At 37.4% G+C, this 71068-nt stretch overlaps 7 protein-coding genes across 7 annotated transcripts; all 7 read right to left on the minus strand.

Moving 5' to 3' along the window:
* Positions 1 to 3577: 3577 nt before the first annotated feature.
* Positions 3578 to 7089, minus strand: LOC135642496 (inactive anthranilate O-methyltransferase 1-like). The gene is made up of 2 exons (XM_065158697.1): positions 5945 to 7089; positions 3578 to 4168 (listed from the first exon to the last, which is right to left on the minus strand). Exons 1-2 carry the CDS (start codon positions 6047 to 6049, stop codon positions 3758 to 3760), a joined length of 516 nt encoding a protein of 171 aa, XP_065014769.1. The 5' UTR covers positions 6050 to 7089; the 3' UTR covers positions 3578 to 3757.
* On the minus strand, positions 6436 to 7040 carry LOC135642939 (probable methyltransferase TCM_000168). Its single transcript, XM_065159420.1, has 2 exons — positions 6990 to 7040; positions 6436 to 6933 (listed from the first exon to the last, which is right to left on the minus strand). The coding sequence occupies exons 1-2, from the start codon at positions 7038 to 7040 to the stop codon at positions 6436 to 6438; spliced, it is 549 nt and encodes a 182-aa protein (XP_065015492.1).
* Positions 7090 to 15598: 8509 nt separating the features above from the next.
* On the minus strand, positions 15599 to 16806 carry LOC135642940 (anthranilate O-methyltransferase 3-like). Its single transcript, XM_065159421.1, has 3 exons — positions 16414 to 16806; positions 16053 to 16325; positions 15599 to 15946 (listed from the first exon to the last, which is right to left on the minus strand). The coding sequence occupies exons 1-3, from the start codon at positions 16804 to 16806 to the stop codon at positions 15599 to 15601; spliced, it is 1014 nt and encodes a 337-aa protein (XP_065015493.1).
* A 10833-nt stretch (positions 16807 to 27639) lies between these two features.
* On the minus strand, positions 27640 to 29193 carry LOC135642732 (anthranilate O-methyltransferase 3-like). The gene is made up of 4 exons (XM_065159123.1): positions 29038 to 29193; positions 28536 to 28945; positions 28181 to 28453; positions 27640 to 28111 (listed from the first exon to the last, which is right to left on the minus strand). The coding sequence occupies exons 2-4, from the start codon at positions 28929 to 28931 to the stop codon at positions 27725 to 27727; spliced, it is 1056 nt and encodes a 351-aa protein (XP_065015195.1). The 5' UTR covers positions 28932 to 28945; positions 29038 to 29193; the 3' UTR covers positions 27640 to 27724.
* Positions 29194 to 41518: 12325 nt separating this feature from the next.
* Positions 41519 to 45023, minus strand: LOC135642510 (anthranilate O-methyltransferase 2-like). Its single transcript, XM_065158719.1, has 4 exons — positions 44928 to 45023; positions 44422 to 44829; positions 43883 to 44146; positions 41519 to 42106 (listed from the first exon to the last, which is right to left on the minus strand). Exons 1-4 carry the CDS (start codon positions 45006 to 45008, stop codon positions 41699 to 41701), a joined length of 1161 nt encoding a protein of 386 aa, XP_065014791.1. The 5' UTR covers positions 45009 to 45023; the 3' UTR covers positions 41519 to 41698.
* Positions 45024 to 53534: 8511 nt separating this feature from the next.
* LOC135642941 (anthranilate O-methyltransferase 3-like) lies at positions 53535 to 54742 on the minus strand. The gene is made up of 3 exons (XM_065159422.1): positions 54350 to 54742; positions 53989 to 54261; positions 53535 to 53882 (listed from the first exon to the last, which is right to left on the minus strand). The coding sequence occupies exons 1-3, from the start codon at positions 54740 to 54742 to the stop codon at positions 53535 to 53537; spliced, it is 1014 nt and encodes a 337-aa protein (XP_065015494.1).
* Positions 54743 to 65313: 10571 nt separating this feature from the next.
* LOC103992962 (anthranilate O-methyltransferase 3-like) lies at positions 65314 to 66867 on the minus strand. The gene is made up of 4 exons (XM_065159127.1): positions 66712 to 66867; positions 66210 to 66619; positions 65855 to 66127; positions 65314 to 65785 (listed from the first exon to the last, which is right to left on the minus strand). Exons 2-4 carry the CDS (start codon positions 66603 to 66605, stop codon positions 65399 to 65401), a joined length of 1056 nt encoding a protein of 351 aa, XP_065015199.1. The 5' UTR covers positions 66606 to 66619; positions 66712 to 66867; the 3' UTR covers positions 65314 to 65398.
* Between the last annotated feature and the right edge of the window lie 4201 nt (positions 66868 to 71068).

Below are 71068 nucleotides of genomic sequence, written 5' to 3' on the forward strand. Positions count from 1 at the left end.
AATATGAGCAACCTAAGAAAAGAAAGAAAGAGAAAAAAGAAGTGGAGTCTATAGAGTCAAAAGATAATATTGCAACTATAGTGCAGGGTAGTGATTATTTGATTTTGTCTTCTTCTGATGATATTTTTTCTTATGTGTGTCAGGATCTTGAGGGAGTAATTAACACATGTGCTTCTTATCATACTACACCACGAATAAAGTTTTTTGCTACATACAGGTCTGGAAATTTTGGTGTTGTCAAGATGGGCAACTATAGCATGGCAAACATCATTGGCATGGGTGATATCTACATAAAGACCAACCTTGGCTACAAGTTGGTGCTTAAGGATATGAGACATATAGTTGATTTGAGGCTGAATTTAATTTCAGTTAGAAGATTAGATGAAGATTATGATAGCAGATTTCACAAAGGGTAATGGAAGCTCAATAAGAGTTCTCTTATTGTAGCTAATGGAAAGAAATGTCACACCTTATACAGTTTATAGGGCAAAGCTTATGATAAGCAACTGAATGTTATAGAGAAAGACTTCAGTATAGAGTTATGACATAGGTGACTGGGACACATGAGCGAGAAGGGGCTGCAAGCTCTTTCAAAGAGAGAGGTATTGTCAGACCTCAGAAATGCATATTTGAACCCTTGTATTAATTGTTTGGCTAGTAAACAACATAGAGTTTCATTTATTAGTCCTACTTTATCTAGAAAAATGTATGTCTTAGACCGTGTTTATACATATGGATGTGGTCATTTGAGAACAAAAACTCCTGGTGGATCTGTTAATGTTCCTAACATCAGTGATGCACTTTATTTTGTCACTTTATAAATAATTTTTCCAGGAAAGTTTGGGCCTATGCTATGAAGACCAAAGATCAAGTTATTAATGTCTTAAAAAAATTTCATACCAGAGTTGAAAGGGAGACAGAAAGGCAATTGAAATGAATAAGATCAGATAATGATGGTGAGTATACAGGATTATTTAATGATTATTGTATATCACATGAGATCCAACAAGAGATGACAGTTCTTGGTACACCTCAGTATAATGCAATTACAGAGAGGATGAACTGCATCATCATGGAAAAAATCAGATGTATGCTTTCATAGGCCAAGCTATTCAAAAAGTTTTAGGATGAGGCTTTGAGGACTGTAGTTGATGTGATCAACTTATCACCATGTACAACCCTAGATGGTGATGTTGTAGAGCATGTATGATCAGGGAAATATGTTTCCTATAGGTATTTGAGAGTGTTTGGTTGTTGTGTATTTGCACATGTTCTCAATAAGAGGTCCAAGTTAGATGGTAAGACTAAATAATGTATTTTTCTTGGCTACTCACATGATCAGTTTGGTTACAAGTTTTAAGATCCAGAAAAGCAAAAGGTATTTAGACGTAGAGATGTAGTCTTCTTAGAGAATCAAACCTTTGAGGATTTGAAGAAGAAGGCACCAACCAAGACTTCTGCAGAAGGATTAGCATATTGTGACCCAGTTACACCTCCAGTATATCAGGGTGATGGGGAGATGTGTAGAAAGATGGTATAGAGCCTGATGTTGATCTACCTATAGGATATGTTAAGCAAGAAGAAGTTAGAGAGGAACTTCCTACATAGCCTCAGTTGAGAAGATCCTCTAGACAACGTCAACCTTCAAGAAGATACTCTACAAAGGAGTATGTGATGCTTACTAATGCAGGTGAACCAGAGAGTTACTAAGAAATAGCTGAAAGTGAGCAGAAAAAGAAGTAGTTAGTTGTTATGCAGAAAGAGATGGATGCTCTTCAGAAGAACCATACATATGATTTGGTGCAACTACCAAATGGAGAAGGCCTTGAAGAACAAGTAGGTTTTTAGGTTAAAGACTTAAGAATATTATTCTCAACTAATGTACAAAGCTAGATTGGTTGTGAAAGGCCTTGGTCAAAAGAAAAGTATCGATTTTGAAGAGATTTTTTCTCCTGTTATTAAAATATCTTCTATTCGTGTTGCTCTTGGTATTGCTGCTAGCCAGGACTTGGAGGTTGAGTTGTTAGATGTGAAGATAGCTTTCTTTCATGGTGATTTGGAGGAGGAAATTTATATGAAGCAACCAGAAGGTTTCAAAGTCAAAGGTAAAGAGAACTTTGTCTGCAAGTTGAGGAAGAGCTTGTATGGGCTGAAGTAAGTTTCAAGACAATAGTATAGAAAGTTTGATTCATTTATGACAAAAAATAGATACAAAAGAATGACTTCATATCATTGTGTGTACATTTGGTGAGAATTTTATTATTTTCTTACTATATGTTGATGACATGCTTATTCTTAGGAAAGATATATTTACAATTGATAGGTTGAAGAAGAAACTGAGTGAGTCTTTTGCAATGAAGGACATGGGGCCAACAAAGCAAATACTAGGTATACAGACTTCTCGTGACAGTAAAAATAAGAAATTTTGGTTGTCACAAAAAAAATACATCGAGAAGATATTGGAGAGATACAAAATTAGTTGTTTCTCCTCTTGTAGGTCACTTCAAATTGTGTTCAGAACAGAGTCCGTCAAGTGATGAAGAGAAGGAGAAAATATAAAAAGTTCCTTATGCTTCAATAGTTAGAAGTTTAATGTATGTAATGGTATGTACGAGGTCGGACATCGCATATGCAGTGGGTGTTACTAGTAGATTTCTTGCAAATCCAAACAAAGAGCACTAGACAAGTAGATTTTTAGATACCTCGGAGGGAGCTCTAAGGTTTGTTTAAGCTTTGGAGGTGGATCACCTGTGTTGACAGGTTACACATATGCAAATATAATAAGAGATATTGATACGAGAAAGTCCACTTCATGTTATGTACTTACTTTTGCAGGGGGGCGGTGTCATGACAATCCAAGTTGCAAAGGTATATTGCTCTCTCTACCATAGAGACAGAATATATTGCTGCTATAGAGATATGCAAAGAAATGTTATGGATGAAAGAATTCTTATAAGAATTGGGGCTAAAACAAAAAAACTATGCGGTGCATTATGATAGCCAGAGTGTCATCCATTTGTGTAAGAACACAACTTTTCATTCTAAGTCGAAGTATATAGATGTTAGATCTACAATAGTGTTATCAATCATCTAGTAGTGTTATCATCTCATATTAGATCAGATCTACAGTATATTCTTGCTGTGATTACTTAGGGAGAATTTAGATATTGTGCACAGTGACGTGATCATTTATCCCAGTTATTCTCTTGTGATTGTTACTAGGATTTTGGACAAGAGATTGAGATTTGTATATTTATTATTCTTATAGTGGATATCTCTAGTTTGTCTCGTGGTTCTTACCCTTCACTTTGGAGGGGTTTTCCATGTAAATCTTGGTGTCATATTTGATTGTGATTTTCATTTAATTTTGTTGCGTGTTACGGCCTGTTAGTATTTATTCCTATATAAAGTTTATTTCTCCTTATATCCAATTAAAGTTTAGATCATATTTGTATATCATTTAATGTGATTATATACACACGAATATACATATGAGGATATAAGAAACTAATTTTTGTGATAGAAAAAGAAAGAAAAAAAATATGTGTTTCTTAATAACTGAAATATCAGTACCCAATGAACGTTTAAAGATAGTCACACGATTTTATTTTATTTTCAGATAATAATAATGCAGTCTATCTCACGAAGAATATTATGGATTTACATGAGTTCAATTATAACGTCTATTGGAAAGAGTTGAACACATGCTGATAAAGAGTAATTAAATGACAAATGTTGCTCCCATGGCATTGCAGGTTCACCAAGCCGCAGCACCATCGCCGTCAGCCTCCTCCTCCTCCTTCTTCTTCTTCTTCTTCAAGGAAATGACAAATAGGTAGTGCTTACTTTTCTGTTGAAGGAGATGCCTGGAGACATTGGCTGCATATATAGAGAATAACTCATCCAGTATGGCATCCCCGAAATGCTCTTCAATCAAGGGTTGAAACGCTGCTCTCACATATCCTGCGACGTTCTTTCCGCTTGCTATACTGTCGAATGCAGCGGAATCATCATCCGAGTCATCAAACGGGTCCCAATTAGCCTCAAAGATCTGTGCTTGTTCTAAATCAAACAGGTCTTCCCTATGGATCACTGCCTTTACTTCTTCCATGGAAGGTGCATAATACGGCAAATTGAAGGTCACCAGTTTGTCCTCCTCTATGATTCCCTGGACAATAATGTCGCCAAACCATCAAGAGGGTATGAAAGGTTAAAGTGCATTCCCTCCAATTTATTTCTTTGGGATTGTGTTTGCTCACTATTTATTTCTTTACACTTGAACTATGTTCTCTTTCTTGTTTCTGTTGGAGCATGACATGGCCATGCTTCTGACCAGATCGATCCAAGTCCACTAAATTTTTATGAGCAAGAAGGGTGCAATGCTGTTTATTTTCCTCTTTCTTCCCCGTTCTACTACTACTTGTGATGATGTAAATATTTGATTCTCCACCTCCCTCACATCCTATCATCTGTAATTAATTGGAGGATGATGGATTTAAACTGTTAAGATTAATTTAAATAGTTAGAATTAGATAAAATAAAAGAAAAAATTAGATTTAAATATATAGATTAGGATAAAAATATTTATTGAGGTATGATAGATTTTTTTATTATTTTAAAAAATTTATATTTTATCTTTTAGTCAATATAAATATGTGCTCTTGGATCAATCCAAAATATCGTAGATTGAAATTACTTATAGTTCCTTCTACTATTCTTTTTCTGAAGTTCTATAGGAAAGTCAACAATATGATATCATAGCCTGATTCAAAGAATATCAATAGAAATATATCGATTAAAAAAGAAGAGAAAGTTGGTATATCAAAAAAAAAAGATGACAGGAGTAGGTGCTCCTAATCAACTTCTCTCTATCTTCAAATATGATAATTATCAATTTTAGGTTGTTAAAATGAAAATTTTATTTATCTCATAAGGATTATGAAATTTGGTAGAATATGATTTTGTTAAGTATGATATATAAGATTCTAATATTATTAAAAATCAAAAATATCATATGAATGAGAATACATAGAAAGATGCAAAAGCCCTCTACATGCTATAATAAATAATAGATAATTCCTTATTTTCCTGAATTATGATGACATCAACATCATTAGAAGCCTGAAAAATATTAAAAAGTGTATTTGGAGGCACAAACAAGGTAAAAATTTTAAAGTTTCAAATTCTTTGACATAAATTCAAAACTCTTATGATGAAAGATTCTAAATCTATTGTTAATTTCTTCTAAAAAATATCTAAATCAAATGAGATATTATGGTGAAAATCTAAAAGATCAATATGTAGTAGAAAAGGTTATATGAAGTTTATCTCAAAATTTGATATGATTTCTACTGATATAGAAGAAGATAAGGATAAAAGTACATTATCTATTGATGAATTAGTGGGTTCTCTTTTAATTCATGAACAAAAAGTGAATAGATCTTCGGATGAAACTTTAGAACATGCTCTTGAAATGAAGATAGATTAGAAGAACGACAGAAAAAAAAAATTCATAAGTCATATCTCAAGGGAGAGATCAAAATAGCTGAGGTCATGATCAATTAAATGAGGGTCAAAGGAACTCAAACAATGGTAACAAAGAAACTCATTGATGTTTTTTATTATTATTTTAAAAAACTTATACTATATATTTTAATCAATATAATTAGGTACTTTATGATCAATCGAAAATACTACAGATTAAAAGTACTTCTAGCTTCTTGTACTATTTTCTTTTCTTTCTAATTTTTTTGTAAAAAGGCCAACATAAACAGCTCTCCTGAAATGAAACCATTTGGTTTGATCTTTTTAATTCTTTTATTTTCTTTTTTGTGTTTTACCATATTCAACTTTGCGGTAAGATAAAGGCCAACCATGCAATAAACATGAACTAGGAAGGATATGAACTGGTACGTGAAGAAGAAGACGAAGAAGAGAAAGGTACCTGTGATACCAAAGCACTCAGGGCTTCGGCTAACAGGCCGTAAAAGTATCCCACATCTCCCGAGGGTGGATAACTCCCTTTCCTTCCTAGAAATGACAATACCATTCTTGCTCCGTAGCTTAGTTCTGCATGACGGCACCTAAGGAACCCTGACAAGTCTCTTTGGTGTTGGTCTTGATATGCTTTAACAACTTCCAGTGGGCTTGTCTCTGCAACATAGATGTTCTTATTGTTGAGTGGAACTCCCTGTTCACCTTCAGGAACCTGATATTTTCAGAATTAAAAGTAAGTTTGCCTTAGCAAACAAAAGTAACATAGGTTTTGTGTGATGTTTCAAGCAGTCTTCCTTTTCTTTATGAGGTTAACCATGCTGATGAAGTGAGCGAGCATTTCAGAGAATTTGTTTAGTTATTGGTAGTTAATTAACCGTACCAATCATGGCCGCTTTAAGAAAGTAAATAATGAAAAAAAACAAAGAAAACAAGTAGAATTCAGATAATAATAGTGTAGCAATTGTCATTTATTAAGAGGAAGGCAACCTGAGAGAGCCAGTTGAGACAACAGGAAGCGTTGAAGAAGTGGACACTTTGACAAGGGAAAAGCCTGCCGTAGAAGGAACCTGGAACTCCCACGACGTAGTATGGCACCAGCAGCTTCCCCTTCTCCTCCTCGACCTTCCTCTTGTAATCTCCCAGAGACCGGAAGACGTGATTGAAGTCATTCCCCGGGAGGTCATTCAAGAAGAACAGGATCTCCGGCATCTCCTGGCGTCCCAGGCTCCGCCGTAGCTTGCCAATCACGTCGAGCACCTCGGAGACCACCTCCAAAGTGTTAGGGCCCGAGGAACAACCTAAGTCGACCACCGCCATCCTCTCGGGGAGCAGCGACATGTAAACCCCTCCTATTGCCTCCTCCAGTATTGGCTTCGCCATGTGAAGTACCTTCTCCTGGGACGCAGTTAGCAAACCAGTGAAAAGATATGCTGACGCCTACGCAAGTGTAAGTTGTTTAAGTTCATGCAAACAGTTGGGGTGTTCAACACTACCTGAAACTTAGAATTGGAGGCGTAGCTGGTTTCCCCAGCTCCTCCGACCATGTGAAGGATTCCTTCTATCCTCTTGCCAATCTCTCTCTCTCTCTCTCTCTCTCTCTCTCTCTCTCTCTTTTTGAAAACCAAGTTCCGAGCACCATGATTATAAATAGCCTATAAGGACCACTGTGGTTGTGCAGAAGCTGTAACATGCTTCGGAGAATACATAGAAAGCAATAACACCATTTTCTCTGACAACATTAACAAAGTCAAAGGAGATGGAAAATAGTAAATGAATGAACGAAGGTACCACCAAGATGGTTGTTTGTATGTCACTGTCCGTACTAGGTTAAAGGAGATGGTGGCATGGTTGGACGATAGTAAATGAATGCATGGAGGTACCACCAAGACAGCTTCAGAGAAACACATCATCTCCTCTTGTTTCAGCTGTGCTCCTGCTTCGTCGTTATCAGTCTTCGTTGTCATCTTAATAGCTAGGAAAGAAACAGGAACACGCTCTCATCACTCCTTCGATCCCCTTTAATTTGATCTGTGATGGAAGGGACAGATTGTCCTTCTGAAAGTGTCGCCGGGATGTAGAATAAACTTTAAGCAAAAAGAAAATGATAATTTTAATAATTAAAAAAAATATATAAAAAAATTAACGTAATATTATGGTTCGATAACTCTATTAATGCAAGAAATTATTTTCTCTTGATTTAACCCAAACTTAAGTCTAAAATCACTTAGCACACTCTCTCACCTAAATCCATTAAACATTTTTGTCAACCCTCTAGATTTATTAGTGAAAAACCCTTATAAGCATCGTCTCTCTTTCTTACATCAAAATCTTGAGATTAAATATGTATATATTTATAGGAATAAATTCTAATTCTCTAATGATTATTCATAGTCTCTAATTTAAATTATAATCCTCATCCATCAAAAAATTTAAATTTAATTAAAACTCATCTCAAGTAGTTAGAATTTAATTAAAACTCCTCCCAAGCAGTTAAAACCTAATTAGAACTCCTAAAATACTTTCAACCCTAATAATTCCTACCTTGGTGAGTATTTTTTCACTTTTTGCCTTATATACAAAACTAAACCATTGACTTAAAGAATTACTCACATCTATATGAATTGAATTGGTTCATGATCCAACACCAAATTCCAACAAACCTGCTAATGAATCTTATATAGCTGCATCAAGTCAATGATATTACTTGACTCTGAAAAGAGACATTCATCTGACTATTGGATTTTTTTTCCCTTATAATTATCTACATCCTAAAAGTCATAAATATGATCATTTATTTTTTGCATTGCAAATGAAACTTATATGTACTTATCATCCCCTATACATATAATTTATTTTCAGCACTTTGTTATCTTTACTTTTTATTTACATACGATACAACCCTTGATGCAATCTTTCATTTAGTAGGGGCATGAAACCCTTAGTACACCAGTCGCTACAACTCCATAACTACGATTAATAGTATTAATAATAAAAATATTATAAAAAAGAAAGCTCCTAAGATTAATAGTAAAAAAGAAATCGCCTAAGATTAATAATAAAAAATATACTTAGAAAGTCGACACAAGATTTAGCATTCTTTGACAACTCCCTACTTATTTCTATGGAAAAAAAATTAAAATTTTCACTATATGAGAAAAATTAGTGCAAGGGATCACTCTAGCTTGAGTTAACCCAAACCCAAGCCAAAAACCCTTAGTACACTCTCTCACATAAATAAGAAATTTTTTTTAATATTTTTAAGAATAAATACTCAAAGTATCTTACCTCTATCTTTCATAAAACACTTAATACTCAATATATATTTATAAGAATAAATCCTGATAACTATACTTCCAGAATCATTAATCCAAATTCTAATCATAATCTATCAAATATTTAAATTTAAGTAAGATAAATTTATTTGTATAGAGGGGTGGGCCAATATTAACACCAAATCATCAGTGATGGAATTGAAAATATTAAATCTTTATCATAATTGGGTCACTGTGTGCTGGAGATAGAACTAATAATGATTTAACATCTTATCTTATCCTAATAAGATTTATGTCTAACACATGGAATAACTTGAGGTTTCGAGAAACAGCTAATTATTTTTTTCCCGCTATCTCTTAAAACTCCACATCATAACACTAATCTTTAAGCTGTTGCAGAATGAAGCTTGCACAACCCCTTCATCTAATTCCCACAGATTGCCAATATTTCCGACCAATTTAGAATACCCGAATTGATCTCAACCAAACCAAAAAAAAATCATGATAGATTCATCCCAATCAATCCCTGACCATTCTGATCCACAGCAGTCTGACTGGGCAAATCCAACTCAGTCGCAAAGTTCATTGTCTTCAACATGCACATCACATCGGGAAAGGCGATCATGACTCTCATCGGTCAAATCTCTTCAGTGTAGGTCGCTCCTAGGTTTTTTAGAAAAATATTCACTTATTAGACATATGTATGGGTATTGATAAGGTCATTAATATTTTATTAGTAAAAAATTAACATATTAAATCCAAACACTTATTAGACATATGCATCTAATGGGTAATACTCTCATATTTATAAACTTTTGATAGTATCTTAACTTAGCCATCGAAAGTGTTTTATTGATTAGACCCTTAGTGAGATTCTTTTTATTAAAAGTAAGATACAGGATACAAGCATATTCTATCTATTGATGAACACTTACATCATGATCGAGATATCAGCACGGCTTGGTTCAGTCCTGAATGTGCAAGGTTGCCAATATGGATACTCGGGTAGCAGAAGCGAGCATTGGGTCGGTTTGACACCTGTCTCCCGAATGCGATCTTCTCTTGTGGTGAGTGGCTTGCTTCTTCATCGTTAGGCTCTTGTACACAGGCCAAAGTTGGGAGAGAGATTTCCTGACTCGACCCCTCTGAAACTTAAATTAGTATTATATGGATAAAGGGATCGAATGTCCGAAGTGCCTCCCCTGATACCGATTAAGGGGTTGACTTTTATACCTACGAATGAGAGTTGATTATACATGATCGATAAATGGCGGCTGACTCCTCGGGCGATGGCTTGTACCTACTGTGCAAGCATTAATCGACCTGCATAGGATCAGCACTGTGCGACGCCATTTCAAATTTTTTCGAAGCGGCTTTATGCTATGTGGTCCCACCTCGTACTATCACGGATAAAACTATAAACATGTTGTTAATGTAATGCTCATATATGTTAGGGACGGTCGAAGGTTTAATAGCTCCATTTTAGTTGGGTTTAGTGGTTGTTTTCGACTTATAAATAAAGATTGTGTCATGTGGACACTTGTAGGAGATTTTGGTTTGTGGACTATTTTGGATCCTTTGTTGTGCGACCATTCAGAGCTTGTAAAATCTGTTTGTAATTTGCATTGGTTATAAAGTGTTTTCTGAAATGATTGCTTGTGGATCCCGAGTGAGGCATTTTCTCTAATTCATTTTCTCTTTTGTAGATCCTAAGGAACCATAGGAGGCTTTGGGGAGATTGACCTTTGTGGACGGACACACAAGGGTGCTGCACGACTTAGGAAAAACCAGCTAAGTCCATGACAGATGATATCAGAGTGGGACAAGCACTAATAGAAACACTTGGTATCCAAATGTAGGGGACCTAACGGGGCTATGTTGAGGGTATCCAACGCGCATGATCGTTCGGGAGAAAATGAGCATGAAAATGTAGGGAATATGAGTCGCTCAAAGGAGCGGGCATCTGAGATTGACATTCAGAGGAATGACTAGCCCTTCATGCAAGAGGCACTACAAGGATAAGCAAGCTTAGAAGAATGCGTAGCGTACAAAAGTTGGAATGGATGAGTTTGAGCTATGGCTTGACGTTAACAACCATACTTGATGGTGCTCAAGGCAAGTGAGGCGCTTAGAAAAGGATGAGATCATGCAAGGTGGAATGGGTTGCTTAGCGACTGAAAGAGTTATGCAAATCTCATAGAGATGAGGAGAATTACTAACTCAAAGAATTCAGTACTAATGCAAGGGCTTGTATGCAGATAATGTAATGTTCGTGGCTATCCCAAGGCGACTGAAACTTGGTGCTATGGAGTATTGAAACTTTTTCTTCAGCATGAGAAGGATATGTGAATAGAAGGTTGAATTATGCAATAAGTTCAGCATGTTGCTAAGCCTTGAGGGGTGCAGTAGGAGTTGTATTAACGTAGAGTCACAATCTAGCAAATGCATTTATGGGAGACAAAATAATGCACAGTTTGTTCAGTAAGATGAAGTAGTCCGAGGGGATGGTGGTCTCCAAAACTTTCAAAAAGAAAACAGCGAAGAGAGAAGTTGCTCCAACGGGACAGATATCTAGGAGAGATAAGTCTTATATCTCCAAAAGGAAAATCATATGCAGCGGGTCATACATGTTAAGGATGAGTATCTCAAAATAATTTCTTAAAGCTCAGTGTATCGAGAGAGCTGTGTTGAGTTATCGCATAACCTCGATTGAGATAATGCACTGGGGGAATATATTGCGAGATTAAGTGAGAGAGCGATTCAAGACAACATAAATGAAGGCACACTTGGAGTCGATATAGAGATCGGACTCAATGGAGGGCTGACCCATGGAATGGTAGGCGTGAGGACCATCATCAACTCAATGCAAATCGAGGAGCAGAGCAACTTAAGTGTAACTTGGCAAAGTGCCCAAGCCACATAAAGGAGCCGACATAGAAAATGAAACATAAGAAGAAGTGTTGGGTTGATAGCCTATAGCCCATCTCCTCTTTAATCTAACCCTAGATCTAAGAAAGAGGGTGTGGTGGCTATGAAAATAGGGGAGAAAAAACCATCGCAATGAGGTAAAAATTTTTCGCAGCAACTTGATTCAAAAAAGAGGAGAAAATGACAAAAAAATAAGAGAAAGAAAGGGAAGAAGAAAAAGACAATGCAGAGAGATGATTCTCAATCATCCAAGTAGTGTTCTCATCTCAGGTTAGATTAGATCTATAGTAGATTCTTGCTGTAATTACTTAGAGAGAATTTGGATATTGTGCACAGTGACGGAATCCTTGTATCCTACTTATTCTTTTACGATTGTTGCTTGAGTTTTACGCAAAAAGATTTTGAGATTTATATATTCATTATTCTTATAATGGATTATCTCTGATTTATCCCGTGATTTTTTCCCTTCACATTGGAGGGATTTTCCATATAAATCTTGGTATTCTATTTGATTATAATTTCCATTTAATTCCGTAGTATGTTACGACCTACTAGTATTTGTTCGTATTCAAAAGTTTATTTCTTTTTTTATATCCTATCAAGTGGCACAAAGTTTTCCTTGGACAGAGGTCAAGGACATGAACTCTTGCAGAGGCAAGAGCATGATCATATCGTTCCATGGGTCATTTATTCTAATGGAGAAGATTCATCTAGCATGGTGCCAAAGATGAAAGGAGCTTCTGAGTACATGCACCTTATCTAGGAGAAATATTTGATAGAGGTACTATGACGACTCAACTTACGGAGTCAAAGTTTGGTTCAAAAGGCCTTGGCACGAGGCAAGAGGACGCAAAGACGGGTACTCTTAAAAAATATGCCATAGTGCTGCCATTTAAGTTGCCATGAAGGAAGAGGTGCATAGTGGAGATTGTATTGGTAGAGGTAGAGGCCCAGGATACAAACAATGGAGTAATAATTTCAACAAAGTCGGTGGACTTTGGGAGCTACTAAGCGACGGACTGTCCTAGAGCTGTGCTTCATCTGAGTGTGACCCGAGAGCGGGTGGACAAAGGTCGATTGCTAAAGGAGTGAACACAATCAAAGGTGGAAAAGGCCTTGCGATATGTTGGCAGAGGCCATAGGAAGGATCACAATTCAAGTTCATCCCATAAGTATCAGAATGATATGGAGATGTCACCAGGAGACAACATGGTTCAGTAGATCATGGTGGAATAGTTTGTGGCAATGCGATACATATAAATCTAGTCCCATGAGAGACTATATCATATAGAGGTATGATCGGGAGCTATTGAGAGCTCCACTTCAGTGAACAATATGATAATAAGAAGGGCTACAGATTTAAGGAGTGAAAGTCATTGTACTACAAAGGTGGGTCTTCCGTGCATGAATTAAATTTTGCATCGGATGAAAGCCTTCGTCATCAGTATATGGAGGCTATGTACCATCGATGGAAAAGTTCGAATGCAAGTACTAATGAGTCGCATGAAGGGACTTGATCATGCAGAGGTATGATCAGAGCGGTTGGAGAGTTAGATTTCTCCAGAGCCCATATTCGCATAAGAGATGCAGTTGTGAGGTGAATGATATTAGGGCCATGTGCATGGTAGTGTCACGATACCGCAGAGATGAGACTTCCATGAAGTCATGGATCCCTTGCTCTCATTAGAGGGAGAGCGCTTGGTCATGAAAGGGGCCGAGGAGGTGGAGGATGTAGAGGTAAAATCTAAGTACCAAGACAAGGCTGAAGGGCAAAGGCCAGAGAACTTTATAAGGCTGGTGTCAATGAGCTTCTCATCAAGATAACCAAAAGTAGAAGACTTCGGGTTAATGTAAGAGTGCACGACCAAGGACAAAGCAGGTAATATGCAATATTGTACATTTGCTACTCAATGGAGTTGATGGCTGGGTTGATAAAGAAGATGGTATAATCCCATAGGCTACCAAAACTATTAAAAACTTACTCAAGTTTGGGTGAAAACTTTCTGTATTCTAAAAATTCGATGGCATTAAAAAAGTGAATCACAGTAACTAACTCAACCCAAGGAGTGCAAACACTTCGAGTATTTCAAAAGTGTAAGCAAAGAGTAGGTGAAAGCTAGTAACTAACTCGATGCATGAAGTACAACCCTCGAGGAGGTAAGCGGAGTTAAGTAATCTTTGCCTTCTCAACTTTTAAGAGAATGTGTGAAACCAAGTATCTCAATTTTCTTATCTATCCAACAAAAGGGATTTGCACATATTCAAAGACTCTTCCAAGAAACCAAATGGAAAACAATAGTTGTTAAATCATCGCCAATAGTGATCAATGCTACTGAGAGTAGATTATCTGCTTTATTTTCCAATAGAATGTCAATCGAAAACAGAAGTGATATGAACCTACTTGGAAGTGACAACTAAATGAAAGAAGAGTTGATGAGCAAATTTTTTGGAGGAAGGACCCAAAAACTTTAAAAGTTTATAAGGTGTTGCTCGTTAAAGCTCCAACAAGCATCCACCTAGTTCAAACAACATGAGGCATTTGAGAGACTGAAGCATAGTTAAGATAATCTTTTCCTTCATATGAAGAATCTGCATGAACCAACAAGGATCAACACAACTCAACCAACCTCACACTAGAGTCAGAGTCATTAGCGAGTTGAAGCAGTATAGTAGATCAAAAGTTCAACTACTCAACAACAATGGTGGAGAGCAGTTGGGAGCCAGGAGGCACATTATAGTTGAAGCAGAAGATTAAAGATTCAGTAAAAGTGATGAGTTGCAATGTCGGCAAAGGCTTCGACGAGGATATCAAAGGAATAAGTGGGGGAGAATGTCACGGACAAAATTACAAATATAGTGTTTAATGTAATGCTCATATATGTCTATGTCTTTTAGTTTATTCATGCTTTGCACAGCATGTAGAGGGACGGTCGAGGCTTAACAGCCATATTTTAGTTAGGTTTGATGGTTATTTTTGATTTGTAAATAAAGGATGTATCATGTGGATACTTATGGGAGATTTTGGTATATAGTGGATCATTTTGGATCCTTTGTTGTGTGACCGTTCAGAGCTTATGACGTTTGTTTGTATTTGCATTGGTTATAAAGTGATTCCTAAAATAATTACTTATGGATCCCAAGTGAGGTAATTTCTCTAATATGTTTTCTCTTTTGTAGGTCCTAAGGGACCATGAGAGATTCGTGGAGGCTGATCTTTACGGACGGACACACAAGGGTGCTGCACGACTTAGGCAAAACCAGTTAAGTTCGTGATAGTACAACCTCGGACAGTGCGGGACAAACAGCCATCCCACTCGAGTTTGAAGTATCATGTTGATGCGATGCACCATATCAATGCTGAGACTTCATGTCGATGCTAACGTGACTGTTGATTGTTGCCATAGGGGTTAGCCCTAGAATTTATCTATCACTATCCTCGAACCAAAACTGAGAGAAGGTATGCAGAATGTATACATTTTTCACATTAAAAAAAAATTCTCCCACTTGGTTTGATGCCTTCAGGGTTTTTTCGGTTACTTTCTAAATAAATGTTTGAGGATGATACTCTCACCTTCCATCTCATGACTTGTAGTGGTTTCGATGAGTACAAGTCGATGGGCCAAGCCATCATGCCAACTGCGAGCCCCCAATCTCGAATGTCCGTGTCCGCGGTGACATGACGACAAGCTATTACTGTTCTTTATGCCAATTTGTTTTCATTCTGCAATCGTAGTAAGTAAAACTAATTCGAAGGCTCACTTCTGTTCGACCGATCTAAATCGAGTCAGATATCTTTTGATTGAGTAGGAGACATACAAATAAGTATCAACATCATGTTCTTATATCTAGAGAGCAACTACAACTTAGATCATATGAATTATCATTGTAATGCATGCAGGCCTTCAAGCTTTCCTCCTCAAGGCAAAGACTAACACGGTGTAGTAGCATTTGTCTTTTGGGAGATGCCTTGCAGTAATACTATCGGCGAGTAGTGAGAATAATGCATGGGGTATGGCATCCCCAAAATGATGTGAAATCAAGGGCTCCATCACTGCCTGTAAAGTGCTTGCCACATTCTTCCCATCGAGTACATTGTCGGAGTCGTCAAACGGATCCCAACTGGACTCGAAGCTCTCCGCTTTCTCTACATCAAAAGAACCTTCCTCCTCTATCACTGACTTCACTTCCTGCATCGAAGCTCCATAAATTGGCAAATTGAAGGTGTCCACTTTGTCTTCTGATATGATTCCCTGAACTCAATAAACAATAACTCGGGTCACTTCTCTTCTTTATCCTTCCTTACGACGCAAGTAATATAATATTCTCACTACTCCGTAAGGTGAAGATTTGACGTACCTGTGAGACCATTGTGTTAAGGGCCTCTGCTAGTAATCCATAAAGATAGCTTAGCTCGTCGTTGGCTGGGTGTTTGTTTCTTCTTCCTAGGAATGTTAATACCATTCCCCATCCGATGCTTAGTTCTACGTAACGAGATTTGAGGAACGTGGAGAAGTCTCTCCGGTGTTGTTCTTGGTATGCTTTCACGACTTGGGGTGGACTGTTCTCCGCAATATAGATGTTGCCCTTGTTCACCGGAACACCCTGCTCACTCTCGAGACCTTGTGGAACCTATGACACATAGTTCATGATCAGTAGTACAACATCAACTCAGTGCAACACCGCATGCATGACATGAGAAAGCACAGTAGTGATCGACCTGAGAGAGCCACATGAGAGAGAAGTTAGAGTGGAAGAAGTGCACAGTGTTACACGGGAAAAGCCTCCCGTTGAAGGAACCGGGAACGCCCACAACGTAATGAGGCACGAGCAGGTCCCCCTTCTCCTCCTCCATCTTCTTCTCATATCTTTCCAAAGACCGGAAGACATTATTGAAGTCATTTCCCGGGAGGTCGTTCAAGAAGAACTGGATCTCCGGTGGCTTCTGCTCCAGCCTTCGACATAGGTCACCGACGATGCCAAGCACCTCAGAGACCACAAGAAAGGTGTTCGGACCCGACGAACAACCGAGGTCGACGACGACCATCCTCTCGGGGAGCGGCGTCCTCCTGTACATCTCTGCTATGGCGGTCTCCAATATGGGCTTCGCCATGTGAAGTACCTTCTCCTGGGCCGCAGTTAGCAAACCAGTGATCAGATATGCTGACGCCTACGCAAGTGTAAGTTGTTCAAGTTCATGCAAACAGTTGGGGTGTTCAACACTACCTGAAACATAGAATTGGAGGCGTAGCTGGTTTCCCCAGCTCCTCCGACCTATGTGAAGGATTCCTTCTATCCTATTGCCCATCTCTCTCTCTCTCTCTCTCTCTCTCTCTCTCTCTCTCTCGCTCCCTTTGAAAACCAAGTTCCGAGCACCATGAGTATAAATTGTTGGGAAGAAACCTGTTAATGCGGAATAATTCTTGATATCAAAATGTTAATATCAATCAGCACAGCATAAACAATAGAGCAATAAATCAATCACACAGTGAGACCAAATTTTTTTAACGTGGAAAACCCAATGTGGGAAAAACCAGGACCGTAGTCCACCTCAAACTTCCACTATCAATAATAATGATAACAGGTTTACAGTAGGTCTTCTCTAGAATAACTAGAGGATCAGAATAACATCAAGATCATAGATCTTGGCTCAAGAATAGCATATCTTCATCACGTAGGATTGATCTCCTCAAAAGAGAATTCTAGGTCTCACAGAGTGGATATCATAGGAAAGTACCTTAGATAGGGTAAACTGTAGATCAACACAGTTAGGATTGTAGAGTTTGCTGCAAGGATTCTCCACATAAAATTTGGGCCGAAATTGACAACGTTTTGCCACCGATCGTCAAGCAGAAAAATTCAAAAACCTTACTTTCTCTCTCTACTTTTCTCTGCACGTCGCCGCACGCTGCACGCTCTTTCTCTGATCTCACCCTAATTTCATTCTCTCTAATCTCCAATTAGTTGATTTGGGCTTATGGCCCAAATTGTCCAAGCCCACATATGGACTGGACCCAACAATTCTCCCCCTCCAGCTCATATGATGGGCTATACCAAGCCCGCTCTTTGCCTATATGCTTCAAGCTTCTCCTTAGGCAAAGACTTTGTCAACATATCTGAACCATTATTATTGGTATGCACCTTTTTCAACTGTAATTCTTTCATCTCAAGCACATCACGAATCCAGTGATATCTCACATCAATATGCTTGGATCTAGAATGGTATGTTGAATTCTTGGAGAGGTGAATAGCGCTCTGACTGTCACAGTAAACAGTATATCCTTCCTGTTTCAAGCCCAATTCCTATAGAAACTTTTTCATCCATAAAGCTTCCTTGCAGGCTTCAGTAACTGCTATGTATTCTGCTTCTGTGGTTGATAGGGCAACACACTTTTGTAACTTAGACTGCCAAGAGACTACTCCTCCTGCAAATGTCATCAAGAATCCCGAAGTGGACTTCCTGGAATCAGTATCACCTGCCATGTTTGCATCTGTGTACCCTTCTAACACAGGTTCATCATCACCAAAACATAAACACAACCTGGAAGTACCTCTTAGATATCTTAATATTCATTTCACTGCTGCCCAATGTTCCTTTCCAGGATTTGAGAGAAATCGGCTAACAACTCCAACTGCATGAGCTATATCTGGCCTAGTACAAACCATAGCATACATCAAACTGCCTACTGCAGATGAGTAAGGCACTCTGGATATTTCTTCTTTTTCTTTCTCACTTGTAGGACATTGTTTCGAACTAAGCTTGAAATGACCTGCAAGTGGGGAACAAACTGTTTTGGCTTTACTCATGTTGAATCTTTCAAGAACCTTTTCAATGTAAGTCTCTTGAGATAGCCAAATCTTCCTTTTCTTCCTATCACGAAGAATCTTCATGCCAAGTATTTGTTTCACCGATCCCAAGTCTTTCATGGCAAAAGACTTACTTAGCTCTCTTTTAAACTTTCCAATTTTTCCAACATCATGGCCAATAATCAGCATATCATCAACATATAGCAGTAAAATAATAAAATCATCATCTGAAAATTTCTTCATAAACACACAATGATCAGATGTAGTTCTATCATACCCTTGGCTCATCATAAAGGAATCAAACTTCTTGTACCACTGTCTAGGTGCCTGTTTGAGTCCATATAAGCTTTTCCTAAGCTTACATACCAGATTTTCTTTTCCCTTGACTTTGAAACCTTTTGGTTGCTCCATGTAAATTTCTTCTTCTAAGTCACCATGAAGAAATGCTGTTTTTACATCAAGTTGCTCAACTTCTAAATTCAAGCGGGCAGCCAAACCAAGAACAACTCGGATAGAGGACATTTTCACAACTGGAGAAAATATTTCTTCAAAGTCAATACCTTTCTTCTGACTAAATCCTTTCACAACTAGTCGTGCCTTGTATCTTTGTTGTGAGCTATTATTTTCAGTCTTCAATTTATAAACCCACTTATTCTTGAGAGCTTTCTTCTCTTTCGGCAGCTTTACCAAGTCATAGGTGTGGTTCTTAAGCAAGGATCTCATCTCTTCTTGCATGGCTTTAACCCACTCACTCTTATTCTCATATAGAATAGCTTCTTGGTAAGTTTCTGGCTCTCCCCCGTCAGTAAGCATAACATACTCATGTGGAGGATATCTGGTAGAGGGTTGTCGCTCTCTAGTTGATCTTCTTAATGGAATCTCAACTGGTGGTGGAGGTGCCTGTTCAGTTGGTTCAGCATCATCAACTGTAGGTGTATCATCACTAGTATTCTCACCATAATCTTCTTGTTCATCTCCCTCATGATCATCATGAACTACAGGTGAAGGAACTGGACCCAAACTCCAAGGAATATAAACAGAGGTTTCTGGCTTCTCAACATTATCACCATCATCAAACAATTGGTCTTCAAGAAACACAACATCTCTGCTTCTAATAATCTTCTTGTTCACTGGATCCCATAATCTGTACTCAAACTCTTCATGACCATATCCCAAGAAGATACATGCTTTTGCCTTATTATCAAGCTTGGACCTCTTATCTTTGGGAATATGAACAAATGCTTTACACCCAAAGACTCTCAAATGATTATAAGATATATCTTTTCCTCTCCATACTCTCTCTGGAACATCACCTTGCAGAGGAACTGATGGAGAAAGATTTATCAGGTCAACTGTAGTTCTCATAGCCTCCCCCCAAAATGACTTTGGTAACTTGGCGTGGGAAAGCATACACCTAATCCTTTCTTCAATGGTTCTGTTCATCCTTTCTGCCACAGTTTTCTCAAGCCTGATACCATGGAACCTGCAATAATTCTCAAAAGGACTCCTGTACTCGCCACCATTATCTGATCGAACACTCTTTAGCTTTCTGCTAGTTTCTCTTTCAACATTAACATGAAACTCCTTGAAAACATCGAGTACCTGGTCTTTAGATTTCAAAGCAAAAACCCAAACTTTTCTAGAATGGTCATCAATAAAAGTAACAAAATAAAGAGCACCTCCAAGAGTTCTAGTTTGCATAGTACAAACATCAGTATGAACTAAATCAATAACATCAGATCTTCTAGATGATGGATATGTCTGAAATGCAACTCTATGTGTTTTTCCAGCTAAGCAATGATCACAAGATTTAAGAGATGTACCTTGCAACTCTGGTAAGAACTGCTTTCTAGCAAGAGTTTGAAGTCCCTTCTCGCTGATATGTCCAAGCCTCTTATGCCAAAGATCTATACTTTCACCTTTTCGAATTGCATTAATCTCTCCTTTGTGTAGCTTAGCTTCCATGATATAAAAAGAGTTAATCTTCTTTCCTTTTGCCACAATTAGAGAACCTTTAGTGAGTTTCCATTTACTTTCACCAAAATAATGTGCAAAACCCTCATCATCAAGTCTACCTGTAGATATCAAGTTAAGACGAATATTTGGAACATGCCTTACATCTTTGAGTATCAATTTGCTCCCAATACTGGTCTCTAAGCAAATATCTCCAATACTCACAATCTTAGATGTATCATTGTTTCCCATTCTGACATTACCAAAATCACCAGCACTGTAAGATCTAAAGAAATCACCATGAGAAGTAACATGAAATGAAGCACCAGAGTCAATTACCCAATTACTGTCCTGAGCTACAAGGCTTACACACCCATCATCACAGACAATAGTAATATTACCTTCAGCAGCAACTGTATTGATCTCTTTCTCATTTTTCTTCATTTCATTTTGTTCTCGCTTCAAAAACCTACACTCTTTCTTCATATGACCTGGCCTATTACAGTGAAAACATTTGATATCTCTTCTAGACTTGGATCTTCCTCTATAACCATATGGATTTCTGCTATGACTTCTTCCACGTCTTTCTTGTTTTTCAGTAACAAATGCACCAGAAGAAGATTCACCCTATTCTTTCCTTCTTGCATCTTCATTTAGCAAATTGTCTTTAACCATATCTATGGTTAGAGTCCCCTCTGACGTGGAGTTACAAATAGTCATCACATACGTTTCCCAACTTTCTGGTAAAGAGCTGAGAAGTAATAATCTTTGCATCTCATCATCTATATTCATTTTCATAGCAATCAACTTGTTTGCAAGACTCTGAAATAGGCTTATGTGCTCAACAATATTACCACCATCTTTATACTTCAAATTTACAAGCCTTCTGAGGAGAGAAATTCTATTTCCCACTGTCTTTTTCGCAAAGAGATTTTCTAACCTTTGCCAAACAATATCAGCTCTGATTTCATCTGAAATATGCTCATGCAAGTTTATATCCATCCATTTTCTAATATAGGCAATAGCTTTTCTATGTTGAACTTCCCATTCTTCATCATCCATAATAGAAGGTTTATCTTTAACCTTGATAGGCTTATACAAATCTTTGCAATAGAGCAAATCTTCCATCAGACGCTTCCAAGTGGAATAATTTGATGAGTTCAATTTAATCATACCATCTGACTGCTCCATTTCAATCACACAAGAAAACTAGCACCAAACAACCTGATGCTCTGATACCACTTGTTGGGAAGAAACTTGTTAATGCGGAATAATTCTTTTCCCTCTTTGTGTATCAAAATAGGTTCCTCATCAAAATACCAACTTGATATCAAAATGTTAATATCAATTAGCACTGCATAGATAATAGAGCAATAAATCAATCACACAGTGAGACCAAATCTTTTTAACGTGGAAAACCCAATGTGGGAAAAACCACGGGACCGTAGTCCACCTCAAACTTCCACTATCAATAATAATGATAACAGGTTTACAGTAGGTCTTCTCTAGAATAACTAGAGGATCAGAATAACATCAAGATCATAGATCTTGGCTCAAGAATAGCATATCTTCATCAGATCTCCTCAAAAGAGAATTCTAGATCTCACAGAATGGATATCGCAGTAAAGTACCTTAGAGAGGGTAAACTGTAGATCAACACCATTAGGATTGTAGAGTTTGCTGCAAGGATTCTCCACATAAAATTTGGGCCGAAACTGACAACGTTTTGCCACCGATCGTCAAACAGAAAAACTCAAAAACCTTACTTTTTCTTTCTATTTCTCTCTCCTCTTTTCTCTGTACGCCGCCGCGCTGCACGCTCTTTCTCTAATCTGACCCTAATTTCGTTCTCTCTAATCTCCAATTAGTTGATTTGGGCTTATGACCCAAATTATCCAAGCCCAGGGACCCAACATAAATAGCTTATAAGAAGGACCACCGTGGTTGTGCAGAAACTGTAACATGCTTCGGAGAATACATAGAAAGCAATAACACCATTTTCTGTGACTATTAACAAAGTCAAAGGAGATGGAAAATAGTAAATGAATGAACGAAGGTACCACCAAGATGGTTGTTTGTATGTCACTGTCCGCACTAAGTTAAAGGAGATGGTGGCATGGCTGGACGATAGTAAATGAATGCATGGAGGTGCCACCAAGACAGCTTCAGAGAAACACATCATCTCCTCGTGTTTCAGCGTGCTCTGCTTCGTCGTTATCAGTCTTCGTTGGCATCTTAATAGCTAGGAAAGAAACGGGAACACGCTCTCATCACTACTTCGCATCCCCTTTAATTTGACCTGTGATGGAAGGTACAGATTGCCCTTCTGTACAGTTTTCTCGAGGGAGGTCGAGAAAACTTTAGCCAAAAAGAAAAATGATAAGATTAATAATAAAAAAATAAATAAAAAATTAACGTAATACTATGGTTCGATAACTCTATTAATGCAAAAAATTATTTTTTCTTCGATTAACCCAAACTCAAGCCTAAAATCACTTGCACACCCTCTCACTTGTTTTTTCAACCCTTTATAGATTTATTAGAGAAAAACCCCTATAAGCATCGAGTATCTTATTTCTCTTTCTCTCATCAAAATCTTGAGACTAAATATATATTTATAAGAATAAATTTTAATTCTTTAACAATTATTCCTAGTCTCTAATCTAAATTATAATCCTAATCCATCAAGAAATTTAAATTTAATTAAAACTCCTCCCAAGCAGTTAACTTTGTCGACAACACCTAACTTTGTCGACAACAATATTATTATGGGAAATGACCTTTAGTGGTCATCATTTCACTTGCGGGCAGCAGCTACGTTCCTAATGCAAATACTATGGAGTGTCATAGCAAACGACAAGATACATTTGATCTAGATGTTATACTATGGAGTGTCAATGCAAATACTACGTTCCAAATGCAAATACATTTGATCTAGATGTTATATTAGCATTTCAGCCCTTGTAGGATGCTAACATAGTTTTTTTAATTTTAAAGTATCTAATAACTTTATCTAAAATTATAAAATTATCAAATGATTTAATGAGAAACCAATACGATTTATTATTTATATAAAGGTATAATTTTATTTACTTATTTTTAAAGATTATTTTTATATGATTATATTTTTTTATTGTTATCATGATTTAGTGGTTACAGGATAATTTAAATAACCACCTCAATCATGATCTAGTAGTTATAGGGTGATTTCAATAACTACCTTGATCTAGTAGTTATAGGGTGGTTGTCATTAGGTCCTATAAATAGGACCGTAGTTCATGTAGCAAGATATAGAGAAAGAGACAAATAGATAGAGAGTCTGTGTGCACTTGGTATCTTGTAAGTGTACTTGGTATCTTGTAAGTGTTCCTCCTGCTTTTAATACTACAACAGTTTTCTTGAGTCGAAAGGATTCTCTTTACTCGTATCGTAGTATTCTGGTTTTCCTTGCTCCTCCATCCCCAACATTTGTGATATCAGAGCCTAGTTTCAATCTGAACTGGGCATTATGGCTTTCAATGGCAATTCCATGTCTCAACCCCTTATCCCCATCTTCTCGGGCAAAAGTTATGAATTTTGGAGTATCAAGATGAAGACTCTATTCAAGTCTCAAGATCTTTGGGACTTAATAGAGAATGGATATGCAGATCCAGATGACGAAATCAGGCTGACGGAGAATAGAAAGAATGACTCAAAGGCATTGTTCTTCATTCAATAAGCTGTACATGAGACGATCTTCTCAAGAATTGCAGCAGCGACAACCTCAAAGCAAGCTTGGTTGATACTTCAAAATGAATTTCAAGGCTCATCAAGGGTGATTACGGTAAAACTTCAAACCCTCCGTCGTGAGTCTGAAATTTTGTTCATGAAAAGCAATGAATCGGTGCAAGATTTTCTTTCTCGAGTGACTGAAATTGTTAGTCAAATGAAATCTTATGTGAATATCTTCCTGATCATATAATTGTTGCAAAAGTTTTGAGAAGTTTAACTCCGAAATTTGATCATATTGTTGCCGTAATTGAGGAATCAAAAGATTTATCTACTTATTCATTTGATGAACTAATGGGTTCCTTGCAAGCACATGAAGTAAGGTTGAACAGATCACTTGAAAAAAGTGAAGAAAAAGCATTTCAGGTTAAGGAGGAGTCTTCTACTTCAAAAGAAGACAAAAAATCAATAGGAAGAGGACGTGGCAAAGGAGGATTTCGTGGTAGAGGAAATGGAAGAGGAAGAGGACACTTTGATGAACAAGGGCAATCAAATGATGATAAAAAAAATTACAAAAGTGGAATTCGATATCACTATTGTAAAAAGTTTGGTCACATGAAGGCAGATTGCCGGAAAAGAGAAAAGCAAGCAAGCTATGTGGAGAAAAATGAGGAAAATAGTAAGTTGTTTATGACTCATTCACATGTTCATAATATCTCAAATGATATTTGGTTTCTGGATAGTGGATGTTCTAATCATATGTCAGGCATAAAATCAATATTTAGAGATATTGATGAAACTCACAAGTTGAAAGTTAGATTTGGAGATAGCAAGCAAATCTAAGTGGAAGGGAAAGGAACAATTGAGGTGAAGACAAATCAAGGAAAGGTAAAATACCTTGATAATGTTTTCTTTGTTCCTACTTTATCACATAACTTGTTGAGTGTTGGACAATTAGTAAATGATAGATATTCAGTAATATTTGATGATGGTTCATGCACTATTAGAGATAAGAAATCTGGTTTGATTATAGTAAATGTTTGCATGACACAAAACAAGATGTTTCCACTTGATGTGTCAAATATTGAAAGGCATGCGCCTATCACAACTCAAAAGAATGAGTCTAGTTTATGGCATTTAAGATATGGATACCTTAACATTAAAGGTTTAAGGTTGTTAAGTCAAAAAGGAATGATTTTTGGATTGCCTAAGATTAATACACTTGATGTATGTGAAGGATGTATTTATGGCAAACAAAGTAGAAAATCATTTCCTATTGGAAAAGCATGGAGAGCATCTAATTGTCTTGAATTAATTCATGCTGACTTATGTGGACCTATGAATACAAAATCATTTGGTGGAAGTCAATATTTTTTATTGTTTACGGATGATTATAGTCGCATGAGTTGGGTATATTTTTTGAAATTGAAATCTGAAACATTTGATAATTTTCGAAAGTTTAAGGTACTTGTAGAAAGACAAAGTGGTAGATATATAAAGACACTTCGGACAGATAGAGGTGGTGAATTTTTATCTAATGAGTTTAGTTCTTTTTGTGAAGAAAATAGTATTCACAGAGAATTGACAGCACCATATACACCGGAGCAAAATGGTGTAGCTGAGCGTAAGAATCGGACTGTCATTGAAATGGCAAAAAGTTTGCTTAAAGGAAAACATCTTCCAAATCAGTTTTGGGTAGAAGCAATTGCAACAGCAGTTTATTTGTTGAATATTTCACCAATAAAAGCTGTTATGAATCAAACTCCTTTTGAGGCTTGGTATGGTATGAAACCAAGTGTTAGACATCTAAGAATTTTTGGTTGTATTGCTTATGCTTTGGTGAATTCACAAAATCATCACAAGCTTGATGAAAAATCAGAGAAATGCATTTTAATTGGTTATTCTTTACAATCGAAAGCATATCGATTATATAACCCTGTTAGTGGCAAAGTTATTATTAACAGAAATGTTATGTTTGATGAAAGGGCAAGTTGGAATTGGGAGACCAATAAAGGTGAAACACAAATGCAGATTCCAACAGAACTAGACACTCCGCAGAATCAAGTGACAGATCCTGCTCCAACAAATTCATCGTCAACCTCACCCAATAGCAGTTCAAATTCGGATTCCTCAGATGAAACCCCTCCAAGAAATTTCAGATCACTGACAGAAATTTATAACTCAACATTTGCTTTGTTTATTTCAGATCCGACAACTTTTGAGGAAGCAGTTAAAAAAGAGGAATGGAGAAAAGCAATGAAGGAGGAAATCAAGTCAATTGAGAAGAATAAAACTTGGGAGCTAATGGATCTACCGAAAGAAAAGAAAGCGATTGGGTTAAAATGGATGTTCAAAACAAAATTTAAATGCAAATTATTTGGTTTTACTGATACTAATTGTGCAGGGGCTTTAGATGATCAAAAGAGTACTTCAGGCAAGTGGAGCCATAACAATGAAGTATTATGGAACGGATGAACAAGTTGCGGATATCCTCACCAAATCACTTCCAGTCCGAAAGGAAAGCATGTTTATCTTATGTTGCAAATTGGTGTATGTAACTATGAATCAAGGGGGAGTGTTGAGATTTGATTCATAGTTATCTATCTAGATTGTTATCATGATTTAGTGGTTATAGGATAATTTAAATAACCACCTCAATCATGATCTAGTAGTTATAGGGTGATTTCAATAATTACCTTGATCTAGTAGTTATAGGGTGGTTGTCATTAGGTCCTATAAATAGGACCGTAGTTCATGTAGCAAGATATAGAGAAAGAGACAGATAGATAGAGAGTCTGTGTGCACTTGGTATCTTGTAAGTGTTCCTCCTGCTTTTAATACTACAACAGTTTTCTTGAATCGAAAGGATTCTTTTTACTCGTATTGTAGTATTCTGTTTTTCCTTGCTCCTCCATCCCCAACATGGAATGCTAAGTTTTAAGCCCCCGGACTCTGTATATAGTCTACAAGATGGTGGTTTACTGCCCAAGGACAGTGCTCTTTGGTGCAACTCGCAACGACACTCAAAAGGGTGTTCGACGAAATGTCTAGTGTTCCTATTGCGACGCAAAGGACGGAGTCGAACATCAGGCAGCAGCAAAATGGCTGTCATCCTTTTTCTTCAAGAATTGGCAAATACGTTCTGCTTAGTTTTCTCTTTGAGGAGATGCCTCGAAACATTAGCTGCAAATCTCGAGTTGATCTCTTTGGAATTGATCTTGATATATGCTTTTATGACACTCCGGTGGGCTTGTTTCTGCAATGTAGACCTTCTTTTTGTTGAGTGAGACTCCCTGTTCAGTGTCAAGTCCTTGAGGAACCTGACACTTTGGGATCACTAGAGCGAGAATGGATCGATGGATAGATACAATGTGATATCAGATATTAAACAAAATTTTCAATATAATATCCATCCCGAACCATAATTGATTACTCCCTCATTTTTCACTTTCCTAGTTGTGTAATAGAAGTATAAGGGTTGATGGCTTAATAACCTTGTTAAAAAAGAAGTATAAAGTGCAACATAATAGTATGGAGTCGAATGCACATTGCAAGTCCGTCCATCAACCAGCAGCGAGATGGCTTTCATTCTTTTTCTTCAAGGAAATGACAAACACGCTATGCTTAGTTTTCTGCTGAAGGAGGTGCCTCGAAACATTTGCTGCATATCTAGCGAACAGCTCATCGAGAATGGCGTCGCCGAATTGCTCCGAAATCAATGGTTGCACCGCTGCTCTTACGTATTTTGCCACGTTTTTGCCGCTTAGATCACTGTCGAATGCAGCAGAATCATCGTCTGAGTCGTCGAACGCGTCCCAATTAGCCTCGAAAACTTGTGCTTCTTCTACATCGAACAGACCATCACCATGGATGACTGCCTTCACTTCTTCCATGGAAGGCGCATAACGTGGCAGATTGAAGGTTACCAGTTTGTCCTCCTCTATCATTCCCTGGATTTGATACGTAAATAACTCGATGAATCAGTTGTCACGATGTCATCAATCGATGTTACTTCTTACCTCTAACACCAAAGCGTTCAGGGCCTCAGCTAAGAGTCCCCAGAGGTGTCTCATCTGTCCGTAGGTCGGGCAATTACTTTTCCTGCCTCCAAATGAAATCACCAGTCTGCCTTCGTAGCAGAGTTCTGCATGCCGACACCTGAGAAATTCTGAAAGGTCTCTTCGGAATTGCTGTTGATATGCTTTCACAACCTCCGGTGGGCTTGTCTCTGTAATGTAGATGTTCTTGTTGTTGAGTGAGGCACCCCGTTCGGTGTCGAGTCCTTGAGGAACCTGACGTTTCAGGATAGCTAGAATGAGCTATCAGACAGCAGTATCGACTGCTTCGTATACTACCGTTTAAGAGGAGGTCAACCTGAGAGAGCCAGTTGAGAGATCCAGAACAATGGACGAAGTGGACGCTCCGACGTGGGAAAAGCCTGCCGTAGAAGGAGCCCGGCACTCCCACCACGTAGTAGGGCACCAGCAGATTCCCCTTCTCTTGCTCGACCTTCCTCTTGTACTCGCCCAGACACCGGAAAACGTGATTGAAGTCGTTCCCCGGAAGGTCATTTAAGAAGAACTGGATCTCCGGTGGCTCCTGACGTTCCTGCAGACTTCGTCGTAGGTCGCTGACGACGTCGAGCACTTCGGACATCACCACGAAAGTGTTGGGGCCCGAGGAGCAACCTAAGTCGGCGACCACCATCTTCACAGGGTGTAGCGACTTGTAAACCCCTCCTATTGCATCGTCCAGTACTGGCTTCGTCATGAGAAGTGCTTCTCCTGTGACGCAGTCAGCAAACCATGATCGGATGTGGTGAATGCTAGGTATGTATAAGCTTTTAAGTTCATACAAACAGTTCAAGAGGAACCACCTGAAACTTAGAATTGGAGGCATAGCTGGTTTCCCCTGCCCCTCCAACCATGTGAAGGACTTCTTCCACCCTCATGCTCATGCCTTTCCTAAGAACACGATGGTGCATGGAACGCAGAGCTTTTTGCACGCCAGGACGACTATATATGGTCTACAAGAAGGCATTTAACTGACTCATTATCCCATAATCAGAACCACAATTAGTTCTTATTACTTGTAATTTGATTATTCCTGATTCTTTTATAGGACTTTTTGTTAGAGTTAGCTCCAGAAAATTTACCAAAGGCTAATTTTAGTAATCTAACAAAAACAATAAAGTGAAAAGATAAAACGACAAGAACATCAAGAACACCTGATTTATGTGGTTCGGTCAATTGACCTTGACCTACATTCACGATCGAAAGAGGAGCAAATCATTACTATAAAAGAGAGACTATTACAAATGCCTTACGAAGATGTTCTTAGGCCATAAAACACTTGAAAATACAAAACAAGAAAAACCCAAACTATAAGTCCAAACTATTTAACTGAGTGTGGATTTAAACCCAAAGTAAACACTTAGGTTTTTCTTGTAGTGCATCTGACTTCAAAGCCTAGACCCTTATTTATAGTTCCAATAAGAGATAACAAGCATGATTTTCCCGATGTAGGACTATGGGACTTGCCAAACTAATAAATCTCCACCTTGGCATGTCCCAACAAATTTGCTCCACCTTCATCATAAAAGCCCCAACGGACAATCACCAACAATGAACACCAACAAAGTCCAAGCACTGCTTGAACTTGTAAACTGGAAGAGGCTTCGTAAGTATATCAGCTGGATTGTCTTTCGTATAAATTTTCTGAACAAGGACTTTTCCCTCAGTAATAGTATCTCATTTTCATCCAACAATTTTCTTACCGGAAGGCGGCTTCTCAAGATCCCAAGTTCTATTCTGATGGAGAGATTCAATTTCTTCATTCATCGTGATCAACCACTTTGAGGAATTATCATAAGAAACTGCATCTAAGTAGGAAGTAGGCTCACCAACTTCACTTGTTTCTTTTATAACAGACAAAGTATATGCAACCAAATTTACATATCTTTGTGGTGGTCGAATATTTCTCAGTGGTCTATCCTTGGCTATGGAATATTGCTCTTCCTCTAGATCATCTTTATCAGTAGATTCGGGACCATCTATTAGCATTTTTTGAGTAGAAGAGTTCAACTTAAAAGAATCTGAATTACCAATCTCAAGCTCCATCTGCTTCTGCGCACTATCATTTGTACAACTAGTAGATTCCTCTTTGAAAGATAATATAAACAATTCATCAAAAGTAACATATCAAATGATTATAAATTTTAGTGATTTGGGATCAGAACACAATAATTTGTATCCTTTCACCCCAGAAGCATACCCAAGAAGAATACACTTTTTAGCTCGAGGCTCTAATTTTCCTTCATTTACATGCATGTATGTTGGACACCCAAAAAATTTTAAATCAGAGTAATCAGAAGGAGTACCTAACCAAACTTTCTCCAGAGTTTTAAAGTTAAGTACTGCAGAAGGAGCGCGGTTGACAACGTAACAATCTATATTAATCGCTTCTGCCCAAAAGTCATTTGTCAGCCTTGCATTTGAGATCATACACGTTGCTCTCTCCAAGAGTGTTCTGTTCATACGTTCGGCCACACCATTTTGTTGAGGCGTCATCCTAACAGAGCGATGCCGAACGAATCCTTCATTTTTGCAGAATTCATCAAAGTCACCTTCACAAAATTCTATGCCATTATCTATTCGAAGCTGCTTAATATGTTTACCTGTTTGCTTCTCAATCAAAGCATTCCATTGTTTAAAGGTTAGAAAAATATCATTTTTATGCTTTACAAAATAAACCCAAACTTTTCTGGAATAATCGTCAATGAAAGTCAACATATACCTGGCACCACCCTTAGACTGAACATGAGCTGGACCCCAAAGGTCTGAATGAATATAGTCAAGAGTACCTTTTGTTTTGTGAACTATCGGAGAATTGAAGCTGACTATTTTCTGCTTTCCAAAAATACAGTGTTCATAAAAATCTAGTGGCCTAGTACTCTGTCCACTGTGGTTGTGCAGAAACTGTAACTTACTTCGGAGAATACATAGACAGCAAAAACACCATTTTCTGTGACAGTATTAACAAAGTCAAAGGAGATGGAAAATAGTAAATGAATGAACGAAGGTACCACCAAGAAGGTTGTTTGTATGTCACTGTCCGCACTAAGTTAAAGGAGACGGTGGCATGGCTGGACGATAGTAAATGAATGCATGGAGGTACCACCAAGACAGCTTCAGAGAAACACATCATCTCCTCGTGTTTCAGCGTGCTCTGCTTCGTCGTTATCAGTCTTCGTTGGCATCTTAATAGCTAGGAAAGAAACGGGAACACGCTCTCATCACTACTTCGCATCCCCTTTAATTTGACCTGTGATGGAAGGTACAGATTGCCCTTCTGTACAGTTTTCTCGAGGGAGGTCGAGAAAACTTTAGCCAAAAAGAAAAATGATAAGATTAATAATAAAAAAATATATCAAAAATTAACGTAATACTATGGTTCGATAACTCTATTAATGCAAGAAATTATTTTTTCTTCAGCTAACCCAAACTCAAAGTCTAAAATCACTTAGCACACTCTCTCACCTAAATCCATTAAACCTTTTTTTCAATCCTCTAGATTTATTAGAGAAAAACCCTTATAAGCATCGTCTCTCTTTCTTACATCAAAATCTTGAGATTAAATATATATTTATAGGAATAAATTTTAATTCTTTAATGATTATTCCTAGTCTCTAATCTAAATTATAATCCTCATCCATCAAAAAATTCAAATTTAATTAAAACTCATCTCAAGTAGCTAGAATTTAATTAAAACTCCTCCCAAGCAGTTAAAACCTAATTACAACTCCTAAAATATTTTCGACTCTAATAATTCCTACCTTGGTGAGTATTTTTTCACTTTTTGCCTTATATACAAAACTAAACCATTGACTTAAAGAATTACTCACATCTATATTGTTAGTCTGGCAAGTTTCATAGTCCTACATCGAAAAAATCAGACTTGTTATTTCCTATTAAAACTATAAATAATGGTTTGAGATTTGAAGTCAGATGCACCACAAGTGTTTATTTTGGGTTTAAGTCCATACTCAGTTAAATAGTTTGGGTTTATAGTTGAGGTTTTTCTTGTTTAATATTTTCGAGTGTTTTATGGCCTAGGAACATCTTCCTAAGGCATTTGTAATAGTCTCTTTTATTGTAGTGATTTGCTCCTCTTTTGTTCGTGTAGGTGAAGGTTAATTGACCGAACCATGTAAATCTAGTGTTATTATCATTTCTTTTATTCTTCCGCTTTATTGTCTTTATTGGATTACCAAAAGTACCCTTTGGTAAATATCCTGAGGCTAGCTCTAACATATATGAATTGAATTGGTTCATGATCCAACACCAAATTCCAACAAACCTACTAATGAATCGTATATAGCTGCATTAAGTCAATGATACTACTTGATTCAAAAAAGAGACATTCATCTCACTTATCTTACTATTACTGGATTTTTTCCCGAATAATTATCTACATCCTAAAAATCATAATTATGATCATTTATTTATTGCAAATAAAACTTATTGTTATATGTATTTATCATCCCCTAACTTATTTTCAGCACTTTGATGTCTTTACTATTTATTTCCATATGATACAACCCTTGATGCAATCTTTCATTCAACAGGACCATGAAACCCTTAGTACACCAGTAGCTACAACTCCCTACCTACTATTAATAGTAATAATAATAATAATAATATGTAATAAAAAAGAAAACTCTTAAGATTAATAATAAATAAAAATAAAAAAACCCTAAGATTAATATTAAAAAATATATTTAAAAAGTCGACACAAGATTTAGCATTCTTCCACAACCCCCTACCTATGTTCATGGAAAAAAAATAAATAAATTCTTAACTATATGAGAAAAATTAGTACAAGGGATTACTCTCACTTGAGTTAACCCAAACCGAAGCCAAAAACACTTAGTACACTCCCTCACATAAATAAGAAAAATAAATTTCTTAATATTTTCTAGATCCTCTAGAGAGATACACTCTAAAGTACCTTACCTCTACCTCTCAAATCTTAGGACTCAGTATATATTTATAAGAATAAATCCTGATAACTATACTTCTAGAATCATTAATCCAAATTCTAATCATAATCTATCAAAATATTTAAATTTAAGTAAGATAAATTTATTTGTATAGACTGGTGGGTCAATATTAACACCAAATCATCAGTGATGGAATTGAAATTATTAAATCTTTATCATAATTGGGTCACTATGTGGTGGAGATAGAACTAACAATGATTTAACATCTTATCCTAATAGGATTTATGTCTAACACGTGGATTAACTTGAGGTTTAGAGAAGCAGTTAATCAATTTTGCCCTCTATGTCTGGATTTAGATTCTTAGTTCTCCACATCATGACATTAATCCTTTAAGCTTTTGTGCAATAGTTAAATTGCTCTTCAATTATTGGCTTTCATATTCGGACATGTCTGCACCACAAACAACCGACGCCCACAAAGCTAAGTTCCTTTTTCGAGGAATCACTTTGCATTATTGTGAATGCGTGAATCGTATGTCAAATACTAAATAGTTGCACACCTCATCTCTCACTTTCTAATCCGCCGTTATAGTACAGACCTGATTATCCACTTACCTAAGTCTCTCACTTTCATATCCTTATCTAATAAATACAGACTATTAGATTATATTATTATATTTTAATTAAATAAAATATATTTTAAACATGATTAGATTCTAATTATGGTTATTAATCAATAAAAAAACTTAATTATAATAGTATTTCTTAGGAGATAGATCTTGATCGAAAAAACTCTCCTAATTATTTATCCTACCCTCTTTCTACTCTTATTTATAAATAGACGTAACCTTATAAGGACTAAACACATGATGTGTGGATATATGGATAAGTGAATACATGATATCTTCTCTCATCACCTTTTAATCATGTGAACTAGTCATTGAGATGTTATAGATTTTCTCTCATCTCTTCTAAGTTATGTGAACTAATCATTGAAAGATTATATATCTTTTCTCATCATTCTTTTGTCCTTAATCGATTACTCATAGCGGTCCTGTGAAGTTAGGAAGAGAGGAGAAGGCGAGTCTAGTTCTACTTATAGATCGACATTGCTATACCTTTCGGATCCGATAATGGTATACTTGTAGATCAGATAAAAGCTTTTTGAATGACTTTGAAAGGTATATATCATAAATTTGATCTATTGTTATTTGATTTTATATTTTAATATTAATTTTTTTTCTCATAACATAAGGATATATTTTTTTTGCTCACAATCGGTATCAGAGTTATGTTTGTAAAATCAAATATTTTATATCTATTTGTTAGCACCTTTCGATCACGAAAAAGTATTATTTGGTTTTTATTTATGATGCATGAACAATTTATCTATATTGTCAATCTGCTTTTCTATCCCGTTTGTTTTATCACCTGCTTGCAAGTGATGTGAGATACCTCATGCTTGATCGATGGACCATCGTCGACAACCTTCCTGTTGAATCTCGTATTTTGATGATGAAACCACTTGATATGTGTTTACGTTTTAATCTGCGTTTTGAGTGATGCAAGATACTTCGATCAGGATGAGACAATTAAAGCAGGAAAAATCATGTTGTGCTGGAGGAACATGTTAGAAGATTGGACGTCGGGCCGGTGGATCGGTCGATGTATCGACAGAAGGCTTCGGGCCATAGACTCGAGCATTGGGCCAAGAAGAGCGGGTATTGTGCTAAGGATATCGGAGTTGCGGAGTCAACTGACCGATTGGGCAATAGGCCGTAGGAGAGGACGATGCGCCGAAGAATCAGACAAAGCGTCGAGGGACCAATGACATGCCGGACAACTTGGTTAATTGCTTAGGATTAATTGTCTCGATCGAAGTTTTGTTTTACATGTGCAGGATTAACTAAGACATGCAGTAGGAGTTGCGCCGGAGTCAAGACTATGATCACGTTAGGAGTTCGAGAGTTCGATGGAAGTCCGGATGGTCATCAGAGGTTCTACGAGAACAAATCCGAGAAGTCCAGGATCTTGCTAAAAGAAGCTCATCGAAACTCGCCAAGTGGATCGTCGCAAGTCCAGGAGTTTACCGGAAGTCCGCAGGAGCATCACCGAGGGTTCATCGAATGATCGATGGAAGCTCGCCGGAAGAAGCGATTGACGCACCGGAGCAAGTTGCAGTAAATGTCTATCAAATTTCTCGACAACAATCTTTGTTATTGTCACCGTTGCCAAAAGATCCTGAAGCCAAGCTCTGATACTAGTTTGTTAGAGCTAGCCCTAGGAAATTTACTAAAGGGTAATTTTGGTAACCCAACAAAGATATTAAAACGAAAAGATAAAAGCGACAAGAACACCAAATTTACGTGGTTCGGTCAATTGACCTTGACCTATATCCACGGACGAAAGAGGAGCAAATCACTACTATAAAAGAGAGACTATTACAAATGCCTTAGAAAGATATTCATAGGCCATAAAACACCCGAAAATACTAAACAAGAAAAAACCCAAACTATAAGCCCAAACTATTTAATTGAGTGTGGACTTAAACCCAAATCAAACACTTAGGTTTTTCTTGTGGTGCATCTGATTTCAAAGTCCAGACCCTTATTTATAGTTCCAATAAGAGATAACAAGCCTTATTTTCCCGATGTTGGACTATGGGACTTGCCAAACTAACACTTTTCTGTTCATCATCTCAAAGACATATGTCACTGATGATGTGGTTGTGCATTCTTCGAGGGAAATATAACCACAACAGTATCACCAATGTAGATAAAGAATAAAAGGACATTAGAGAGGAGGAGTATCATGGTTAGCCCGTCTCTGAAGAGCTTGCTTGCTAGGTCAGAGGTCAGAAACTTTCAACCCTAGACTTTTAGAATGCTGTAGTGGAGCAACATCCTCCACCGACCGGTAGCATTATTGCACGAAGACCATGGTTAACCTGTCTCTGAAGACCTTGCTTAATAGGTCAGAAACACACCGATTCCAACCCTAGACTTTTAAGAATGCTACGGTGGAGCAACATCCTCCACTGATCGGTAGCATTGTTGCAACAGAGCCTATGACCAACAAAACAAGACGTTTATGATCATATTATGGTGATCAACCACCTCTTTAAGTTTGCTTTCGAGAAGCTTTCAGGTTACTTAGCTCTCAGACTCCATAGCCAGCCATCCTTGTAAGTGACTCGCTAAAATTCAATCGAGGCTCCGCTGTCATGTCGTCAGCACAAGTTACAGGAAACCCTAATGGGATGCCAAGTCGAAGATGAGCGGACCCTTTTTTGTGCACCTTTTGGTGTTCATCGTGTACTATATAGCTAGCAACAAGACAGTAGACGTACATTTCAATGATCCCGGTACTTCCATGAAGGTTGCACCTCCCAACTTAAATCTCGTTGGGCTAAAAGCCCATGAATTCAGTCCATGATGAGCTTTAACAGCCCATAATCCATCCCCTTTAATCTAATCCTAGATCAAATTAGAGGGATGTGGGTGGCTGCGAAAAGAGTAAGAAAAATTATAGCAGCACGATGAGAAAAACTGCAACGAAGATCAAATTGCAGCAACAACTTGGTTCAAAAAAAGGTAGAAAAATAAGAGAAAGAAATGGAGGAAAACAAGGACAACGTAGAGAGACTGTTCTTAATCATATAGTAGTGTTATCATCTTATGTTAGATCAGATCTACAGTAAATTCTTGTTGTGATTACTTGGGGAGAATTTAAATATTATGCATAGTGACGTGATCATTGTATCCCAATTATTCTCTTATGATTGTTGCTAAGACTTTGGGCAAGAGATTGAGAATTGTATATTTATTATTCTTATAGTAGATTATCTCTAGTTTGCCCCGTGGCTTTTACCCTTCACTTTGGAGGGGTTTTCTATGTAAATCTTGGTGTCATATTTGATTGTGATTTTCATTTAATTCTGATGCGTGTTACGGCCTGCAAGTATTTATTTCTATACAAAGTTTATTTCTCTTTATATCCCATCAATTGGTATTAGAGTAGAGTTGTGGTGATTTATTTTTTGTATTCAGAAATGGAGGCCAGTAGTGTTTCTCATATGATTAGCTTGAATGGAAACAATAGGATGATATGGAAACCAAGAATTGAAGATCTCTTGTATTGTAAAGATTTATATGGACCTTTGCAGGGGGATAGTGCAAAACCCACAACTATGACAGATGATGAGTGGAAGAGATTAGATTAAAAAATAATTGGGTTTATTCGATAGTGGCTCTATGATAGTGTCTTTCACCATGTTTCTACTGAAAGTTCTACATATTCTCTTTGGAAAAAGTTGGAAGGTCTCTATGAAAGAAAAACAGTTGGCAACAAAGCTTTCTTGATCAGAAAACTTGTAACCCTAAAATATAAAGAGGGTGCTTCTATTGCTGAGCATTTGAATGAAATGTAGAGTATCACTAACTAGTTATTCTCTATGAAAATATCTCTTGATGATGAGTTGCAAGTAATGTTACTTCTCAATTCATTACTAGAAAGTTGGGAGACACTAGTGGTTTCCCTCAGTAATTTTGCACAATATGGTGTTATCACTATGAGTCAAGTAACAAGTTGTTTATTGAATGAGGAGTTGAGATGAAAGAATTCAACAACATCTTAGAATGATTCACATATACTTATCTCAAAGAACAAAGGAAGGTCAAAGTCTAAGAATAGAAGCAATTCACGTATTGGTAGAAGCAAGTCAATATTAAGAAAAGATATTGTTTACAATAACTATGGTGAGAAAGGATATTACAAGAATCAATATGAGCAACCTAAGAAAAGAAAGAAAGAGAAAAAAGAAGTGGAGTCTATAGAGTCAAAAGATAATATTGCAACTATAGTGCAGGGTAGTGATTATTTGATTTTGTCTTCTTCTGATGATATTTTTTCTTATGTGTGTCAGGATCTTGAGGGAGTAATTAACACATGTGCTTCTTATCATACTACACCACGAATAAAGTTTTTTGCTACATACAGGTCTGGAAATTTTGGTGTTGTCAAGATGGGCAACTATAGCATGGCAAACATCATTGGCATGGGTGATATCTACATAAAGACCAACCTTGGCTACAAGTTGGTGCTTAAGGATATGAGACATATAGTTGATTTGAGGCTGAATTTAATTTCAGTTAGAAGATTAGATGAAGATTATGATAGCAGATTTCACAAAGGGTAATGGAAGCTCAATAAGAGTTCTCTTATTGTAGCTAATGGAAAGAAATGTCACACCTTATACAGTTTATAGGGCAAAGCTTATGATAAGCAACTGAATGTTATAGAAAAAGACTTCAATATAGAGTTATGACATAGGTGACTGGGACACATGAGCGAGAAGGGGCTGCAAGCTCTTTCAAAGAGAGAGGTATTGTCAGACCTCAGAAATGCATATTTGAACCCTTGTATTAATTGTTTGGCTAGTAAACAACATAGAGTTTCATTTATTAGTCCTACTTTATCTAGAAAAATGTATGTCTTAGACCGTGTTTATACATATGGATGTGGTCATTTGAGAACAAAAACTCCTGGTGGATCTGTTAATGTTCCTAACATCAGTGATGCACTTTATTTTGTCACTTTATAAATAATTTTTCCAGGAAAGTTTGGGCCTATGCTATGAAGACCAAAGATCAAGTTATTAATGTCTTAAAAAAATTTCATACCAGAGTTGAAAGGGAGACAGAAAGGCAATTGAAATGAATAAGATCAGATAATGATGGTGAGTATACAGGATTATTTAATGATTATTGTATATCACATGAGATCCAACAAGAGATGACAGTTCTTGGTACACCTCAGTATAATGCAATTACAGAGAGGATGAACTGCATCATCATGGAAAAAATCAGATGTATGCTTTCATAGGCCAAGCTATTCAAAAAGTTTTAGGATGAGGCTTTGAGGACTGTAGTTGATGTGATCAACTTATCACCATGTACAACCCTAGATGGTGATGTTGTAGAGCATGTATGATCAGGGAAATATGTTTCCTATAGGTATTTGAGAGTGTTTGGTTGTTGTGTATTTGCACATGTTCTCAATAAGAGGTCCAAGTTAGATGGTAAGACTAAATAATGTATTTTTCTTGGCTACTCACATGATCAGTTTGGTTACAAGTTTTAAGATCCAGAAAAGCAAAAGGTATTTAGACGTAGAGATGTAGTCTTCTTAGAGAATCAAACCTTTGAGGATTTGAAGAAGAAGGCACCAACCAAGACTTCTGCAGAAGGATTAGCATATTGTGACCCAGTTACACCTCCAGTATATCAGGGTGATGGGGAGATGTGTAGAAAGATGGTATAGAGCCTGATGTTGATCTACCTATAGGATATGTTAAGCAAGAAGAAGTTAGAGAGGAACTTCCTACATAGCCTCAGTTGAGAAGATCCTCTAGACAACGTCAACCTTCAAGAAGATACTCTACAAAGGAGTATGTGATGCTTACTAATGCAGGTGAACCAGAGAGTTACTAAGAAATAGCTGAAAGTGAGCAGAAAAAGAAGTAGTTAGTTGTTATGCAGAAAGAGATGGATGCTCTTCAGAAGAACCATACATATGATTTGGTGCAACTACCAAATGGAGAAGGCCTTGAAGAACAAGTAGGTTTTTAGGTTAAAGACTTAAGAATATTATTCTCAACTAATGTACAAAGCTAGATTGGTTGTGAAAGGCCTTGGTCAAAAGAAAAGTATCGATTTTGAAGAGATTTTTTCTCCTGTTATTAAAATATCTTCTATTCGTGTTGCTCTTGGTATTGCTGCTAGCCAGGACTTGGAGGTTGAGTTGTTAGATGTGAAGATAGCTTTCTTTCATGGTGATTTGGAGGAGGAAATTTATATGAAGCAACCAGAAGGTTTCAAAGTCAAAGGTAAAGAGAACTTTGTCTGCAAGTTGAGGAAGAGCTTGTATGGGCTGAAGTAAGTTTCAAGACAATAGTATAGAAAGTTTGATTCATTTATGACAAAAAATAGATACAAAAGAATGACTTCATATCATTGTGTGTACATTTGGTGAGAATTTTATTATTTTCTTACTATATGTTGATGACATGCTTATTCTTAGGAAAGATATATTTACAATTGATAGGTTGAAGAAGAAACTGAGTGAGTCTTTTGCAATGAAGGACATGGGGCCAACAAAGCAAATACTAGGTATACAGACTTCTCGTGACAGTAAAAATAAGAAATTTTGGTTGTCACAAAAAAAATACATCGAGAAGATATTGGAGAGATACAAAATTAGTTGTTTCTCCTCTTGTAGGTCACTTCAAATTGTGTTCAGAACAGAGTCCGTCAAGTGATGAAGAGAAGGAGAAAATATAAAAAGTTCCTTATGCTTCAATAGTTAGAAGTTTAATGTATGTAATGGTATGTACGAGGTCGGACATCGCATATGCAGTGGGTGTTACTAGTAGATTTCTTGCAAATCCAAACAAAGAGCACTAGACAAGTAGATTTTTAGATACCTCGGAGGGAGCTCTAAGGTTTGTTTAAGCTTTGGAGGTGGATCACCTGTGTTGACAGGTTACACATATGCAAATATAATAAGAGATATTGATACGAGAAAGTCCACTTCATGTTATGTACTTACTTTTGCAGGGGGGCGGTGTCATGACAATCCAAGTTGCAAAGGTATATTGCTCTCTCTACCATAGAGACAGAATATATTGCTGCTATAGAGATATGCAAAGAAATGTTATGGATGAAAGAATTCTTATAAGAATTGGGGCTAAAACAAAAAAACTATGCGGTGCATTATGATAGCCAGAGTGTCATCCATTTGTGTAAGAACACAACTTTTCATTCTAAGTCGAAGTATATAGATGTTAGATCTACAATAGTGTTATCAATCATCTAGTAGTGTTATCATCTCATATTAGATCAGATCTACAGTATATTCTTGCTGTGATTACTTAGGGAGAATTTAGATATTGTGCACAGTGACGTGATCATTTATCCCAGTTATTCTCTTGTGATTGTTACTAGGGTTTTGGGCAAAAGATTGAGATTTGTATATTTATTATTCTTATAGTGGATATTTGTAGTTTGTCCCGTGGTTCTTACCCTTCACTTTGGAGGGGTTTTCCATGTAAATCTTGATGTCATATTTGATTGTGATTTTTATTTAATTCTGTTGCGTGTTACGACCTACTAGTATTTGTTCCTATATAAAGTTTATTTCTCTTTATATCCAAGTAAAGCTTAGATCATATTTGTGTATCATTTAATGTGATCATATACACACGAATATACACATGAGGATATAAGAAACTAATTTTTGTGATAGAAAAGAAAGAGAAAAATATGTGTTTCTTAATAACTGAAATATGAGTACCCAATGAACTGTTAAAGATAGTCACACGATTTTATTTTATTTTCAGATAATAATAATGCAGTCTATCTCACGAAGAATATTATGGATTTACATGAGCTCAATTATAACGTCTATTGGAAAGAGTTGAACACATGCTGATAAAGAGTAATTAAATGACAAATGTTGCTCCCATGGCATTGCAGGTTCACCAAGCCGCAGCACCATCGCCGTCAGCCTCCTCCTCCTCCTTCTTCTTCTTCTTCAAGGAAATGACAAATAGGTAGTGCTTACTTTTCTGTTGAAGGAGATGCCTGGAGACATTGGCTGCATATATAGAGAATAACTCATCCAGTATGGCATCCCCGAAATGCTCTTCAATCAAGGGTTGAAACGCTGCTCTCACATATCCTGCGACGTTCTTTCCGCTTGCTATACTGTCGAATGCAGCGGAATCATCATCCGAGTCATCAAACGGGTCCCAATTAGCCTCAAAGATCTGTGCTTGTTCTAAATCAAACAGGTCTTCCCTATGGATCACTGCCTTTACTTCTTCCATGGAAGGTGCATAATACGGCAAATTGAAGGTCACCAGTTTGTCCTCCTCTATGATTCCCTGGACAATAATGTCGCCAAACCATCAAGAGGGTATGAAAGGTTAAAGTGCATTCCCTCCAATTTATTTCTTTGGGATTGTGTTTGCTCACTATTTATTTCTTTACACTTGAACTATGTTCTCTTTCTTGTTTCTGTTGGAGCATGACATGGCCATGCTTCTGACCAGATCGATCCAAGTCCACTAAATTTTTATGAGCAAGAAGGGTGCAATGCTGTTTATTTTCCTCTTTCTTCCCCGTTCTACTACTACTTGTGATGATGTAAATATTTGATTCTCCACCTCCCTCACATCCTATCATCTGTAATTAATTGGAGGATGATGGATTTAAACTGTTAAGATTAATTTAAATAGTTAGAATTAGATAAAATAAAAGAAAAAATTAGATTTAAATATATAGATTAGGATAAAAATATTTATTGAGGTATGATAGATTTTTTTATTATTTTAAAAAATTTATATTTTATCTTTTAGTCAATATAAATATGTGCTCTTGGATCAATCCAAAATATCGTAGATTGAAATTACTTATAGTTCCTTCTACTATTCTTTTTCTGAAGTTCTATAGGAAAGTCAACAATATGATATCATAGCCTGATTCAAAGAATATCAATAGAAATATATCGATTAAAAAAGAAGAGAAAGTTGGTATATAAAAAAAAAAAGATGACAGGAGTAGGTGCTCCTAATCAACTTCTCTCTATCTTCAAATATGATAATTATCAATTTTAGGTTGTTAAAATGAAAATTTTATTTATCTCATAAGGATTATGAAATTTGGTAGAATATGATTTTGTTAAGTATGATATATAAGATTCTAATATTATTAAAAATCAAAAATATCATATGAATGAGAATACATAGAAAGATGCAAAAGCCCTCTACATGCTATAATAAATAATAGATAATTCCTTATTTTCCTGAATTATGATGACATCAACATCATTAGAAGCCTGAAAAATATTAAAAAGTGTATTTGGAGGCACAAACAAGGTAAAAATTTTAAAGTTTCAAATTCTTTGACATAAATTCAAAACTCTTATGATGAAAGATTCTAAATCTATTGTTAATTTCTTCTAAAAAATATCTAAATCAAATGAGATATTATGGTGAAAATCTAAAAGATCAATATGTAGTAGAAAAGGTTATATGAAGTTTATCTCAAAATTTGATATGATTTCTACTGATATAGAAGAAGATAAGGATAAAAGTACATTATCTATTGATGAATTAGTGGGTTCTCTTTTAATTCATGAACAAAAAGTGAATAGATCTTCAGATGAAACTTTAGAACATGCTCTTGAAATGAAGATAGATTAGAAGAACGACAGAAAAAAAAAATTCATAAGTCATATCTCAAGGGAGAGATCAAAATAGCTGAGGTCATGATCAATTAAATGAGGGTCAAAGGAACTCAAACAATGGTAACAAAGAAACTCATTGATGTTTTTTATTATTATTTTAAAAAACTTATACTATATATTTTAATCAATATAATTAGGTACTTTATGATCAATCGAAAATACTACAGATTAAAAGTACTTCTAGCTTCTTGTACTATTTTCTTTTCTTTCTAATTTTTTTGTAAAAAGGCCAACATAAACAGCTCTCCTGAAATGAAACCATTTGGTTTGATCTTTTTAATTCTTTTATTTTCTTTTTTGTGTTTTACCATATTCAACTTTGCGGTAAGATAAAGGCCAACCATGCAATAAACATGAACTAGGAAGGATATGAACTGGTACGTGAAGAAGAAGACGAAGAAGAGAAAGGTACCTGTGATACCAAAGCACTCAGGGCTTCGGCTAACAGGCCGTAAAAGTATCCCACATCTCCCGAGGGTGGATAACTCCCTTTCCTTCCTAGAAATGACAATACCATTCTTGCTCCGTAGCTTAGTTCTGCATGACGGCACCTAAGGAACCCTGACAAGTCTCTTTGGTGTTGGTCTTGATATGCTTTAACAACTTCCAGTGGGCTTGTCTCTGCAACATAGATGTTCTTATTGTTGAGTGGAACTCCCTGTTCACCTTCAGGAACCTGATATTTTCAGAATTAAAAGTAAGTTTGCCTTAGCAAACAAAAGTAACATAGGTTTTGTGTGATGTTTCAAGCAGTCTTCCTTTTCTTTATGAGGTTAACCATGCTGATGAAGTGAGCGAGCATTTCAGAGAATTTGTTTAGTTATTGGTAGTTAATTAACCGTACCAATCATGGCCGCTTTAAGAAAGTAAATAATGAAAAAAAACAAAGAAAACAAGTAGAATTCAGATAATAATAGTGTAGCAATTGTCATTTATTAAGAGGAAGGCAACCTGAGAGAGCCAGTTGAGACAACAGGAAGCGTTGAAGAAGTGGACACTTTGACAAGGGAAAAGCCTGCCGTAGAAGGAACCTGGAACTCCCACGACGTAGTATGGCACCAGCAGCTTCCCCTTCTCCTCCTCGACCTTCCTCTTGTAATCTCCCAGAGACCGGAAGACGTGATTGAAGTCATTCCCCGGGAGGTCATTCAAGAAGAACAGGATCTCCGGCATCTCCTGGCGTCCCAGGCTCCGCCGTAGCTTGCCAATCACGTCGAGCACCTCGGAGACCACCTCCAAAGTGTTAGGGCCCGAGGAACAACCTAAGTCGACCACCGCCATCCTCTCGGGGAGCAGCGACATGTAAACCCCTCCTATTGCCTCCTCCAGTATTGGCTTCGCCATGTGAAGTACCTTCTCCTGGGACGCAGTTAGCAAACCAGTGAAAAGATATGCTGACGCCTACGCAAGTGTAAGTTGTTTAAGTTCATGCAAACAGTTGGGGTGTTCAACACTACCTGAAACTTAGAATTGGAGGCGTAGCTGGTTTCCCCAGCTCCTCCGACCATGTGAAGGATTCCTTCTATCCTCTTGCCCATCTCTCTCTCTCTCTCTCTCTCTCTCTCTCTCTCTCTTTTTGAAAACCAAGTTCCGAGCACCATGATTATAAATAGCCTATAAGGACCACTGTGGTTGTGCAGAAGCTGTAACATGCTTCGGAGAATACATAGAAAGCAATAACACCATTTTCTCTGACAACATTAACAAAGTCAAAGGAGATGGAAAATAGTAAATGAATGAACGAAGGTACCACCAAGATGGTTGTTTGTATGTCACTGTCCGTACTAGGTTAAAGGAGATGGTGGCATGGTTGGACGATAGTAAATGAATGCATGGAGGTACCACCAAGACAGCTTCAGAGAAACACATCATCTCCTCTTGTTTCAGCTGTGCTCCTGCTTCGTCGTTATCAGTCTTCGTTGTCATCTTAATAGCTAGGAAAGAAACAGGAACACGCTCTCATCACTCCTTCGATCCCCTTTAATTTGATCTGTGATGGAAGGGACAGATTGTCCTTCTGAAAGTGTCGCCGGGATGTAGAATAAACTTTAAGCAAAAAGAAAATGATAATTTTAATAATTAAAAAAAATATATAAAAAAATTAACGTAATATTATGGTTCGATAACTCTATTAATGCAAGAAATTATTTTCTCTTGATTTAACCCAAACTTAAGTCTAAAATCACTTAGCACACTCTCTCACCTAAATCCATTAAACATTTTTGTCAACCCTCTAGATTTATTAGTGAAAAACCCTTATAAGCATCGTCTCTCTTTCTTACATCAAAATCTTGAGATTAAATATGTATATATTTATAGGAATAAATTCTAATTCTCTAATGATTATTCATAGTCTCTAATTTAAATTATAATCCTCATCCATCAAAAAATTTAAATTTAATTAAAACTCATCTCAAGTAGTTAGAATTTAATTAAAACTCCTCCCAAGCAGTTAAAACCTAATTAGAACTCCTAAAATACTTTCAACCCTAATAATTCCTACCTTGGTGAGTATTTTTTCACTTTTTGCCTTATATACAAAACTAAACCATTGACTTAAAGAATTACTCACATCTATATGAATTGAATTGGTTCATGATCCAACACCAAATTCCAACAAACCTGCTAATGAATCTTATATAGCTGCATCAAGTCAATGATATTACTTGACTCTGAAAAGAGACATTCATCTGACTATTGGATTTTTTTTCCCTTATAATTATCTACATCCTAAAAGTCATAAATATGATCATTTATTTTTTGCATTGCAAATGAAACTTATATGTACTTATCATCCCCTATACATATAATTTATTTTCAGCACTTTGTTATCTTTACTTTTTATTTACATACGATACAACCCTTGATGCAATCTTTCATTTAGTAGGGGCATGAAACCCTTAGTACACCAGTCGCTACAACTCCATAACTACGATTAATAGTATTAATAATAAAAATATTATAAAAAAGAAAGCTCCTAAGATTAATAGTAAAAAAGAAATCGCCTAAGATTAATAATAAAAAATATACTTAGAAAGTCGACACAAGATTTAGCATTCTTTGACAACTCCCTACTTATTTCTATGGAAAAAAAATTAAAATTTTCACTATATGAGAAAAATTAGTGCAAGGGATCACTCTAGCTTGAGTTAACCCAAACCCAAGCCAAAAACCCTTAGTACACTCTCTCACATAAATAAGAAATTTTTTTTAATATTTTTAAGAATAAATACTCAAAGTATCTTACCTCTATCTTTCATAAAACACTTAATACTCAATATATATTTATAAGAATAAATCCTGATAACTATACTTCCAGAATCATTAATCCAAATTCTAATCATAATCTATCAAATATTTAAATTTAAGTAAGATAAATTTATTTGTATAGAGGGGTGGGCCAATATTAACACCAAATCATCAGTGATGGAATTGAAAATATTAAATCTTTATCATAATTGGGTCACTGTGTGCTGGAGATAGAACTAATAATGATTTAACATCTTATCTTATCCTAATAAGATTTATGTCTAACACATGGAATAACTTGAGGTTTCGAGAAACAGCTAATTATTTTTTTCCCGCTATCTCTTAAAACTCCACATCATAACACTAATCTTTAAGCTGTTGCAGAATGAAGCTTGCACAACCCCTTCATCTAATTCCCACAGATTGCCAATATTTCCGACCAATTTAGAATACCCGAATTGATCTCAACCAAACCAAAAAAAAATCATGATAGATTCATCCCAATCAATCCCTGACCATTCTGATCCACAGCAGTCTGACTGGGCAAATCCAACTCAGTCGCAAAGTTCATTGTCTTCAACATGCACATCACATCGGGAAAGGCGATCATGACTCTCATCGGTCAAATCTCTTCAGTGTAGGTCGCTCCTAGGTTTTTTAGAAAAATATTCACTTATTAGACATATGTATGGGTATTGATAAGGTCATTAATATTTTATTAGTAAAAAATTAACATATTAAATCCAAACACTTATTAGACATATGCATCTAATGGGTAATACTCTCATATTTATAAACTTTTGATAGTATCTTAACTTAGCCATCGAAAGTGTTTTATTGATTAGACCCTTAGTGAGATTCTTTTTATTAAAAGTAAGATACAGGATACAAGCATATTCTATCTATTGATGAACACTTACATCATGATCGAGATATCAGCACGGCTTGGTTCAGTCCTGAATGTGCAAGGTTGCCAATATGGATACTCGGGTAGCAGAAGCGAGCATTGGGTCGGTTTGACACCTGTCTCCCAAATGCGATCTTCTCTTGTGGTGAGTGGCTTGCTTCTTCATCGTTAGGCTCTTGTACACAGGCCAAAGTTGGGAGAGAGATTTCCTGACTCGACCCCTCTGAAACTTAAATTAGTATTATATGGATAAAGGGATCGAATGTCCGAAGTGCCTCCCCTGATACCGATTAAGGGGTTGACTTTTATACCTACGAATGAGAGTTGATTATACATGATCGATAAATGGCGGCTGACTCCTCGGGCGATGGCTTGTACCTACTGTGCAAGCATTAATCGACCTGCATAGGATCAGCACTGTGCGACGCCATTTCAAATTTTTTCGAAGCGGCTTTATGCTATGTGGTCCCACCTCGTACTATCACGGATAAAACTATAAACATGTTGTTAATGTAATGCTCATATATGTTAGGGACGGTCGAAGGTTTAATAGCTCCATTTTAGTTGGGTTTAGTGGTTGTTTTCGACTTATAAATAAAGATTGTGTCATGTGGACACTTGTAGGAGATTTTGGTTTGTGGACTATTTTGGATCCTTTGTTGTGCGACCATTCAGAGCTTGTAAAATCTGTTTGTAATTTGCATTGGTTATAAAGTGTTTTCTGAAATGATTGCTTGTGGATCCCGAGTGAGGCATTTTCTCTAATTCATTTTCTCTTTTGTAGATCCTAAGGAACCATAGGAGGCTTTGGGGAGATTGACCTTTGTGGACGGACACACAAGGGTGCTGCACGACTTAGGAAAAACCAGCTAAGTCCATGACAGATGATATCAGAGTGGGACAAGCACTAATAGAAACACTTGGTATCCAAATGTAGGGGACCTAACGGGGCTATGTTGAGGGTATCCAACGCGCATGATCGTTCGGGAGAAAATGAGCATGAAAATGTAGGGAATATGAGTCGCTCAAAGGAGCGGGCATCTGAGATTGACATTCAGAGGAATGACTAGCCCTTCATGCAAGAGGCACTACAAGGATAAGCAAGCTTAGAAGAATGCGTAGCGTACAAAAGTTGGAATGGATGAGTTTGAGCTATGGCTTGACGTTAACAACCATACTTGATGGTGCTCAAGGCAAGTGAGGCGCTTAGAAAAGGATGAGATCATGCAAGGTGGAATGGGTTGCTTAGCGACTGAAAGAGTTATGCAAATCTCATAGAGATGAGGAGAATTACTAACTCAAAGAATTCAGTACTAATGCAAGGGCTTGTATGCAGATAATGTAATGTTCGTGGCTATCCCAAGGCGACTGAAACTTGGTGCTATGGAGTATTGAAACTTTTTCTTCAGCATGAGAAGGATATGTGAATAGAAGGTTGAATTATGCAATAAGTTCAGCATGTTGCTAAGCCTTGAGGGGTGCAGTAGGAGTTGTATTAACGTAGAGTCACAATCTAGCAAATGCATTTATGGGAGACAAAATAATGCACAGTTTGTTCAGTAAGATGAAGTAGTCCGAGGGGATGGTGGTCTCCAAAACTTTCAAAAAGAAAACAGCGAAGAGAGAAGTTGCTCCAACGGGACAGATATCTAGGAGAGATAAGTCTTATATCTCCAAAAGGAAAATCATATGCAGCGGGTCATACATGTTAAGGATGAGTATCTCAAAATAATTTCTTAAAGCTCAGTGTATCGAGAGAGCTGTGTTGAGTTATCGCATAACCTCGATTGAGATAATGCACTGGGGGAATATATTGCGAGATTAAGTGAGAGAGCGATTCAAGACAACATAAATGAAGGCACACTTGGAGTCGATATAGAGATCGGACTCAATGGAGGGCTGACCCATGGAATGGTAGGCGTGAGGACCATCATCAACTCAATGCAAATCGAGGAGCAGAGCAACTTAAGTGTAACTTGGCAAAGTGCCCAAGCCACATAAAGGAGCCGACATAGAAAATGAAACATAAGAAGAAGTGTTGGGTTGATAGCCTATAGCCCATCTCCTCTTTAATCTAACCCTAGATCTAAGAAAGAGGGTGTGGTGGCTATGAAAATAGGGGAGAAAAAACCATCGCAATGAGGTAAAAATTTTTCGCAGCAACTTGATTCAAAAAAGAGGAGAAAATGACAAAAAAATAAGAGAAAGAAAGGGAAGAAGAAAAAGACAATGCAGAGAGATGATTCTCAATCATCCAAGTAGTGTTCTCATCTCAGGTTAGATTAGATCTATAGTAGATTCTTGCTGTAATTACTTACAGAGAATTTGGATATTGTGCACAGTGACGGAATCCTTGTATCCTACTTATTCTTTTACGATTGTTGCTTGAGTTTTACGCAAAAAGATTTTGAGATTTATATATTCATTATTCTTATAATGGATTATCTCTGATTTATCCCGTGATTTTTTCCCTTCACATTGGAGGGATTTTCCATATAAATCTTGGTATTCTATTTGATTATAATTTCCATTTAATTCCGTAGTATGTTACGACCTACTAGTATTTGTTCGTATTCAAAAGTTTATTTCTTTTTTTATATCCTATCAAGTGGCACAAAGTTTTCCTTGGACAGAGGTCAAGGACATGAACTCTTGCAGAGGCAAGAGCATGATCATATCGTTCCATGGGTCATTTATTCTAATGGAGAAGATTCATCTAGCATGGTGCCAAAGATGAAAGGAGCTTCTGAGTACATGCACCTTATCTAGGAGAAATATTTGATAGAGGTACTATGACGACTCAACTTACGGAGTCAAAGTTTGGTTCAAAAGGCCTTGGCACGAGGCAAGAGGACGCAAAGACGGGTACTCTTAAAAAATATGCCATAGTGCTGCCATTTAAGTTGCCATGAAGGAAGAGGTGCATAGTGGAGATTGTATTGGTAGAGGTAGAGGCCCAGGATACAAACAATGGAGTAATAATTTCAACAAAGTCGGTGGACTTTGGGAGCTACTAAGCGACGGACTGTCCTAGAGCTGTGCTTCATCTGAGTGTGACCCGAGAGCGGGTGGACAAAGGTCGATTGCTAAAGGAGTGAACACAATCAAAGGTGGAAAAGGCCTTGCGATATGTTGGCAGAGGCCATAGGAAGGATCACAATTCAAGTTCATCCCATAAGTATCAGAATGATATGGAGATGTCACCAGGAGACAACATGGTTCAGTAGATCATGGTGGAATAGTTTGTGGCAATGCGATACATATAAATCTAGTCCCATGAGAGACTATATCATATAGAGGTATGATCGGGAGCTATTGAGAGCTCCACTTCAGTGAACAATATGATAATAAGAAGGGCTACAGATTTAAGGAGTGAAAGTCATTGTACTACAAAGGTGGGTCTTCCGTGCATGAATTAAATTTTGCATCGGATGAAAGCCTTCGTCATCAGTATATGGAGGCTATGTACCATCGATGGAAAAGTTCGAATGCAAGTACTAATGAGTCGCATGAAGGGACTTGATCATGCAGAGGTATGATCAGAGCGGTTGGAGAGTTAGATTTCTCCAGAGCCCATATTCGCATAAGAGATGCAGTTGTGAGGTGAATGATATTAGGGCCATGTGCATGGTAGTGTCACGATACCGCAGAGATGAGACTTCCATGAAGTCATGGATCCCTTGCTCTCATTAGAGGGAGAGCGCTTGGTCATGAAAGGGGCCGAGGAGGTGGAGGATGTAGAGGTAAAATCTAAGTACCAAGACAAGGCTGAAGGGCAAAGGCCAGAGAACTTTATAAGGCTGGTGTCAATGAGCTTCTCATCAAGATAACCAAAAGTAGAAGACTTCGGGTTAATGTAAGAGTGCACGACCAAGGACAAAGCAGGTAATATGCAATATTGTACATTTGCTACTCAATGGAGTTGATGGCTGGGTTGATAAAGAAGATGGTATAATCCCATAGGCTACCAAAACTATTAAAAACTTACTCAAGTTTGGGTGAAAACTTTCTGTATTCTAAAAATTCGATGGCATTAAAAAAGTGAATCACAGTAACTAACTCAACCCAAGGAGTGCAAACACTTCGAGTATTTCAAAAGTGTAAGCAAAGAGTAGGTGAAAGCTAGTAACTAACTCGATGCATGAAGTACAACCCTCGAGGAGGTAAGCGGAGTTAAGTAATCTTTGCCTTCTCAACTTTTAAGAGAATGTGTGAAACCAAGTATCTCAATTTTCTTATCTATCCAACAAAAGGGATTTGCACATATTCAAAGACTCTTCCAAGAAACCAAATGGAAAACAATAGTTGTTAAATCATCGCCAATAGTGATCAATGCTACTGAGAGTAGATTATCTGCTTTATTTTCCAATAGAATGTCAATCGAAAACAGAAGTGATATGAACCTACTTGGAAGTGACAACTAAATGAAAGAAGAGTTGATGAGCAAATTTTTTGGAGGAAGGACCCAAAAACTTTAAAAGTTTATAAGGTGTTGCTCGTTAAAGCTCCAACAAGCATCCACCTAGTTCAAACAACATGAGGCATTTGAGAGACTGAAGCATAGTTAAGATAATCTTTTCCTTCATATGAAGAATCTGCATGAACCAACAAGGATCAACACAACTCAACCAACCTCACACTAGAGTCAGAGTCATTAGCGAGTTGAAGCAGTATAGTAGATCAAAAGTTCAACTACTCAACAACAATGGTGGAGAGCAGTTGGGAGCCAGGAGGCACATTATAGTTGAAGCAGAAGATTAAAGATTCAGTAAAAGTGATGAGTTGCAATGTCGGCAAAGGCTTCGACGAGGATATCAAAGGAATAAGTGGGGGAGAATGTCACGGACAAAATTACAAATATAGTGTTTAATGTAATGCTCATATATGTCTATGTCTTTTAGTTTATTCATGCTTTGCACAGCATGTAGAGGGACGGTCGAGGCTTAACAGCCATATTTTAGTTAGGTTTGATGGTTATTTTTGATTTGTAAATAAAGGATGTATCATGTGGATACTTATGGGAGATTTTGGTATATAGTGGATCATTTTGGATCCTTTGTTGTGTGACCGTTCAGAGCTTATGACGTTTGTTTGTATTTGCATTGGTTATAAAGTGATTCCTAAAATAATTACTTATGGATCCCAAGTGAGGTAATTTCTCTAATATGTTTTCTCTTTTGTAGGTCCTAAGGGACCATGAGAGATTCGTGGAGGCTGATCTTTACGGACGGACACACAAGGGTGCTGCACGACTTAGGCAAAACCAGTTAAGTTCGTGATAGTACAACCTCGGACAGTGCGGGACAAACAGCCATCCCACTCGAGTTTGAAGTATCATGTTGATGCGATGCACCATATCAATGCTGAGACTTCATGTCGATGCTAACGTGACTGTTGATTGTTGCCATAGGGGTTAGCCCTAGAATTTATCTATCACTATCCTCGAACCAAAACTGAGAGAAGGTATGCAGAATGTATACATTTTTCACATTAAAAAAAAATTCTCCCACTTGGTTTGATGCCTTCAGGGTTTTTTCGGTTACTTTCTAAATAAATGTTTGAGGATGATACTCTCACCTTCCATCTCATGACTTGTAGTGGTTTCGATGAGTACAAGTCGATGGGCCAAGCCATCATGCCAACTGCGAGCCCCCAATCTCGAATGTCCGTGTCCGCGGTGACATGACGACAAGCTATTACTGTTCTTTATGCCAATTTGTTTTCATTCTGCAATCGTAGTAAGTAAAACTAATTCGAAGGCTCACTTCTGTTCGACCGATCTAAATCGAGTCAGATATCTTTTGATTGAGTAGGAGACATACAAATAAGTATCAACATCATGTTCTTATATCTAGAGAGCAACTACAACTTAGATCATATGAATTATCATTGTAATGCATGCAGGCCTTCAAGCTTTCCTCCTCAAGGCAAAGACTAACACGGTGTAGTAGCATTTGTCTTTTGGGAGATGCCTTGCAGTAATACTATCGGCGAGTAGTGAGAATAATGCATGGGGTATGGCATCCCCAAAATGATGTGAAATCAAGGGCTCCATCACTGCCTGTAAAGTGCTTGCCACATTCTTCCCATCGAGTACATTGTCGGAGTCGTCAAACGGATCCCAACTGGACTCGAAGCTCTCCGCTTTCTCTACATCAAAAGAACCTTCCTCCTCTATCACTGACTTCACTTCCTGCATCGAAGCTCCATAAATTGGCAAATTGAAGGTGTCCACTTTGTCTTCTGATATGATTCCCTGAACTCAATAAACAATAACTCGGGTCACTTCTCTTCTTTATCCTTCCTTACGACGCAAGTAATATAATATTCTCACTACTCCGTAAGGTGAAGATTTGACGTACCTGTGAGACCATTGTGTTAAGGGCCTCTGCTAGTAATCCATAAAGATAGCTTAGCTCGTCGTTGGCTGGGTGTTTGTTTCTTCTTCCTAGGAATGTTAATACCATTCCCCATCCGATGCTTAGTTCTACGTAACGAGATTTGAGGAACGTGGAGAAGTCTCTCCGGTGTTGTTCTTGGTATGCTTTCACGACTTGGGGTGGACTGTTCTCCGCAATATAGATGTTGCCCTTGTTCACCGGAACACCCTGCTCACTCTCGAGACCTTGTGGAACCTATGACACATAGTTCATGATCAGTAGTACAACATCAACTCAGTGCAACACCGCATGCATGACATGAGAAAGCACAGTAGTGATCGACCTGAGAGAGCCACATGAGAGAGAAGTTAGAGTGGAAGAAGTGCACAGTGTTACACGGGAAAAGCCTCCCGTTGAAGGAACCGGGAACGCCCACAACGTAATGAGGCACGAGCAGGTCCCCCTTCTCCTCCTCCATCTTCTTCTCATATCTTTCCAAAGACCGGAAGACATTATTGAAGTCATTTCCCGGGAGGTCGTTCAAGAAGAACTGGATCTCCGGTGGCTTCTGCTCCAGCCTTCGACATAGGTCACCGACGATGCCAAGCACCTCAGAGACCACAAGAAAGGTGTTCGGACCCGACGAACAACCGAGGTCGACGACGACCATCCTCTCGGGGAGCGGCGTCCTCCTGTACATCTCTGCTATGGCGGTCTCCAATATGGGCTTCGCCATGTGAAGTACCTTCTCCTGGGCCGCAGTTAGCAAACCAGTGATCAGATATGCTGACGCCTACGCAAGTGTAAGTTGTTCAAGTTCATGCAAACAGTTGGGGTGTTCAACACTACCTGAAACATAGAATTGGAGGCGTAGCTGGTTTCCCCAGCTCCTCCGACCTATGTGAAGGATTCCTTCTATCCTATTGCCCATCTCTCTCTCTCTCTCTCTCTCTCTCTCTCTCTCGCTCCCTTTGAAAACCAAGTTCCGAGCACCATGAGTATAAATTGTTGGGAAGAAACCTGTTAATGCGGAATAATTCTTGATATCAAAATGTTAATATCAATCAGCACAGCATAAACAATAGAGCAATAAATCAATCACACAGTGAGACCAAATTTTTTTAACGTGGAAAACCCAATGTGGGAAAAACCAGGACCGTAGTCCACCTCAAACTTCCACTATCAATAATAATGATAACAGGTTTACAGTAGGTCTTCTCTAGAATAACTAGAGGATCAGAATAACATCAAGATCATAGATCTTGGCTCAAGAATAGCATATCTTCATCACGTAGGATTGATCTCCTCAAAAGAGAATTCTAGGTCTCACAGAGTGGATATCATAGGAAAGTACCTTAGATAGGGTAAACTGTAGATCAACACAGTTAGGATTGTAGAGTTTGCTGCAAGGATTCTCCACATAAAATTTGGGCCGAAATTGACAACGTTTTGCCACCGATAGTCAAGCAGAAAAATTCAAAAACCTTACTTTCTCTCTCTACTTTTCTCTGCACGTCGCCGCACGCTGCACGCTCTTTCTCTGATCTCACCCTAATTTCATTCTCTCTAATCTCCAATTAGTTGATTTGGGCTTATGGCCCAAATTGTCCAAGCCCACATATGGACTGGACCCAACAATTCTCCCCCTCCAGCTCATATGATGGGCTATACCAAGCCCGCTCTTTGCCTATATGCTTCAAGCTTCTCCTTAGGCAAAGACTTTGTCAACATATCTGAACCATTATTATTGGTATGCACCTTTTTCAACTGTAATTCTTTCATCTCAAGCACATCACGAATCCAGTGATATCTCACATCAATATGCTTGGATCTAGAATGGTATGTTGAATTCTTGGAGAGGTGAATAGCGCTCTGACTGTCACAGTAAACAGTATATCCTTCCTGTTTCAAGCCCAATTCCTATAGAAACTTTTTCATCCATAAAGCTTCCTTGCAGGCTTCAGTAACTGCTATGTATTCTGCTTCTGTGGTTGATAGGGCAACACACTTTTGTAACTTAGACTGCCAAGAGACTACTCCTCCTGCAAATGTCATCAAGAATCCCGAAGTGGACTTCCTGGAATCAGTATCACCTGCCATGTTTGCATCTGTGTACCCTTCTAACACAGGTTCATCATCACCAAAACATAAACACAACCTGGAAGTACCTCTTAGATATCTTAATATTCATTTCACTGCTGCCCAATGTTCCTTTCCAGGATTTGAGAGAAATCGGCTAACAACTCCAACTGCATGAGCTATATCTGGCCTAGTACAAACCATAGCATACATCAAACTGCCTACTGCAGATGAGTAAGGCACTCTGGATATTTCTTCTTTTTCTTTCTCACTTGTAGGACATTGTTTCGAACTAAGCTTGAAATGACCTGCAAGTGGGGAACAAACTGTTTTGGCTTTACTCATGTTGAATCTTTCAAGAACCTTTTCAATGTAAGTCTCTTGAGATAGCCAAATCTTCCTTTTCTTCCTATCACGAAGAATCTTCATGCCAAGTATTTGTTTCACCGATCCCAAGTCTTTCATGGCAAAAGACTTACTTAGCTCTCTTTTAAACTTTCCAATTTTTCCAACATCATGGCCAATAATCAGCATATCATCAACATATAGCAGTAAAATAATAAAATCATCATCTGAAAATTTCTTCATAAACACACAATGATCAGATGTAGTTCTATCATACCCTTGGCTCATCATAAAGGAATCAAACTTCTTGTACCACTGTCTAGGTGCCTGTTTGAGTCCATATAAGCTTTTCCTAAGCTTACATACCAGATTTTCTTTTCCCTTGACTTTGAAACCTTTTGGTTGCTCCATGTAAATTTCTTCTTCTAAGTCACCATGAAGAAATGCTGTTTTTACATCAAGTTGCTCAACTTCTAAATTCAAGCGGGCAGCCAAACCAAGAACAACTCGGATAGAGGACATTTTCACAACTGGAGAAAATATTTCTTCAAAGTCAATACCTTTCTTCTGACTAAATCCTTTCACAACTAGTCGTGCCTTGTATCTTTGTTGTGAGCTATTATTTTCAGTCTTCAATTTATAAACCCACTTATTCTTGAGAGCTTTCTTCTCTTTCGGCAGCTTTACCAAGTCATAGGTGTGGTTCTCAAGCAAGGATCTCATCTCTTCTTGCATGGCTTTAACCCACTCACTCTTATTCTCATATAGAATAGCTTCTTGGTAAGTTTCTGGCTCTCCCCCGTCAGTAAGCATAACATACTCATGTGGAGGATATCTGGTAGAGGGTTGTCGCTCTCTAGTTGATCTTCTTAATGGAATCTCAACTGGTGGTGGAGGTGCCTGTTCAGTTGGTTCAGCATCATCAACTGTAGGTGTATCATCACTAGTATTCTCACCATAATCTTCTTGTTCATCTCCCTCATGATCATCATGAACTACAGGTGAAGGAACTGGACCCAAACTCCAAGGAATATAAACAGAGGTTTCTGGCTTCTCAACATTATCACCATCATCAAACAATTGGTCTTCAAGAAACACAACATCTCTGCTTCTAATAATCTTCTTGTTCACTGGATCCCATAATCTGTACTCAAACTCTTCATGACCATATCCCAAGAAGATACATGCTTTTGCCTTATTATCAAGCTTGGACCTCTTATCTTTGGGAATATGAACAAATGCTTTACACCCAAAGACTCTCAAATGATTATAAGATATATCTTTTCCTCTCCATACTCTCTCTGGAACATCACCTTGCAGAGGAACTGATGGAGAAAGATTTATCAGGTCAACTGTAGTTCTCATAGCCTCCCCCCAAAATGACTTTGGTAACTTGGCGTGGGAAAGCATACACCTAATCCTTTCTTCAATGGTTCTGTTCATCCTTTCTGCCACAGTTTTCTCAAGCCTGATACCATGGAACCTGCAATAATTCTCAAAAGGACTCCTGTACTCGCCACCATTATCTGATCGAACACTCTTTAGCTTTCTGCTAGTTTCTCTTTCAACATTAACATGAAACTCCTTGAAAACATCGAGTACCTGGTCTTTAGATTTCAAAGCAAAAACCCAAACTTTTCTAGAATGGTCATCAATAAAAGTAACAAAATAAAGAGCACCTCCAAGAGTTCTAGTTTGCATAGTACAAACATCAGTATGAACTAAATCAATAACATCAGATCTTCTAGATGATGGATATGTCTGAAATGCAACTCTATGTGTTTTTCCAGCTAAGCAATGATCACAAGATTTAAGAGATGTACCTTGCAACTCTGGTAAGAACTGCTTTCTAGCAAGAGTTTGAAGTCCCTTCTCGCTGATATGTCCAAGCCTCTTATGCCAAAGATCTATACTTTCACCTTTTCGAATTGCATTAATCTCTCCTTTGTGTAGCTTAGCTTCCATGATATAAAAAGAGTTAATCTTCTTTCCTTTTGCCACAATTAGAGAACCTTTAGTGAGTTTCCATTTACTTTCACCAAAATAATGTGCAAAGCCCTCATCATCAAGTCTACCTGTAGATATCAAGTTAAGACGAATATTTGGAACATGCCTTACATCTTTGAGTATCAATTTGCTCCCAATACTGGTCTCTAAGCAAATATCTCCAATACTCACAATCTTAGATGTATCATTGTTTCCCATTCTGACATTACCAAAATCACCAGCACTGTAAGATCTAAAGAAATCACCATGAGAAGTAACATGAAATGAAGCACCAGAGTCAATTACCCAATTACTGTCCTGAGCTACAAGGCTTACACACCCATCATCACAGACAATAGTAATATTACCTTCAGCAGCAACTGTATTGATCTCTTTCTCATTTTTCTTCATTTCATTTTGTTCTCGCTTCAAAAACCTACACTCTTTCTTCATATGACCTGGCCTATTATAGTGAAAACATTTGATATCTCTTCTAGACTTGGATCTTCCTCTATAACCATATGGATTTCTGCTATGACTTCTTCCACGTCTTTCTTGTTTTTCAGTAACAAATGCACCAGAAGAAGATTCACCCTATTCTTTCCTTCTTGCATCTTCATTTAGCAAATTGTCTTTAACCATATCTATGGTTAGAGTCCCCTCTGACGTGGAGTTACAAATAGTCATCACATACGTTTCCCAACTTTCTGGTAAAGAGCTTTTCTCATATTCTTTTAGTAAAGAGCAAATGTGATGTAGGCTCTCACAGCTTTTTCCAGTTTGGCAAGTGATATTGTTGCCCTCAATTCTTTGCAATAGAGCAAATCTTCCATCAGACGCTTCCAAGTGGAATAATTTGATGAGTTCAATTTAATCATACCATCTGACTGCTCCATTTCAATCACACAAGAAAACTAGCACCAAACAACCTGATGCTCTGATACCACTTGTTGGGAAGAAACTTGTTAATGCGGAATAATTCTTTTCCCTCTTTGTGTATCAAAATAGGTTCCTCATCAAAATACCAACTTGATATCAAAATGTTAATATCAATTAGCACTGCATAGATAATAGAGCAATAAATCAATCACACAGTGAGACCAAATCTTTTTAACGTGGAAAACCCAATGTGGGAAAAACCACGGGACCGTAGTCCACCTCAAACTTCCACTATCAATAATAATGATAACAGGTTTACAGTAGGTCTTCTCTAGAATAACTAGAGGATCAGAATAACATCAAGATCATAGATCTTGGCTCAAGAATAGCATATCTTCATCAGATCTCCTCAAAAGAGAATTCTAGATCTCACAGAATGGATATCGCAGTAAAGTACCTTAGAGAGGGTAAACTGTAGATCAACACCATTAGGATTGTAGAGTTTGCTGCAAGGATTCTCCACATAAAATTTGGGCCGAAACTGACAACGTTTTGCCACCGATCGTCAAACAGAAAAACTCAAAAACCTTACTTTTTCTTTCTATTTCTCTCTCCTCTTTTCTCTGTACGCCGCCGCGCTGCACGCTCTTTCTCTAATCTGACCCTAATTTCGTTCTCTCTAATCTCCAATTAGTTGATTTGGGCTTATGACCCAAATTATCCAAGCCCACGACTGGACCCAACATAAATAGCTTATAAGAAGGACCACTGTGGTTGTGCAGAAACTGTAACTTACTACGGAGAATACATAGACAGCAAAAACACCATTTTCTGTGACAGTATTAACAAAGTCAAAGGAGATGGAAAATAGTAAATGAATGAACGAAGGTACCACCAAGAAGGTTGTTTGTATGTCACTGTCCGCACTAAGTTAAAGGAGACGGTGGCATGGCTGGACGATAGTAAATGAATGCATGGAGGTACCACCAAGACAGCTTCAGAGAAACACATCATCTCCTCGTGTTTCAGCGTGCTCTGCTTCGTCGTTATCAGTCTTCGTTGGCATCTTAATAGCTAGGAAAGAAACGGGAACACGCTCTCATCACTACTTCGCATCCCCTTTAATTTGACCTGTGATGGAAGGTACAGATTGCCCTTCTGTACAGTTTTCTCGAGGGAGGTCGAGAAAACTTTAGCCAAAAAGAAAAATGATAAGATTAATAATAAAAAAATAAATAAAAAATTAACGTAATACTATGGTTCGATAACTCTATTAATGCAAGAAATTATTTTTTCTTCGATTAACCCAAACTCAAGCCTAAAATCACTTGCACACCCTCTCACTTGTTTTTTCAACCCTTTATAGATTTATTAGAGAAAAACCCCTATAAGCATCGAGTATCTTATTTCTCTTTCTCTCATCAAAATCTTGAGACTAAATATATATTTATAAGAATAAATTTTAATTCTTTAACAATTATTCCTAGTCTCTAATCTAAATTATAATCCTAATCCATCAAGAAATTTAAATTTAATTAAAACTCCTCCCAAGCAGTTAACTTTGTCGACAACACCTAACTTTGTCGACAACAATATTATTATGGGAAATGACCTTTAGTGGTCATCATTTCACTTGCGGGCAGCAGCTACGTTCCTAATGCAAATACTATGGAGTGTCATAGCAAACGACAAGATACATTTGATCTAGATGTTATACTATGGAGTGTCAATGCAAATACTACGTTCCAAATGCAAATACATTTGATCTAGATGTTATATTAGCATTTCAGCCCTTGTAGGATGCTAACATAGTTTTTTTAATTTTAAAGTATCTAATAACTTTATCTAAAATTATAAAATTATCAAATGATTTAATGAGAAACCAATACGATTTATTATTTATATAAAGGTATAATTTTATTTACTTATTTTTAAAGATTATTTTTATATGATTATATTTTTTTATTGTTATCATGATTTAGTGGTTACAGGATAATTTAAATAACCACCTCAATCATGATCTAGTAGTTATAGGGTGATTTCAATAACTACCTTGATCTAGTAGTTATAGGGTGGTTGTCATTAGGTCCTATAAATAGGACCGTAGTTCATGTAGCAAGATATAGAGAAAGAGACAAATAGATAGAGAGTCTGTGTGCACTTGGTATCTTGTAAGTGTACTTGGTATCTTGTAAGTGTTCCTCCTGCTTTTAATACTACAACAGTTTTCTTGAGTCGAAAGGATTCTCTTTACTCGTATCGTAGTATTCTGGTTTTCCTTGCTCCTCCATCCCCAACATTTGTGATATCAGAGCCTAGTTTCAATCTGAACTGGGCATTATGGCTTTCAATGGCAATTCCATGTCTCAACCCCTTATCCCCATCTTCTCGGGCAAAAGTTATGAATTTTGGAGTATCAAGATGAAGACTCTATTCAAGTCTCAAGATCTTTGGGACTTAATAGAGAATGGATATGCAGATCCAGATGACGAAATCAGGCTGACGGAGAATAGAAAGAATGACTCAAAGGCATTGTTCTTCATTCAATAAGCTGTACATGAGACGATCTTCTCAAGAATTGCAGCAGCGACAACCTCAAAGCAAGCTTGGTTGATACTTCAAAATGAATTTCAAGGCTCATCAAGGGTGATTACGGTAAAACTTCAAACCCTCCGTCGTGAGTCTGAAATTTTGTTCATGAAAAGCAATGAATCGGTGCAAGATTTTCTTTCTCGAGTGACTGAAATTGTTAGTCAAATGAAATCTTATGTGAATATCTTCCTGATCATATAATTGTTGCAAAAGTTTTGAGAAGTTTAACTCCGAAATTTGATCATATTGTTGCCGTAATTGAGGAATCAAAAGATTTATCTACTTATTCATTTGATGAACTAATGGGTTCCTTGCAAGCACATGAAGTAAGGTTGAACAGATCACTTGAAAAAAGTGAAGAAAAAGCATTTCAGGTTAAGGAGGAGTCTTCTACTTCAAAAGAAGACAAAAAATCAATAGGAAGAGGACGTGGCAAAGGAGGATTTCGTGGTAGAGGAAATGGAAGAGGAAGAGGACACTTTGATGAACAAGGGCAATCAAATGATGATAAAAAAAATTACAAAAGTGGAATTCGATATCACTATTGTAAAAAGTTTGGTCACATGAAGGCAGATTGCCGGAAAAGAGAAAAGCAAGCAAGCTATGTGGAGAAAAATGAGGAAAATAGTAAGTTGTTTATGACTCATTCACATGTTCATAATATCTCAAATGATATTTGGTTTCTGGATAGTGGATGTTCTAATCATATGTCAGGCATAAAATCAATATTTAGAGATATTGATGAAACTCACAAGTTGAAAGTTAGATTTGGAGATAGCAAGCAAATCTAAGTGGAAGGGAAAGGAACAATTGAGGTGAAGACAAATCAAGGAAAGGTAAAATACCTTGATAATGTTTTCTTTGTTCCTACTTTATCACATAACTTGTTGAGTGTTGGACAATTAGTAAATGATAGATATTCAGTAATATTTGATGATGGTTCATGCACTATTAGAGATAAGAAATCTGGTTTGATTATAGTAAATGTTTGCATGACACAAAACAAGATGTTTCCACTTGATGTGTCAAATATTGAAAGGCATGCGCCTATCACAACTCAAAAGAATGAGTCTAGTTTATGGCATTTAAGATATGGATACCTTAACATTAAAGGTTTAAGGTTGTTAAGTCAAAAAGGAATGATTTTTGGATTGCCTAAGATTAATACACTTGATGTATGTGAAGGATGTATTTATGGCAAACAAAGTAGAAAATCATTTCCTATTGGAAAAGCATGGAGAGCATCTAATTGTCTTGAATTAATTCATGCTGACTTATGTGGACCTATGAATACAAAATCATTTGGTGGAAGTCAATATTTTTTATTGTTTACGGATGATTATAGTCGCATGAGTTGGGTATATTTTTTGAAATTGAAATCTGAAACATTTGATAATTTTCGAAAGTTTAAGGTACTTGTAGAAAGACAAAGTGGTAGATATATAAAGACACTTCGGACAGATAGAGGTGGTGAATTTTTATCTAATGAGTTTAGTTCTTTTTGTGAAGAAAATAGTATTCACAGAGAATTGACAGCACCATATACACCGGAGCAAAATGGTGTAGCTGAGCGTAAGAATCGGACTGTCATTGAAATGGCAAAAAGTTTGCTTAAAGGAAAACATCTTCCAAATCAGTTTTGGGTAGAAGCAATTGCAACAGCAGTTTATTTGTTGAATATTTCACCAATAAAGGCTGTTATGAATCAAACTCCTTTTGAGGCTTGGTATGGTATGAAACCAAGTGTTAGACATCTAAGAATTTTTGGTTGTATTGCTTATGCTTTGGTGAATTCACAAAATCATCACAAGCTTGATGAAAAATCAGAGAAATGCATTTTAATTGGTTATTCTTTACAATCGAAAGCATATCGATTATATAACCCTGTTAGTGGCAAAGTTATTATTAACAGAAATGTTATGTTTGATGAAAGGGCAAGTTGGAATTGGGAGACCAATAAAGGTGAAACACAAATGCAGATTCCAACAGAACTAGACACTCCGCAGAATCAAGTGACAGATCCTGCTCCAACAAATTCATCGTCAACCTCACCCAATAGCAGTTCAAATTCGGATTCCTCAGATGAAACCCCTCCAAGAAATTTCAGATCACTGACAGAAATTTATAACTCAACATTTGCTTTGTTTATTTCAGATCCGACAACTTTTGAGGAAGCAGTTAAAAAAGAGGAATGGAGAAAAGCAATGAAGGAGGAAATCAAGTCAATTGAGAAGAATAAAACTTGGGAGCTAATGGATCTACCGAAAGAAAAGAAAGCGATTGGGTTAAAATGGATGTTCAAAACAAAATTTAAATGCAAATTATTTGGTTTTACTGATACTAATTGTGCAGGGGCTTTAGATGATCAAAAGAGTACTTCAGGCAAGTGGAGCCATAACAATGAAGTATTATGGAACGGATGAACAAGTTGCGGATATCCTCACCAAATCACTTCCAGTCCGAAAGGAAAGCATGTTTATCTTATGTTGCAAATTGGTGTATGTAACTATGAATCAAGGGGGAGTGTTGAGATTTGATTCATAGTTATCTATCTAGATTGTTATCATGATTTAGTGGTTATAGGATAATTTAAATAACCACCTCAATCATGATCTAGTAGTTATAGGGTGATTTCAATAATTACCTTGATCTAGTAGTTATAGGGTGGTTGTCATTAGGTCCTATAAATAGGACCGTAGTTCATGTAGCAAGATATAGAGAAAGAGACAGATAGATAGAGAGTCTGTGTGCACTTGGTATCTTGTAAGTGTTCCTCCTGCTTTTAATACTACAACAGTTTTCTTGAATCGAAAGGATTCTTTTTACTCGTATTGTAGTATTCTGTTTTTCCTTGCTCCTCCATCCCCAACATGGAATGCTAAGTTTTAAGCCCCCGGACTCTGTATATAGTCTACAAGATGGTGGTTTACTGCCCAAGGACAGTGCTCTTTGGTGCAACTCGCAACGACACTCAAAAGGGTGTTCGACGAAATGTCTAGTGTTCCTATTGCGACGCAAAGGACGGAGTCGAACATCAGGCAGCAGCAAAATGGCTGTCATCCTTTTTCTTCAAGAATTGGCAAATACGTTCTGCTTAGTTTTCTCTTTGAGGAGATGCCTCGAAACATTAGCTGCAAATCTCGAGTTGATCTCTTTGGAATTGATCTTGATATATGCTTTTATGACACTCCGGTGGGCTTGTTTCTGCAATGTAGACCTTCTTTTTGTTGAGTGAGACTCCCTGTTCAGTGTCAAGTCCTTGAGGAACCTGACACTTTGGGATCACTAGAGCGAGAATGGATCGATGGATAGATACAATGTGATATCAGATATTAAACAAAATTTTCAATATAATATCCATCCCGAACCATAATTGATTACTCCCTCATTTTTCACTTTCCTAGTTGTGTAATAGAAGTATAAGGGTTGATGGCTTAATAACCTTGTTAAAAAAGAAGTATAAAGTGCAACATAATAGTATGGAGTCGAATGCACATTGCAAGTCCGTCCATCAACCAGCAGCGAGATGGCTTTCATTCTTTTTCTTCAAGGAAATGACAAACACGCTATGCTTAGTTTTCTGCTGAAGGAGGTGCCTCGAAACATTTGCTGCATATCTAGCGAACAGCTCATCGAGAATGGCGTCGCCGAATTGCTCCGAAATCAATGGTTGCACCGCTGCTCTTACGTATTTTGCCACGTTTTTGCCGCTTAGATCACTGTCGAATGCAGCAGAATCATCGTCTGAGTCGTCGAACGCGTCCCAATTAGCCTCGAAAACTTGTGCTTCTTCTACATCGAACAGACCATCACCATGGATGACTGCCTTCACTTCTTCCATGGAAGGCGCATAACGTGGCAGATTGAAGGTTACCAGTTTGTCCTCCTCTATCATTCCCTGGATTTGATACGTAAATAACTCGATGAATCAGTTGTCACGATGTCATCAATCGATGTTACTTCTTACCTCTAACACCAAAGCGTTCAGGGCCTCAGCTAAGAGTCCCCAGAGGTGTCTCATCTGTCCGTAGGTCGGGCAATTACTTTTCCTGCCTCCAAATGAAATCACCAGTCTGCCTTCGTAGCAGAGTTCTGCATGCCGACACCTGAGAAATTCTGAAAGGTCTCTTCGGAATTGCTGTTGATATGCTTTCACAACCTCCGGTGGGCTTGTCTCTGTAATGTAGATGTTCTTGTTGTTGAGTGAGGCACCCCGTTCGGTGTCGAGTCCTTGAGGAACCTGACGTTTCAGGATAGCTAGAATGAGCTATCAGACAGCAGTATCGACTGCTTCGTATACTACCGTTTAAGAGGAGGTCAACCTGAGAGAGCCAGTTGAGAGATCCAGAACAATGGACGAAGTGGACGCTCCGACGTGGGAAAAGCCTGCCGTAGAAGGAGCCCGGCACTCCCACCACGTAGTAGGGCACCAGCAGATTCCCCTTCTCTTGCTCGACCTTCCTCTTGTACTCGCCCAGACACCGGAAAACGTGATTGAAGTCGTTCCCCGGAAGGTCATTTAAGAAGAACTGGATCTCCGGTGGCTCCTGACGTTCCTGCAGACTTCGTCGTAGGTCGCTGACGACGTCGAGCACTTCGGACATCACCACGAAAGTGTTGGGGCCCGAGGAGCAACCTAAGTCGGCGACCACCATCTTCACAGGGTGTAGCGACTTGTAAACCCCTCCTATTGCATCGTCCAGTACTGGCTTCGTCATGAGAAGTGCTTCTCCTGTGACGCAGTCAGCAAACCATGATCGGATGTGGTGAATGCTAGGTATGTATAAGCTTTTAAGTTCATACAAACAGTTCAAGAGGAACCACCTGAAACTTAGAATTGGAGGCATAGCTGGTTTCCCCTGCCCCTCCAACCATGTGAAGGACTTCTTCCACCCTCATGCTCATGCCTTTCCTAAGAACACGATGGTGCATGGAACGCAGAGCTTTTTGCACGCCAGGACGACTATATATGGTCTACAAGAAGGCATTTAACTGACTCATTATCCCATAATCAGAACCACAATTAGTTCTTATTACTTGTAATTTGATTATTCCTGATTCTTTTATAGGACTTTTTGTTAGAGTTAGCTCCAGAAAATTTACCAAAGGGTAATTTTAGTAATCTAACAAAAACAATAAAGTGAAAAGATAAAACGACAAGAACATCAAGAACATCAAGAACACCTGATTTATGTGGTTCGGTCAATTGACCTTGACCTACATTCACGATCGAAAGAGGAGCAAATCATTACTATAAAAGAGAGACTATTACAAATGCCTTACGAAGATGTTCTTAGGCCATAAAACACTTGAAAATACAAAACAAGAAAAACCCAAACTATAAGTCCAAACTATTTAACTGAGTGTGGATTTAAACCCAAAGTAAACACTTAGGTTTTTCTTGTAGTGCATCTGACTTCAAAGCCTAGACCCTTATTTATAGTTCCAATAAGAGATAACAAGCATGATTTTCCCGATGTAGGACTATGAGACTTGCCAAACTAATAAATCTCCACCTTGGCATGTCCCAACAAATTTGCTCCACCTTCATCATAAAAGCCCCAACGGACAATCACCAACAATGAACACCAACAAAGTCCAAGCACTGCTTGAACTTGTAAACTGGAAGAGGCTTCGTAAGTATATCAGCTGGATTGTCTTTCGTATAAATTTTCTGAACAAGGACTTTTCCCTCAGTAATAGTATCTCATTTTCATCCAACAATTTTCTTACCGGAAGGCGGCTTCTCAAGATCCCAAGTTCTATTCTGATGGAGAGATTCAATTTCTTCATTCATCGTGATCAACCACTTTGAGGAATTATCATAAGAAACTGCATCTAAGTAGGAAGTAGGCTCACCAACTTCACTTGTTTCTTTTATAACAGACAAAGTATATGCAACCAAATTTACATATCTTTGTGGTGGTCGAATATTTCTCAGTGGTCTATCCTTGGCTATGGAATATTGCTCTTCCTCTAGATCATCTTTATCAGTAGATTCGGGACCATCTATTAGCATTTTTTGAGTAGAAGAGTTCAACTTAAAAGAATCTGAATTACCAATCTCAAGCTCCATCTGCTTCTGCGCACTATCATTTGTACAACTAGTAGATTCCTCTTTGAAAGATAATATAAACAATTCATCAAAAGTAACATATCAAATGATTATAAATTTTAGTGATTTGGGATCAGAACACAATAATTTGTATCCTTTCACCCCAGAAGCATACCCAAGAAGAATACACTTTTTAGCTCGAGGCTCTAATTTTCCTTCATTTACATGCATGTATGTTGGACACCCAAAAAATTTTAAATCAGAGTAATCAGAAGGAGTACCTAACCAAACTTTCTCCAGAGTTTTAAAGTTAAATACTGCAGAAGGAGCGCGGTTGACAACGTAACAAGCCATATTAATCGCTTCTGCCCAAAAGTCATTTGTCAGCCTTGCATTTGAGATCATACACGTTGCTCTCTCCAAGAGTGTTCTGTTCATACGTTCGGCCACACCATTTTGTTGAGGCGTCATCCTAACAGAGCGATGCCGAACGAATCCTTCATTTTTGCAGAATTCATCAAAGTCACCTTCACAAAATTCCATGTCATTATCTATTCGAAGCTGCTTAATATGTTTACATGTTTGCTTCTCAATCAAAGCATTCCATTGTTTAAAGGTTAGAAAAATATCATTTTTATGCTTTACAAAATAAACCCAAACTTTTCTGGAATAATCGTCAATGAAAGTCAACATATACCTGGCACCACCCTTAGACTGAACATGAGCTGGACCCCAAAGGTCTGAATGAATATAGTCAAGGGTACCTTTTGTTTTGTGAACTATCGGAGAATTGAAGCTGACTCTTTTCTGCTTTCCAAAAATGCAGTGTTAATAAAAATCTAGTGGCCTAGTACTCTGTCCGCAAAGTAGACCCCTTTTGCTCAATATGCTCAAACCTTTTTCACTCATATGACCCAAACGCATATGCCATAATTTGGTGATGTCAGAATCAGACAATGATGATGATGAGACTGCAACTGAGTCTGTGACAGTAGTTCCCTGCAAAATATACAAGTTATCAGACCTACAAGCTTTCATAATAATAAGGGCACTTCTAGAAACTTTCATAACTCCACTTTCAGTTGTGTATTTATACCCAAAGGCCTCTAGTGTGCCTAAAGAGATGAGATTCTTTTTTAAATCAGGAACATGTCTAACATTAGTAAGCGTCCTCACAATACCATCATGCATTTTAATTCGGATTGAGCTTTTACCAACAACATCACACACGGCATTATTGCCCATCAAAACAATTCCACCATTACAAGATTCATATGTGGAAAACAAATCTCTATTATGACACATGTGATAAGAACAATCCGAATCTAAAATCCATTCATTTTTAGATCTCGTCCTATCATCAGTAGCAAAGAAAATATTTCCATCATTCTCATCAGCTTCTATACTGGCTTCAGCGGACTCAGTAGTTTTCTTAACAATTTTTTTCCTTTTGCTTTAATTTATTTTTCAATTTAAAGCAATCAGCCTTAAGTGCCCCATTTTATGACAATATCTGCACTCCAAATTTTTATGTCTGGATTTAGATCTATATTTAGATCTACTACTATCAAATTCTCTTTTATCTGTTCTCCCCTTGATAACTAGACACTCAGCTTGATTTCCTCTACTTTCCCCAGTGATATCCCTATCTATCTACTCAGATTTTAGTGCAGATTTAATTTCCTAATACGAAATTATTTTTTTTTCCATAAATCATAGTATCACGGAAATGCTTAAAAGATTGGGGAAGAGAACACAAAAGTAACAGGGCCTTATCCTCATCATTAATTTTTGCATCTATATTCTCCAAATCCATAACCAAGGAATTAAATTTATCAAGATGTGAGAGTATAGATGTACCTTCAGTCATCCGAAGCATATACAAACTCTGCTTCAAGTAGAGACGATTCTCCATTGTCCTCTTCATATACAAGGCTTTAAACTTGTCCCACATACTCTTAGTCGTAGTCTCCGTAGCTACCTCCCGTAAAACCTCATCAGAAAAATTTAGAATAATGCTTGATCGGGCCTTCTTATCCATACCCTCAAGATCTTCCTTTGACATACTATCTGGAATGTTCTCAACTCCTTGTAGTACCAAATCAACTCCGTCTTGAACCAGAATGACCTCCATCTTGAGTTGCCACATGCCGAAGTTGACATTTCTATCGAATTTCTCGACAACAATCTTTGTTATTGTCACCGTTGCCAAAAGATCCTGAAACCAAGCTCTGATACTAGTTTGTTAGAGCTAGCCCTAGGAAATTTACTAAAGGGTAATTTTGGTAACCCAACAAAGATATTAAAACGAAAAGATAAAAGCGACAAGAACACCAAATTTACGTGGTTCGGTCAATTGACCTTGACCTATATCCACGGACGAAAGAGGAGCAAATCACTACTATAAAAGAGAGACTATTACAAATGCCTTAGAAAGATATTCATAGGCCATAAAACACCCGAAAATACTAAACAAGAAAAAACCCAAACTATAAGCCCAAACTATTTAATTGAGTATGGACTTAAACCCAAATCAAACACTTAGGTTTTTCTTGTGGTGCATCTGATTTCAAAGTCCAAACCCTTATTTATAGTTCCAATAAGAGATAACAAGCCTTATTTTCCCGATGTTGGACTATGGGACTTGCCAAACTAACACTTTTCTGTTCATCATCTCAAAGACATATGTCACTGATGATGTGGTTGTGCATTCTTCGAGGGAAATATAACCACAACAGTATCACCAATGTAGATAAAGAATAAAAGGACATTAGAGAGGAGGAGTATCATGGTTAGCCCGTCTCTGAAGAGCTTGCTTGCTAGGTCAGAGGTCAGAAACTTTCAACCCTAGACTTTTAGAATGCTGTAGTGGAGCAACATCCTCCACCGACCGGTAGCATTATTGCACGAAGACCATGGTTAACCTGTCTCTGAAGACCTTGCTTAATAGGTCAGAAACACACCGATTCCAACCCTAGACTTTTAAGAATGCTACGGTGGAGCAACATCCTCCATTGATCGGTAGCATTGTTGCAACAGAGCCTATGACCAACAAAACAAGACGTTTATGATCATATTATGGTGATCAACCACCTCTTTAAGTTTGCTTTCGAGAAGCTTTCAGGT

Source organism: Musa acuminata, chromosome BXJ3-7, assembly GCF_036884655.1.
Source record: "Musa acuminata AAA Group cultivar baxijiao chromosome BXJ3-7, Cavendish_Baxijiao_AAA, whole genome shotgun sequence".
NCBI lineage: Eukaryota > Viridiplantae > Streptophyta > Magnoliopsida > Zingiberales > Musaceae > Musa > Musa acuminata.

Excerpts from the sequence above, each read along its gene's own strand:
- LOC103992962 (XM_065159127.1), bottom strand. The coding sequence starts at position 66,605 with ATGACGAAGCCAGTACTGGACGATGCAATAGGAGGGGTTTACAAGTCG. Across the intron at positions 66,128-66,209 it reads CTCTCAACTGGCTCTCTCAG|GTTCCTCAAGGACTCGACAC; the intron begins GTTGACCTCCTC and ends CTGAAACGTCAG. Across the intron at positions 65,786-65,854 it reads TGAACGCTTTGGTGTTAGAG|GGAATGATAGAGGAGGACAA; the intron begins GTAAGAAGTAAC and ends TATCAAATCCAG.
- LOC135642496 (XM_065158697.1), bottom strand. The coding sequence starts at position 6,049 with ATGGTATTGTCATTTCTAGGAAGGAAAGGGAGTTATCCACCCTCGGGA. Across the intron at positions 4,169-5,944 it reads TGAGTGCTTTGGTATCACAG|GGAATCATAGAGGAGGACAA; the intron begins GTACCTTTCTCT and ends ATTATTGTCCAG.
- LOC135642940 (XM_065159421.1), bottom strand. The coding sequence starts at position 16,806 with ATGGCGAAGCCCATATTGGAGACCGCCATAGCAGAGATGTACAGGAGG. Across the intron at positions 16,326-16,413 it reads CTCTCATGTGGCTCTCTCAG|GTTCCACAAGGTCTCGAGAG; the intron begins GTCGATCACTAC and ends TATGTGTCATAG. Across the intron at positions 15,947-16,052 it reads TTAACACAATGGTCTCACAG|GGAATCATATCAGAAGACAA; the intron begins GTACGTCAAATC and ends TATTGAGTTCAG.
- LOC135642941 (XM_065159422.1), bottom strand. The coding sequence starts at position 54,742 with ATGGCGAAGCCCATATTGGAGACCGCCATAGCAGAGATGTACAGGAGG. Across the intron at positions 54,262-54,349 it reads CTCTCATGTGGCTCTCTCAG|GTTCCACAAGGTCTCGAGAG; the intron begins GTCGATCACTAC and ends TATGTGTCATAG. Across the intron at positions 53,883-53,988 it reads TTAACACAATGGTCTCACAG|GGAATCATATCAGAAGACAA; the intron begins GTACGTCAAATC and ends TATTGAGTTCAG.
- LOC135642732 (XM_065159123.1), bottom strand. The coding sequence starts at position 28,931 with ATGACGAAGCCAGTACTGGACGATGCAATAGGAGGGGTTTACAAGTCG. Across the intron at positions 28,454-28,535 it reads CTCTCAACTGGCTCTCTCAG|GTTCCTCAAGGACTCGACAC; the intron begins GTTGACCTCCTC and ends CTGAAACGTCAG. Across the intron at positions 28,112-28,180 it reads TGAACGCTTTGGTGTTAGAG|GGAATGATAGAGGAGGACAA; the intron begins GTAAGAAGTAAC and ends TATCAAATCCAG.
- LOC135642939 (XM_065159420.1), bottom strand. The coding sequence starts at position 7,040 with ATGGTCGGAGGAGCTGGGGAAACCAGCTACGCCTCCAATTCTAAGTTT. Across the intron at positions 6,934-6,989 it reads CCTCCAATTCTAAGTTTCAG|GCGTCAGCATATCTTTTCAC; the intron begins GTAGTGTTGAAC and ends ACACTTGCGTAG.
- LOC135642510 (XM_065158719.1), bottom strand. The coding sequence starts at position 45,008 with ATGGGCAAGAGGATAGAAGGAATCCTTCACATGGTCGGAGGAGCTGGG. Across the intron at positions 44,147-44,421 it reads GTCTCAACTGGCTCTCTCAG|GTTCCTGAAGGTGAACAGGG; the intron begins GTTGCCTTCCTC and ends TGAAAATATCAG. Across the intron at positions 42,107-43,882 it reads TGAGTGCTTTGGTATCACAG|GGAATCATAGAGGAGGACAA; the intron begins GTACCTTTCTCT and ends ATTATTGTCCAG.